Below are 72,089 nucleotides of genomic sequence, written 5' to 3'. Positions count from 1 at the left end.
AAATCAGGCTTTTTAGCCCCAGGCTAAAATAGTCAAAAAAATCAAAAAGCCAACCCACTTTCCAAACGGAGGCTAAATTATTTTTATAAAAAATCTTAAAAAATATAATTTATATATTAAAAAAAAATTGAAACAAATATAAATATCTACAATTATCCCGTGTATAGCACGAGTGATAGGCTAGTGTATAGTTACTGCAGTACCCTTTTCAACTTCTTCCATACACTATGGTTAGTGATAAGATTGTTAAATTATTTTTATAAAAAAATATTAAAAAACATAATTTATATATTAAAAAAAATTAAAACAAATATAAATATCTATAATTATCCCGTGCATAGCACGGGTGATAGACTAGTATATATGTAAGAAAAATCGATTTTTCTGATGAGAAGCTTTCTAAGAGTTTTAAATCCTCATTCAAATTTTTTGGAATAATTACTTTTATTTGATAATTACTTTTAAATAATTACTTTTATTTGATAATTCCATATTGGAAAAAGAAGAAAAAAAAATTGAGTTATTTTACTCATATAAAGAGAATCTTATACTCTCATCTCATTTATTAAGGACTCTTGTGAGAATCTCAATATCTCATATTAATTTTCTTAAAATTAAGAAAATCTCCATTGACTAACTTTTATTTGATAATCACACATCGAGAAAAGAAGAAAAAAGTAAATTATTTAGGTTGGGATAGTTTAGATTGGAAGCTTTTATCATAGTTTAGGTTGATGATTCATCAAACTGTACAGTGAAAATATGTCTCTCTAATAGGAGGTCAACTTATAAAATATAAAGGTTTTTTTTAACAATTAATGTCATTATTTGTAACGCCCCCAAAATAATACATATAAACCCAACATTTATGGCATCCATAGACATAAGAGAATAAAACATATTTCTATTTATCAGAGTATTTAGTACAAAAGTATTACATGTTGACAACAAAAGTAGATGCCCTATGGGCTTACAACTTTTCAAATCAACACTTGGGTTCAACAAAAGAGAGTTCTAACTCTAAACATATTAAGCCATTGGCTTGAATTACATGTAATACAAAGATAGCTACAAAATAAGCCTCCTGCTTCTAAACCTCCCAAGCTACATCCTTGGAGGCGGCATCTCAACTGTACTTGAAAATGATGTCTCATATAGGGTGAGCCAAAGCCCAGTAGAGATACACTCAACCAAATATGAGCAATAACTAAAATATTAACATTTGATAAATGTTTAACTCATATGAACAAACGTACATCTTTTTCATGACCAATCCATATTCACAAATATATTTCAATCCTTTTCCGTTTCATTATCTAAACCAATTTATAGATATGGTTCTCTGTTTAACCAGACAGTTTATAATGAGACTACAACTCATATTAACAATACTGCAATCATGATCAATTACTATGAGACTACAACTCACATTATTAGCACTTCAACACTTCAATCATCTACGTTATACAAACGTAATTAAGATTTCGGGACTTTCACCCTAGACACTCCGGTCAACTTAGTTATCAATGGAGTTCATCCTCTATCTCCTCCCAAACAGGTTTGAGAGTGCATCCCCTATCTCCTTTCAAACCACGAAGTGCATCCCCTATCTCCTCCCAACAAGATGCATATGCAATGTATTTAAACACTCATCATATACAATGATCAAGCAAAGCACATATTCAATGTATTATTCCATCCGTCATATATATTCAATGACTTAATTCAGTTGATTAGTTTCAATTCTCCCCAATCAACATGCAGTGTCTACAACAATCAAGACTGTCCTCTACCGATAGCCCAAAGCAGTTATTTCTAAACAGATAATAAATTATCAAACAGATAAATTATCTACAATTTCAAAGGTGAGTGATTAATCAATCCAACTCCACCATTCAATCTCATAATTTCCCAATTTCATGATTTTCAACTCAATTTCATATTTTCATATTTCCCAAATTAATTATACAAATTAATCAATCACAATAAATTAGGGCTTCTTCCCAATTTTCTCAAATATTGCTCCTAAGGCCAAATTTCATCAATTATACACAATAACCTCCTTTTAGGGACTACACATACACTTGGAACCCCAAAAATAGAAAACCCGTATTTTATAATTTCAATTTCAAAACCCTAACTTTCCCAAGTTACCCAAACAACACCATCTATACAAAACATCCAACATTTAGGTCAAAACTCATAAAAATGAGTAGGTTATCTCTACCTCAAGTGAAGAGACCCAAAGGAGATGATGAACAAACTCGAAAGTGCTCCAAATCCACAACTTTTCGGATCAAAATGGAGCCCACGCGAAGCTCAGGCTTTTTATCAGAAGGAAGAGGGTGAGAAGATCACTAGATCTAGTTCAAAATGTAGAGAGAGAGAGAATATTCTAGAGTGAGAAGCTCTCAAATGAGGGTTTTGAAATGCTAGAGAGAGAGAGTGGACCGAAAAAGTGATTCAAAAAGCTTCTTCTCGGACTGAAATACATCACAGTCCGCTCGAGCGTGGAACGCCCCGCTCGAGCGTCAAACACAGACTCCCGCTCGAGCGTGAAAAGCGTCGCTCAAACGTGAAATGCACACTTCCAGAAGTTCTGCAGACGAAGGTCCCCGCTCGAGTGTGAAAGTGGACGCTCGAGCGTCTGATGACCTGCAGGGAAAAAAATACTGAAGGTTGAAGAATCCCGTTCGAGCGTCAGACTGCCCGCTCGAGTGGAGAAGCAAATGCAAAAGGGGCCGCTCGAGCGTGAAAAGCCCCACTCGAGCAGAGAGGCCAAAATCTGGGCATTAACTATTTGTTTTTAAACACAACCAACCTGTTTCAAACCTGCCCAACACAGCCCAAAACTCAAATACAAAGAGTTAAAGGACGGAAATGCGATACAGATAACAACAATCATCCACGGAACCGAGTCCGGAATACAATAAACAATGGAAGAAAAACTGGGATCTCTATATTATTATTAAAATAAAAGGGTTTCGAAATTTGGAGGCGGTCACCCATCTCCTCCAATTGGGTCCATCTTGTTTACATGACTACAATTAATTATATTTTTAAAACAATATTTTGCTCCAAATGCAATAATGCAAGTTAATTCCATGATTATGACCACATAGATGACGATGTAACAAGGCATATGTCGGAAATGAGAAGAGGTCATTGATTGACTTTAATTTATTTTTAGTTTTTATTAGTAACATTCTAAACAAATTAAACTTCAATTCACTTTGAGCGAGACTATCGTTTATAATCACGTAATTTTATTATATTTAATTTTTTAAAATAAATAATATATATAATTTTATAAATAGATCATATATTTTATTAAAGATAAATACATTGAAATCACATGAACACGACTTTAGAACAAATTTGATTTTTTTTTTTTTTAATATGCACATGAGTTTACATAATGATCGAGTATGATAAATTCGCCAACCTAAACTATCCCACATCGGAAAAAGAAAGAAAAAGTGATTTATTTTACTTACATAAAATGAATCTTATGCTCCCATTTATATAAGCAAAAATAGATTTTTAGTGAGAAACACTATGATCAATATCTCATACTCATTTTTTTTTCTTCTTAATTTTAAACAATTAAGAAAATCTCATTAGCTAGCTTCCATTTAACTTTTATTTTACAATTCCACGTAGTTTTGATTTTAAAAATAACTTTGTATGAGATTTTGAAACTCTTATGATATTTAACTTTAAAATAATTACAATCCCACATCGAAAAAAGAAAGAAAAAATGAGTTGTTTCATTTATATAAAATGTTATAATCCCACATCAGGAAAAGAACGAAAAAATGAGTTATTTCACTTATATAAAATGAATCTTATAAAGTGAGTTGTAAGGGAGAAACCTTTTAGACGATCCAAACCCTCATTCTAAAATTATTGAGTTTTTTTAATTTTAAACAATTAAGAAAATTCCTATAGGTTAGCTTCCATTTACCTTTTATTTTACAATCCCAAATCGAAGAAAAAAAAAAGAAAAAAGTGAATTGTTTCATTTACATAAAGTAAATCTCATGCTCTAATTTATATAAATTATTGAAATTTCTTAATTTTAAACAATTAATAAAATCTTTATTGGTTAGCTTTTATTTAACTTTTATTTTACAATCTCACATCGGGAAAAAAAATGAATTGTTTTACTTATATAAAGTGAATCTTATGCTCCCATTTATATAAGCAAAAGAATATTTTTATTGAGAAACCCTATGATCAATACCTTTTTTTTTTTTTTTTTGTGTGTTTAAAAACACATGTACAATAGCATATCACCCATGCTACGTGAAGGTGCAATATGAGGTGTTTTTGTAAACACAATTTCAATCTGCAATCCAATGTGCATATCCATTTAACTTTTATTTTGCAATCCTGTATCGGGAAAAAAATGAAAAAGTAAATTCTTTCACTTATATAAAGTGAATCTTATGCTCCCATTTATATAAGCAAAAGAAGATTTTTAATAAGAAATCCTATAATTATTATTTTTTTTTTGATTTTCTTAATTTTAAACAATTAAGAAAATCTCCATTGGTTAACTTTCATTTAACATTTATCGTAAAATCTCACGTAGACGTTTTGATTTTAAACATAATTTTGTATGAGATTTTGAAACTCTCATAATATTTAACTTAAAAATAATTACAATCTCACATCGAAAAAATAAATAAAAATTAAGTTTTCACTTATATAAAGTGAATCTTATACTTTCATTTAATATTATAGTATTGTGAATGTTTCACTTCAACTAGAACCTTTAAATTTTATTTTAAATTTTTAAATTTTTTTTGTTTGATTTGAAATAAACTAAGATTGATCTTATTAAAAATTGAACGATTGAAATTGCTTGATTAGAAATGAACTTCCCATCCAAACAACTCTTAACTTTTATTTTATAATCTCACATAAGAAAAATGAGGAAAAAATGAGTTGTTTCACTATATAAACCTTATGCTCCCATTTAATATTGTAGTGTTGTGTATGTTTCAATTCAATACAGTTTAAATTTTAAAATTAAAATAAAATTTAAAAGTTTTAATTAATTAATTTTTGTATAAATTGGTTGGTCTTTTGACCTAGCCGATAGGGTAAACCGTTTTCGGTTTGACTAATTCGCTGGTTTAACTGCAATTTTAGCGATTTTATCAAAATAATTGGTTACATTTGTTTAATTCAAAATAAATTAAAGATTGACTTAATTAAAGATTAAACTGTTAAAATTGCTTTATTCGAAATAAACTTTCTGCCCAAACAATTGTTAACTTTTAAATAATTAAGAAAATCCCCATTAATTGGCTTTCATTTAACTTTTATTTTATAATTCCATATCAAGAAAAGAAGAAAAAAGTGAATTGTTTCACTTATATAAAGTAAATTTTATACTCTCATTTATATAAGTAAAATAAAATTTTTAGTGAGAATCCTTATGATCAATATCTCATATTAATTTTTTTAATTTTCTTAATTTTAAACAATTAAGAAAATCTCGATTGATTAGCTTCCATTTAATTTTTATTTTATATAATATAAAAAATTAAATATAATTATCATATTTTTATTAAATAATATATTATTTTATTCTGTATATAACATGAGTGATATGTTAATAATCATAAAAAGAATATCCAACCGAAAGAAGAGATTAGGAATAAATATATAGAAATGACATTTTCATTAATTCTCCTTTAACAATTGACCGTGGAAAATAAAAAATAAAAAAATAAAAAAAGTCCGTCCTTGGAAAATTTCAGAGATTTATCAAATCCTTGAAAACATATAAAGGACACATCATGAAAGAACTGACTAAAACAATCATGACAAATCTATATATATATATATATATGAGGAAAATAATTTTTTTTTTAGAATAATGATTGTAAAATTTTCAAACTTTCAAATTAATTTTGTTAATTTGTTAATTTTTAAAGAAATAAAAAAAAATGTATTGGTTAGTTCTTTAAGTAAAAAATCTAAAGACAAAAAAAATTCTAATTATCTACAATTTTGAATTTTAAAATTCAAAACAGTAAGATAAGTTACTCTCACTCTTTCCAAAAATAATATTGATCAAAATAATTCAAATAAAAAAAATAAAGACTAATTATCTACGATTTTAAACTTCAAAATTTAAAATAATATGGTAAGTCACCTTCATCTCACTTTCACCTTTTTGGAAAATAATATAAATCTAAAATTTTAAAAATCCAATCAAATTAAAAATTCAGTACAATTCTCTCTTTAAAATACTCAATATTTGATCTTTTTTTCAGCCTGGCTAACTCCTCCCCAAATGTAATGATGCAATGGTTATTCTCTCTTTTTGCCAATAGTCCAAATTTATTTCAAATTTGTTTGTTTGTGATTTTTTTTTTATAAATTTATTTTTTCGTGTGAATATTTTTTTTTGTTCTGTATATGACTTTTTTTTCCCAATGTATTTTTTTTCTAACTAAATTAATAAGAAATATATATTTGTTAACTATCTTTGTTTTGAGAGTTGATTGGAAGTTTTTTTTTTTGTGTGTATGTTCATATATTTTTTATATTTTTGTTATTATTTCTTTTGATATATATGAATTGATAATATAGTTATGAGTTTTATTTATTTATTTATTTTAGAATAAGACGTCTTATATTGTTCTTTATGATTTGGCAATTTTTTAAATTTCTTAAGCAAAATTTTCAAATTTTTTATTTGTAAATAATTTAAAACATTTAATTGACTTGCCCATCAATAAATAAAATTTTAAATAATGAACACTATTCCATAATTTATGGATTTAAAAAAAAAATTAACACCCATATATGGGATAAGAAAACCTAAAATCACGCATTTTTTTTTATTTTTCATTTTTAACTCTTTAAAACTCTTACAACACTTTTTTACTTCCACGACATTGTCTTTTTATATTTACAAAGATAAAAACTATACCAGAGTTGCATAATGGTTAATGGAGGTGGTGAGCATGGCAACAACAAGGGTGATGATGAGCTCGGCCAGAGCATTGTTTGGGTGAATTTTGAAAAGGTGAATATTAAAAGAATAGTAGATAGTTTGTGTGATGAATTAATTTAGAAAATTAATGTGTGGTCGAGATTAAGTGTGAATTTTACCATATAAAAATTGAATATGAATCATATATTATTTTGGATACTTTTGTATAACTATCAAAATTATTGTGATCACATGTTACTTATCATTTGATATATTATTGTTGTATCATCGAAATAAATTTTATTATTAATGTCTATTATCAATGCAGTGGTGAGACGTCACATAATAAATAAAAATATGTTTTGTTATTATTATTATTAATAATATATATATATATATATATTTCTTAATTTCTCTTTTTACAGTGTTCAAAAAATTAATTTATGTTTATTGTTAATTTTTGTAGATGTGAAATCAAAAATAAATTTTAACCAAATTCAAGTTATAACTAATTTGAGATCAACCAACTAGGCTTAGCCTAATTGACTACCATACCTTCCTTAGGACTTAGTCCCAAGGAGGTCATGGGTTCAATTCTCCTTAGGGGGTTGAATTAAAAGAGTGCAAGCATTTAGGTGCTTTGTCAAAGGTGAGAGATTTTCTCCCATAGGTGCTAATCTAACAACTAACAACTAACATTTGCTTATCCAAAAAAAAAAAAACTAATTTGAGATTGAAAAGGAAATTTCAAAAGAAATTATAATTATATATAATTTTAAAATATTTTTAAAAAAACACAAGAAAAAATTGGAACTATAAATTAAAATTATCAAACAACCTCATTCTATGAAAAAATTTAAATGAAAAATTGATCAAATTTGAATTTATAATTATTAAATATTTTTAATAAGCCATTAATTTTTTATTCAAGTTCTAGTTTGGTCTTAAATAGTTTTTTAGATATAAATATATCTTAATATTGATACAATCAATATTAGACATATTTTAAGAAGGGTAAATTATATCGATAGCCCCTGCATTTTGTCTCTTGTGTTAATTTGGTCTTTCTAATTTCAATTAATTTGATTTTTATCCCTAATTTTAGATTTTGTATTAACTTGGTTTAATTAATAATGTCAGTTAAGATTTTTGAAAGAAAATAGTTATTGAGTTAGTTGAGATTAACTTATTGAGTTAAACAAGTTTATAATATTGTCTATAAAAATATAACAGATGCTACTCATGTGTGTGCTTTCAATAAAAAAAACACTAGCAATTATAACAATTGGACCAAATTGAAACAAAATTATAAATTTAGGGTCAAAATTAAGCAAATTAAAATTGCAAGGACAAAAATAACACAAGAGTTAAAATATAGAGATTACCAATGTAATTTATCCTTTTAAGAATAAGTACATAATTTCTTAATTAATTTTAAAATTGTTAATAAATATACTAAACAAATATGCACATATTTCCTATTTTTGTTATAATATTTTTAAAAATATATATATTTACTAATTAAAAATCAAATAAATAGGTAAGTATACCAACTCATGAATTGGATATAAACTGAACAATTCTCTAAGGATTAGGCTTAAATCAAGAATTGTTGGCCAAAAAAATCGACTTGAATTAAATTTTCTTGACTACTTTTTAGTGTTTAATCCAATATTAGAACTCTCAAATTATCTCATATCAGTCACGAACTAATGAACTATGATATAATTTCAATATAAAATTTAAATTTGTTAGGACTAGAATATGACCTACAATTTAGGGTGACTTTATCTTAAATAATTTTTTATACATAAATCTATATAACTATTCATTTTAATTTTTTTAAACATAAATATATAGTTTTTTTTATAAAAAAAAACTATAGTTCAAACTTTTTAATATTGTAACAACCCAGATTTTTAATTATTCTGTAAAATTTATACTAATATTATTAATCACAGTTAGGAAAATATACGGTTGATTTTATATTATTATGTGTAATTTTGTAAAATAATATAATTAGTACAAAAATTTAGGGGTCAAAGTATAAATAATAATAATAATAATAATAATAATAATAATAATAATAATAATAATGAGTGTGGTAGTAAAATAAATAATTAATTTTCTGTTGGTATACGATAAAGTGTAATTTAATTAAGGATTAATTTATTTATATAATTATATTAGAAAATTGGGTTAAAATATAATTATCTTCAATATTTATATAAGATAAATATAAATCTATATAATTATAAATCAAATCTTGGGAAAAGATATGCGTTGGCCACGCGTTGGCCAACCAATGGCCTCACCTCTTTATAAATAAGAAGGTGATTCAGCTGGGCGAAGGAAAAGAAGAAGGGTTAATTACACTAATAGTCCCTATAGTTTGGGACTTATGTCACTTTGGTCCCTGACTTTTCAATTGTGACACATTTGACCCTGAATTTTGAATCTTGTTCCAAATAAGGACAATTGAAAATATTATTAGATTTTTCAAGGATAAAATCGTCAATTTGATAAAATATAAACTAATTTGACAAAAATAAATGTCAAAAAAATATTTTTAATTTTTTTAAAATTATTTTTATCCACCAATGATAAAATTATGTAAAATTAATAAAAATTACATGATTAATTTTTTAAAATTAATTTTACATGATCATCATCCAAGCACATAATAAAAATTAATTTGGTAAAAAAATAAATAAATGTCTAAAAGATTTATCAATTTTACATAATTTTATTTTTAGTAGGTAGAAATAATTTTTAAAAATTCAAAAATATTTTTTTGACCTTTATTTTTGTTAAATTAATTTATATTTTATCAAATTGACAATTTTACCCTTGAAAAATCTAATGATATCTTCAATTGTCCTTATTTGGAACAAGACTCAAAATTTAGGGTCAAATGTGTCACAATTGAAAAGTTAGGGATCAAAGTGATACAAGTCCCAAACTATAGGGACTATTTGTGTAATTTGCCCAAAAAAGAAAGAAAGAAAGAAAAGAAAGAAAGAAAAAAAGGGAGGAAGGAAAGGATGAGAGAAAGGAAGGAAAAATAGTGCAAACTAAGAATGTTTTTAGTAGTGGAAAGAAAGAGTGAGGTATTAAAGTTAAGGTGAGTTATTATACCTTGAGTTACCATTATATATTTTACGTATGTTTTGACTTACCATATTTATTTTATATAAGTTATGTTTTATAAAGTATTATAAATTATATTAATATTTCAGTTACGTTGATTGTTTTCTGAACCCTATTTGTGAAAATGAAACTCATGGATATGTTTGTTTATATTTTAAAGAATATTTGACTATAACCTTATATACAATTATGTTTTGTAAGTACCATTGCGGGAGTCTCATACCTTGGGGGACTTAAATAACCGTTGGCCTCTGTTTGACCACTTTATGGTCCTCTGTTTGTCATGGATCCATTGACCTCTGTTCTGTGCGAAGATAAGTGCTACACTATTGTGAAAGCCACCTCTATAGTCAGTACGAGCCATCTCTTGAGTCCGTACCTCAATTCTGACTGTCATTTCTGTGACCTCTGTTTTGTTCGGTTCTGTACCGTGGTTATAGTCATTTACTTACAGAATTTCTGTATTTCAGTTTCTGTCACTTAAATGATTTGTTTACCAATTTACCGTGGTTATGGTTATTTATTTACATAATCTCAGTTTTGCTACTTCAAGAATTATTTGTTCCGGCTAAGTTATCTTAAATGTTTTGGTTACATAACTATTCATGGTTATTTCGTGTCCCTTATACTCTTGGTATAATATTTCTCACTCTGTCATGTGCTTATAGCTATTTATCAATTTTCAGGAAACAATACCATTCAGAAAAGTCTTAGATGCAGGGCTACGAAATAGACACACACAACACTTTTATGATATTTTTTCTATGTAAATATCGACATTTTGGTCAATAAAATTTGTAATAAAAATAGAAGCTTCAATGATTATTTTGGTACCCTTATTTAAATATTACTTCCGCTCGCGTTTATTTATTTGTTTATGAATCGGCCAGAGGTAACTTCAGTTACTGGCCATCACGATACTTAACCCTTAGGTACGGGGAGCGGTCGTGACAAATAAGTATGCATAAAATAAGTCCATATTTCTTGTTTTTATTATAAAATTTTTTTTACAAATATTTATTTACTAATTTAATAAATAGATATAGGTCAAATGATTTATATAAGTTAGGAACAAAATAAGACAATTTTTAATGATTAGGTGAAAAACAAGTTGGTGCCAACGTAATGTTAAGCCCAAATTTAATATCACAAGTGAATCCTAATTCATTTTTATGTAAATCTTATAACATAAAACAAATTATAATTTTTAGACTTCACAAAATATAAAAAAAATTACCATATTGACAAATGTAATTTACCACTATCATATGATAAATTAAATTTACAAAACTCATAAGACGAAATGTATTTATATTTTATCATAAATATAATTTTTGTGATTTATTTTTTTAATTTTTATCGCTTAAATTATGACATACATTTGTTATTAAGAACTTAGAACACACGATTAATGACAAAAGAATTTAAAAAATATTCTCTTATATGCAACTGTGATAAATATGAATAAAATTTAATTGATTCTAAATTATTTTTACTAAATATTGTAGAAAAAAATTTAGATTATTATTTAATTTTAAAAATTAATTTTTAATTATTTATTTATAACCGTTCATAGTACTAGTAATTATGCTTAGTTTCATACGAAACAAAATTTAATGTGAGGATGAGGATGAGGATGAGGATGATCATGTTAAAAATAAAAATTATTTTTAAAAACTGAAACAAGATCATCACCATGTTAAAAATAAAAACTATTTCTAAAAGCTGAAAAAGGATATTTCTAAATAATATTTTAACAGTTACTAATTCGACAATAAAATGAGATAGAAAAAATGAACAATGTTTTAAGAGATAATAAAATTTTGGGGGAATTACATGTAGAAAAAATGAACCGGTCTCCTCTTGTGAGGAATCCCATTAAGAGTTTGATCGAACCGGACCGGTTTGAATTTTTTTTTTTTTTAATTTTTCTGTGTTTTTTTTTATCTTCTTTCTTTCTTTTCTTTCTTTCTTTCTTATTTTATATATATATATATATATATATATAAAATATAAGAATATAAGAAAATTTTAATTTCAAACTCTTTTTCAAGGGTCTCCTCTTGTGAGGAATCCCATTAAGAGTTTGATGAAATTATTGTGAAAGTCTTCACCTATTTATAAGAAAAAAACTCTTTCAAAAAAACTCAAGAAATCTATGTGGGATTTAATCAAATGTATTGGAGGGAATATTGAAATTTTGATATCCCTCCAAAATTTTTGCTTTCCTTTCAATCAAATTATTTGAATTAAAATCATATGGAGGGAATATTAAATATTTGATTTCATCTTCCAAAATTGAAATTAATAATATTTTAAAATATATTATTATATTTTTCAGTAAAAAAAATATTAGGACAAATATTTAAGATAATTTAATATTTTTAATATTTTTAATTTATAATTTTATTACTTATATTTTTATTTAAATATAATTTTAATATATTTATTACGTCACGGTTCGATTCCGGTTCAACCCGACGGTTGAACCGGTGACCCGTCCACCCGATGCCTTTTCCGGTTCGTTCACCGGTCCGGTTTTTAAAACATTGAAACAAACCTTCAATGGAAATTGAAATCACACTAGTGGCAGCCCTTTATAATTGGCAAATGGGCACAAAGCCTTGCTATGATCACCTGACAATGGAAATTGAAATCACACTAGTGGCAGCCCTTTATAATTGGCAAATGGGCACAAAGCCTTGCTATGATCACCTGACAATTTTGGGCTTCGGCCCAAACTTGACCAAACCATGCTTGACCGTACTGCCATTAATTTATTTCTGGCCCAAAGTGCAATTTAAGTGCCTTTCCTCTTAAATTTGGGATTCAACCACGATCTCATTTGAGTTATTAAAAAAAAAACCATTTTACTATTTCTCATTATTTTTTTTTTTTGGATTATATCAATTTTACGCAAAATTATTCAAATTAAAAAAAATTTGACCCATGTTAGGGAACTTCTATTTACACACACTAAACCCCCTTTATACACACACTTAATGAATGAAATATGTAAAAAGTGTAGTGAGAGGGGGTGTATAGAAAGTGTATATTGTGTGTGTAAATAGAAACTTCTCCCATGTTATCACTTGTCGCCTACAATTTGACCAAATTTACTAACATGCCCCCACACTCTTCTTTTTCAATTGCAATACGATAGGTTGGCATCATAGCATTTCTTGACAAGACTAATGCTAAAATTGTTGTATTACAGCATCGCCAATGATTTGTCACTGAAACTGTCAAAGCTATAATATAGCTACTTTGAGGAAAAAAGGATTCTCTAATGGTGAGATATAACAGCTATCAAAATTGATAAATGCCAAAGCTGTCAACTCACCCAAAACTATTTAATTTCCTTCATTCTCTCCTTCTCTCCCCCCTTTCTCATTCTTTTCTTAAAAAACTCAAAATAAAAAAATAAAATAAAAATAGATCAACAATTTTTTTTATTATATTTGTACAACAACAACATTTAAGCAACAACAACAAATAAATTTGAGTAATTTTAAATAATTCTGAAGCAATCTCAAACAAATTTCAAATAATCTTAACAAATCTCATGCAATCCAAGCAATAATCAGTAAATTTGAAGCAAATTTTAAAAATTGTATTCATAACATACGCTTTCTTTATCTCAGATTTGTCAAAACCCTAAAAAAGAAAAGAAAATCGAGAGAACCCACAAAGACCCAGATGGTCCAATTTGAAGAGGTTCACAAGAATGGTTGAAAAAGAGAAGAGACTAATTGAGAAGTGCCTCATCATCACGATCTTGGATAAAGCCGAGATCGAGAGGGAAGTGTAAGTCGTCGATGGTGAAAGCAGAGGCAGCATTTGCCCCTGCGATTACTGTCGTCGAAATCAAGGAACGAGATTGTGACGATGACAGTGAGCTATTACTCATCTCCTCTATTTTCCCTTCACTTTCCCAAAAAATACACAAATAAAAAATACACAGTTTGTGACCTGTGATCCAAAGAGGGGGTAAATGTGAGAAGATAATCTGCGATCCGAAGAGGAGATGAGAGAAAATGATCATCGATTTCTTTTTATCTCTCTCTGATCTTCAGTGATCTGAACATTCTGAAGTTAAGATGGAGAGAGAGAGAGAGAGGATCAGTGATTGGTGATTAAGGTAGGAAAAAGTGAGAGAAAGGTTTAAGGGAGATGGTTTAAGAGATGAAGAGAAAGAGGGTTGGAGATGATGAAGTTTCATCAAAGGAGGGTTAGAGATGAGAGAAAGACGGTGAGAGTGAGGGAGACAGAGGCAACACTTATTACTCTGCAATAGAGAGAGATAGATGGAGAGACAGTCATCTTGGGATGTGTGTGAGAGAGAGAAAGACGATTTTAGAAGTTGATCTCAGCTGTTAATATAAAGATCCAACGATGAGGGTAGTGTCTTGAAATGTGTAACATGAGCCCAACGACTCTATTTCAATTTGAAAGTAAAAAAATTGCTATTTTTTTTTTCAAACAGACAAGACACCAACGGCTATAAATTAAACGGCGAAAAAAAACAACAGTCATGTTTTTGTAGTGGTATAAATACACACATCTTGTTTCACCAATTTCAGTTCATAGCAAAATATCTTCAATTATATTTTTCTTTTTTATTTTTGACGCAATCAATATGGAAGGTTCATCAAAAACAAAGAGAGAAAATCATTCATCACTCAAGAAGATGTGGCAATTTGTAAAGCTTGGTGTCACATTACTAAATACCCAATTGTTGGGAATTTACAATCTTATGCTCATTTTTGGAGAAGAATTTTTAAACATTATTGCTCGCTGCAGAATGATCACTTAAAAACACAAGTGCCTATCTCACCTTGATAGGATATAATCATGAAATGTTGCAACAAATTTCGTGGGTGTTTAGCGCAAGTCGAAAATCTACACCCAAGTAGGATGCCTCAAGTTGTTATAATAAGATTTCATCTTCATTTATTATGTTAGTTTTTTTATTTTGTCTTATATAAAAATTAACTAATTAATTAATTTAATATTTCATTGATACAAATGCTTCAAGCAAAATTGTTATACCATCAAGATGAAAACAAATATTTTATTTTTGAACATTGTTGGCCAATCTTGCAAAACAATATCAGGTGGCAAGATATAAGCTCCTACGAACACAGTAAAGTTAAGGATACATACACTGTTTTCCCCTAATGCAACTCCCGATTCCCCTATGGATAATTGCATTTCTCTTGAAAACTACAACAGTCCAAGTGTTAGTAACAATCCAAATGTTGTTAATAATCCAATCGGTGAGGTAGTGTCTCTGCAAGGGGTAAAAGGCCTATGGATAGGAAAGTTGCAAAATAATTCTTTCGAAAAAATCAAGTCGTTGAAGTTGAAGTCCACAAATTTAGCAATGTGTTTGAGACATTTAACCAACACCTTACTGAGAAGAAAATGAAAAAAAGCTGAAAGAAAAGAAAAAAGGATTCAAGCGTTGCAGGAGATGAAAGAACTTGAGATCAAAAGATAAGAACATGAGATCAAAAAGAAAAAACATATGATAATGACTACGGACATTTCTCATTTGGACCCTTAGACGAAAGCATATTACATAATGCGAAAAAAAAAAGATTTTTGCCAAGTGGTCCGCAAATATCAGCAACCCAAATTACTACTATTTTCCCCCGTCTCCTGATGAATAATTACGAAAGAATGTATTTTTTAATTTTGTAATGTCATTTATTTTTTAATATAATTTTTAATCTTTATTTGCAATGTCATTTTTGTGTTCCGATATAATTTTGAGTATTAATTTATTTTTTTTCATTTTTTATATTTATCTAGTAGGATATAATACAAATATATAATTTTTTTTACAAACAGTTAAAAAAATATCACAAAAGACAAAAAACAAACAAAAAAAAAATACTAAAAACTTATATTCAAACAATACTTACAAATTTGAAGAGAAAGTTGGTTGAGATTTGCCAAAATAACATATGTATCAGTGGAGCATCATTGTTATAATTTGACAAATTACTATTATTCATTGCCAAATTATAGTAATGGCAATGATATTATAGCAAATAACAGATGTTTTTACATGCATCAATTAGTATATTAATTAATGTACTAACATATATCACGATATTGCCATCGCAAAACTATAGATCCCACATATTATACAAATTATAAATATTTAAAACTTTTAAAATTATATCACATTATCTATTAATATACTCATTAATATATCAATGATTAAATAGTTTTATTCATGCTAAAAAGTTTACCAACATCAGATGCTTTAGGTTGTTTCAACATCATCTTAATAAAATATAGACTGCCAGAATTATCCTCAACAATTCTATCCCCACCCAAATCCCTCGATATTCCTAACTCAATGCACTCAAGTACGCATTAAGTTCTTGTTTGATGATAAATTATTTTAATAATTTTTTAATTTTTTATAAAAAATAAAAAAAATAATATGATAATTTATAATAATTTTTTAATTTTTAGTTAAAATATTTCCTTTCCAAACGAGACCTAAATCAAATAATTATCTCAAGACAAGTGAATCTCAAAACGTTAATTGGAAATACATTGGGATTGGAGACTTTAACAAAGTATCCTATGCCTTAAACATTGATATCTACCAAAAATTGTGACCAAAAAAGTTTTTTAAATAAATAAAAAAATTTATTAAAACAATTTTTTTCAAATAATATTTCTGTTGACAATAATGGTAATATATTAGTTAATTAGTTTATTAGAAAATTTAGGGTTTTCTTTCAAGTAGAAATTAAGCATTGTTCAAAGTTTAATTAAAAGCTATTTAACATCACATTTAGATTTTATTAATAGCTTTTGGTTAAATATAGTACAAGGGTAATTTTGACAACCAAAAAATGTCCAAAAGCAATGTATTAAATGCTTATTAATCTTATAGATGTCATTTTAGAATCCAAAATCTAAGATTCAATAAATGCAATTAATTGACCCCCTTTATTAAGTCCACCAAAATATAGCATTATTCATCCACTTCCCACTAGCGAGGCCAATACAATGGACTTGACAAAAGGAATTGTAATATAATGAATTGTTAGGACTGAAATAAATAGTGTATGAATTATTTGATTGAATATAATGTGTATTTGACTATTAATCCAATGAACTAGTAAATCTATTAGACATGAAATATAATCAACAAATGCCCTCTTAAAATGAAGAAAAATACTATTTTGGAATTTTTATACAAAATTAATTATTGGGAGAATTAGCATCCATTGGCAACTTTAAAAAAATATTACAAATACATGAAAAAGTTTAAGATTTTCATTATTAATATTGATAAAAAAAAAAATTCACTGATTTATAAATTATTTTTAAAACTTCACTGATATGTTATTTTTTCTTAACTATTCACAAGAATAATATGGATCTGGTAGTTTTGATATTAACATATATCTTGATTTTTTTTTCTGTTTTTTAAAGTGATTGGTTGACAGCTATGTCACATCATTGTTTATATTTTCTTTTTGAAATTGTGTCTCGTGTGTGTTTCACTCTCTTTCTCTCTCACGTTCAGATGAAGATAGGAAAGAAGATGATTGGAAGTTCTATTTGGGTGATAGGGTGGTTGTTTGTTGTGGTGGTTGTTAAGGGTGAAATCCCAGAGAATGAAATAATAGATTGTAGTAATGCATTAACGAAGTTGTTACCATGTGAGTCATACTTAGTCCCGTTTGTTTTAGGGTTAAATAGATAGAAGAGGATTAAGATAGAGGTGGGGGAGGTGGAGATGGTATTAGAAAAATAGTGAGGGGATTAGAAATTTTTTTATTTTTTATATATTGGGAATTTTTTTTTAAATATTAATGTTTAATTTTTTTATATTTTTTTATTTATTTTATATAAAAATAATTTAACAATTCCTACACTAACAACTATCATCAAAACAAATACAATTTTATTTAATCCCTTACTATCAATCTCCTCACTATTAATTCCCTCTACTCTACCTCTGAAAATAAAGAGGACTCGAAGAAAAGCTCTTTCCCAAATTCTGTAAGATTGATAGTCGCATTGTCTTTGACCCCAAGGCCGATTGCAACAGGTTATCTCTCTCTCTCTTTTGTCGGAGGAAGAAAATTTCATGTTAGTTTGTGTCAAACAAATTACAAAGGAAAATGATTTGATGGGGCACACGAACACGTGGTGTTTAGACAATTTCTGCTCGGACACATATATTATATCCTCATTGGTTAATTTCAATTTTATCTTCTAAATTATTATTTATTTATTTTTATTTCATCCATAAGTCGTCAATTTCGTTTATTTGGTTCTTAAAATTTTAATTTTTGTTCATGTAATTTAATTGGAGATGATCATATAGATCAATAACTGTTGAAGCCTAATTTGATGAAAAAAATTGTTATTTCAGAATTTAAAATCATACAACAAAATACTCTCTTTTTTTTTTTTTTTTACTATTTTGAATAAGTTACAGTTTGCAACTAATTTACCAAGTGTTTGGGTATATGATTTGATTGTCTAAATTATAAAATTATCCTTTTGCCCATCAAATAAGACTTAACTTGCATAACCGTCTTCAATTGGACCATATGAAGAGAAATCATTAACTTTAGAAAAAATACATCAAATAGTTTAGGGATGAAATAGAAAAAAATTGTTACAGTTTAAATGATAGAAGTGAAACTAATCCCATCATATGTATATAATATTATGATTACAGTTCAAGTTGGAAGGGAAAATGATTTCGTTTGTTCACAATATCAAGATTTATTCATAGATTATGAGGAAAATAATTAAATGGATCTTGTTCTAAAAGTTTCAATGATTCTAAAGACTTCTCACAGTTCATTTTTTTGGTTCTTTTGTACTTGTTTATTCTGCAGGATTCCATAGATGGTTGAAATTCTTCACAAAGTAAAAAAGACTTCTTCGCAGAATAAACGTGACAGTAACATTTGCGCATTATTAAAGATAGTCCATCTATACACACATAAAGATGAATTATTAAAATAGAATTTCATTTTTACTTGTAAGCTTGTACATTTTATTATTATTATTTAGATATATAGTGAAATATTTGAAATGATACGCCTATACTCAATAGTACTGTAAAAAATCAATACACCAACTGGTATAGGATTGACAACGATAATTTCAAATGAGGCTATTTATTATTTATATATATAAATTAAAATTAATATAATCAAAATGAAACATCATAAATCAAAGCTTAACACTACAAATCATGACTACCAAATATATAGTAATAATGAAACAATCCAAGTCTCAAAACATAAAAATAAAAGTGTAAGTTGTATAATATATATTTTTAAAGTATGTACTATTTTTAATAAAATATTAAATACTTGGAAAAGCTCAATAGGACCCATGGCTACATATACATAAACACAGGCCAATTAAGAATCAAGTATGAACATGCTGAAGACTCAAATTTTGTTCAAAATTAATCTGATTTTGAGTCACGTTTGTTTATTTAATACAAAATGTTCCTGAACGCTTGTCTTCTTATTAATCCTCTAACTACATATCACTTGACCAAATCTAGCAGTAAAATGCTTTTCTCAAAAGCAAATTTGATTTTTATTTCTCTGACCATTAAAATTTTGATGCCGACCAAGTTTAATGCCTAAGCCCCAGATCCAGCCAAACGACGCCTGGTGGCATTTGAAATAGATACCTGACCGGGTTTATCTGCCTCGGTGGTCACCATTCGTTCTTTGAGTGACATGTAATGCCGCAACCATACACCAGTGTACACCTGAAAGATGAGGTAAAAATAACAACTAAGATAAAGCAGAAAATTAAGCACCTAACATATGGAAAAACACATAAAACTTGCACACTAATTACTACTCCCAAAAATACTTCAACGCCCAGAATTTCTTACATAATGACTTTCAACAGCATACACACAAGCAGAACAAAACAAACAAACAAACAAACAAACAAACAAAAAGAAGAAGAAGAAGAAGAAGAAGAAGGAGAAGAAGCAGGACTTTTGATATCATACCTCCCTATTAACTATTAATACATGTTGCTCCAATGAATGATAATTGTCAGAAAAGAAACTAGCAATACTTGCAATTCTGCTGCGTGCATTAAAATGAATGAAGTCTTCATCTCATTCTCAATTTTGAGAAATAACCAGGACTTTTAATATCAGACTCCAATACATGACCCGCTACTTGGTATCAACATGAGAAGTCTGAGCAAAATACGTGAAAAACCGGAAATATTGGGATAGATAGTTAACCAATCCCATCAGAAATCATACCGAGGACCACTGCCATTCATACAATTCTTAGAACATGTATATCCTAAATTTGGAACCAACCCAAGATGACAAAAGTAGATTTAGATCAAGGCACAACCCTGAGTCGCCCCCCTAATCATTTCAAACAAGGAAAAGTTCATTTTTTTGATAGGTCATGCAAGGAAACTCAAACTTCTCTTTATTGGGGGAATGCGAGTACAGGGAATGAAAATCAAAATAAAATAAAACCATAAATACGACTTGCAACAAACCAAAAAAAAAAAAAAAAGTGATTGGGTAAATAGAAGATTAATACAGAAAAACAACAAAAGGAAATTTCTCACTGTAAACAATAGGCAAAGGCAAAGGCAAAGTACAGGGAATTTTCTCATATAAACTGTATAGACAGGAAAACAATCTTCATGGCAAATTACCCAACCAGTTGAAGAAATTCCAGATTGATGTCATTATTAAGTAATTTCACAGAAGTACCCATTATTTTGCAAGAAGATCCAAGTTATAAGCTTTAGTATAGAATATTAGAGGGAAAAAAAAGAATAGGAACAATGCTAGAAATCTAACCTGTGCCGGTCTCATTATCTTTGTATCAGGGTCATCCAGGGATTCTCGCCAATGTGACAAGTAGCCAGCCATACGAGGGATTGCAAACAAAACAGGAAAGAACTCCGTTGGGAAACCCATGGCCCTGATTATCAATTTATTAGTTTCAAATAGAAGTGTCACACTTGGAGAAGAAAGTGTATGCTCACCTATAAATTAACCCAGAGTAGAAATCAACATTTGGATATAGTTTCCTCTTAACAAAATACTCATCCGATAGTGCAGCTTTCTCCAAAGCAACAGCCACCTGTAAATGGTAAAAGATCAACTTATAGGGGAGCAGCAATGGCATTAGGCATTTATAATTATAGATTCAATGAAATCATGACATACTGAATAACCTCTCCATCCAACCCAACCCACCCAACTACCCTTCTTTCTGGGGCAATGCCAGAAAGATACCATATGAGACCTATCAACAAGAAGTGAATAGAAATGACATGACAAATATGAAACTATAGGAAAACAATTCAACATTACTAACTTGAAGTAGAATAGAGCACACCCATGTATACGCATGCTACAAGGTTTATGCATATACAGATTAGTATGGATTCTTGACACCCACACTCAGATTCTGCGTATACCCATGCTCAAAAGTGGTATTATTGCACCAGGTTTTCATATAACTTAGTTAACTAGTATAGGCATCTCACTAACATATGTATGACACAAATATGGCTTCTTTGGAGCATCTTTTCTATCTATCGATAGTAATGTATTAAGTCTTAGTAACAGCATAATAGATTGCAATGCCACCATTAGACATAATCTACAACCACATAAAAACAAATAACAGTAAAGAGGTTCTGTATGATTTAAGCATGAAACGTTCACCTCGATGAGAGGATCCCGGCCAACGATTGAAAAAACTTCCTCTGCCAGTTTCCTTATGACCTTTGCTCTGGGATCGTAGTTTTTGTAGACACGGTGCCCAAAACCTGACATCTTTCGCTTCCTATAAAAACCAAGTTGTCACAGAAACGGCAATTAGATGGCAGAAAAAACTACACACGATTCATCTTCAGTAACTCCTGTCACAAAGAAAATTATCAGAAAAGTAATCCTCACCTGTTTTTCACACCTTCAATGAACTCTGGAATATTGTCAACAGTTCCAATCTCACCCAACATTTTAAGCACGGCCTGTTTTAACCAGGGTAACAAAAAGCATGCCATGTAAGGCTCTGACTCTCTCACACTCACTCAAGGTGAAAATATACAAAAATAACAAGTAAAATTAATTAATTAATTAACAAGCAAAGTTGTTGATGCTGTCACTTGTGGACCTGCTGCTTAGAAGCATGGAATTCAAGTAGAAAATGTCAACCCACCTCATTTGCTCCACCATGAAGAGGACCATACAGTGCTCCAACTGCTCCAGCAAGAGCTGTGTATACATCAACACCACTGCACAAACAGATCAGGTTTGTGATCCATGACTTTAATGGTTGTTTTGGTTTAAATTAGACACTTTAGATGCCTACCTTGATGCTAGATGCCTAGCAGCAGCTGTGGAGCAATTCATTTCATGTTCTGCATGTAATATAAAGAGAATGTCCAGCACACGCGCTAGTCGAGGATTGGGTTTATAAGACCTATTACCTCTGCAAATTGCAAAAAGAGAATTAAATTTAGATTAGGCCCCATATACCATAATGTTACAACAATCAACGGGAAGGGTCCCAAAATTTCAAATACTAAATAGATCCTGTGAAAGAGAGCTGCTAATCACTGTGTATGGACATGTGTTAGCTCACTTCTGGCTTTCCATAGCTTAGTAACCATAAACTCATAATTCTTTTGCAGAGGGATCTCACACACACACACACGAGAGAGAGAGAGAGAGAAATGTTATTCCTGTTAGAATTTACCATAAACCTACCACCTCACCTACTCCACTAAACCTAACCCACTACACCACTACCACCTCCACTTCACCTACTCTCCACCTACTCCCAAACACACTCCTATATAATAGGAATCCTTGTAATTGTAATAAACACAACACATCAATATCAATCAATAATACAGTATTTTTAACATGGTATCAGAGCAGGTTTAGAACCTAATATTCTCGCTTCACCGGCGGGCGGCAATCTCACCTTAGCCGCCCGCCGGACCTCAATCTAGTCCACTACAATTTTCTACACATACCTTGAAATTTCTTTGAGCCCACCACCTTCAATAAAGCCCAGGGTCCGACCATCTACAGTCCAAGTCCGCCACTGCAAAGGGCTTTGCCGGTGATGCTTGTGCTTGGAGACGCTAGGGGAAAGAATTGGACACTGGGTTGCCTTTTCTTGTCCTGCTTTACTGACTTCGCTGTTGAATACATGCGTTTCAGCTCTCTAATTTTATCTGCCCTCTCTTCTGCCCTGAGTTCTTCCTTAGAAGGTTCCTTTTCATATGAATCTGACCCTGCAACTATTGGTTCCAATCTACATATCTTGTTGGAGGCAATAGGGACAATCTTCAGTGTCTGAGACTCCTTATCAAGAACCCCAAGAGCATAATTACAAAGCTGAGGAGCCGTGGCCTCACCCGAATAGTTCGTACCGACGAAATTGACTTGCGACCCATTCGGGCTGACGACGAGTTGCAACCTCTTGGTCCGATTCTCGTGCCTGAAAACCCTAACCTTGGGTTGCTCCTGTGTCGATGATTCTTCTTTGAGAGGATCGAATCCAGAAGGAAAGTAACCGACGAGAGGGGCGATCTTGTCGGGATGTTCACTGAAAGTTTCGATCTTCTTCACATGAATGCTCTCTTCTTCTTCTTCATCTTCTTCAATTGTTGTCTCTGGTTTAACTTCTTCCGAAGACTCTTCGGCTTTGTACAGCTTCGTCTTTGCCATGGTGTCTCGCTCTCTCTTGATCCGAAGACCCACAAGCTTGGCTTGTTCACTCTGCTGGAGAGTTGTTCAGTGTTGCCTATGCGGGAATAGTGGCATCAGGGATAGCATTCGCTGTACAGATATGGTGTATTGACAGATCTTACCTTTCTTTTCTTTTACTCTCTCTCTCTGTCTTTGTTTATTATATTTTCACCCATACCTCTCTTTTTTTTATTTTTCTTCTGCAGCCTTTCCCCTTTTCCACCCACGTTTCCCTTACTTTACAACCAAACCTCTTTCTTTTGTCAGACCCCCCACAATGTGCTGTTGCCCAAACCCATCATTCCTTCCACTAGAGTCTATAGAATATATATATCTATATATATTTTTTTCTGATTCCTAAAAAAAAAAAAAAAAAAAAAAAAAAGACGAATGAAGAAGCGGAAGAACTGCACACCAAACTTATTTTATTCATGTCGGGGTTCACCCCGATCACCATTTTACATCACAAAAAAAAAAAACAAAAAAACAAAAAAAACCAAAACCAACAGCTTTGTTTTCTTTTCTGCAGCCGGCCACCAATCGACCTCCCTTCTTCGCCTATTCCGCCGGTCTTTTCTTCTTGCCTCCGTCCTGGGCGGCCCTTGACGGTGTTGCCTCAGTGCTTCCTAGTCCACCGAGCACGTTCACACCCCCATGCTCCTCCACTGCAGCATATGGCGGACCTCCAAATCGGAACATCACGGTGGCCTTCCGCTTCAGCTCCTTATTTTCTGCTTTCAGCACACTTATCTCTGCTCGCGCATCCTTATACATGCGCTGGAGCAGAGCCAGTTGGCCGTTTAAATGCTGCACCTCATTTGCCCTACTCTGCAGCCGGTTCGACAAGTTTGTAACCGCAGTCATGGTTTCCACACATGACTTCAATGTATACTGATTGGCTTCCACATCCGACTGCACTGCCATTCTTTGCTCCACCGACCGCATCGGAAAGTTCAACGGAGCAAACTCCGGGGCGCTTGGTTGAGGTTCCAGTGCCACCACACCAGTTATCTCTCTTGTTGACTCGTTGAGGTCGGGAAAGAGGGTGAGCAGACCGCGGGAAGACGAAGCCATTTTCTGGGTTACAAAGTGTTCCAAAGTTTCTCTCTCCGAAGAGGCAGAGTTTTTTTTCAGAGACGGGTTGGTTTCAGCGGTTTCAGACTGGTATGCACAGCCTCCGCCTCACCCTTGGTTTAAATAGCCAGGGCCGATCCGCGCATCGCGCGCCACTTGCCGACAGACGACAACACGGGCGCGCAAGCCAAGGCGCTCACGTGCCTCGCCAACATGTCCGGCACATCTTTTTATGACATGGGCGCGCCTTTTGATGGCCCGTCTTTTGATGGCACGCCTTTTTATGGATTGGGCACGCCTTTTGATAGCACGCCTTTTAAAAAATTGGGCACACCTTTTGAGGGTGCGACTTTTTAAGGGTCCGACAAGACACTGTAAACTGTCCCGACATTGATTCCGGTTAGTTTCTACAAGGGTCCGACAAGACTCTGTAAACTGTCCCGACATTGATTCCGGTTAGTTTCTACAAGGGTCCAGCAAGACTCCGTAAACTGTCACAACAATTGTCACAGCATTGTCTGCTACAACGGTCCGACATGACCCCATAAACTGTCTTCTACATCGGTCTGACACCGCCATCCAGTGTCCTCTACACCGTTATGACACCACCATACAGTGTCCTCTACATGGTTATGACACCCCCATACAGTGTCCTCTACAACGTTATGACACCACCATCCAGTGTCTTCACCAATGGTCTGACACGACCATACAGTGTATCTTATCCTCTTTTATTTTTGTGTATTTTCTTGTTTTGTTCCTCTCTTCAAACTCAAGTTGGTTAGTTTCTATCCTCCTTGAGTTTGCGGGGGCTGTTAGAATTTACCATAAACCTACCACCTCACCTACTCCACTAAACCTAACCCACTACACCACTACCACCTCCACTTCACCTACTCTCCACCTACTCCCAAACACACTCCTATATAATAGGAATCCTTGTAATTGTAATAAACACAACACATCAATATCAATCAATAATACAGTATTTTTAACAATTCCGGCCAAATCAGGTATGATTAGCATGTTGAGAAGGATGTTTATAAAGTTATGCAAAATACTAAAGAGGGAGAAGGATGCAGAAGGACATACAATGAATCTAGCATATATAAGAAGTTTTCTGAATAAGAAAGGTTGCTAGAGGGAAGAACAGGAGGCCTTCCTGCCATCCTCAAATAAGCAGCTGCTGCAATTGTTGGTGCCTGTAACAAAATAAATAAATTTAAAAATTAAAAATTAAAAATAAGAACAAAATCGAAAGCAAAAAAATGATTGGTGCCTGAAAATATAGAACATCATCTTGTGTGAACAAAGATCATATACTGTAATTAGATGGACCGACAATATAACCAGCACAAAATGTACAGGAAACAAATTGAAGCCCAACATCCAGGACAATGATTTAAAAAAAGCAAGATAAAGAAATTAACGTACCTTCCCAAGTATACGCACTATTTGTTTATCTCTTACTTGTTTAGACTTGTATAAATCTTGGCCCTGCAACAACAAAGATATATGTGTTAAGAAATAGTTGAAAAATATTGAACATCAAGATGGAATTTACATTCAGAATACAACAGTGAAAATCTTCAGATTACACATATGAACAAAGTCCCCTATCACAACCAATCAAGGTCACTCAAATAAAAGAAAGAATGGAAGGGTGGTTTATCATCCATGTTCCTTGATGAATTTAGTTAAAATAACTGCAGAACAGCTGATAACCATTGCCTGCCTAGCACCGAGAGAGAGAGAGAGAGAGAGAGAGAGAGAGAGAGAGAGAGAGCATCCACCCACAACAGTTCCTCAAACACCAAGAGACGAGAACAAGAGAAGGTTTACTCAACTTCTGCAAATTTTCAGCGCTCTTTAGTTAAAATTATTTACTCAGCTACGGGGGCTCCATGGTTGTTCTCCATGAGCTAAGATGTCATCTCAAAATTTTACCAAAACAGCAAGAACTGCATCGGCACTGAAGTGATGAAGTGAAGTTCATTCACAGTATCACTATTTTGCATAATTTGAAATATGACTGAAACAAAAAGACATGAACTGCAGAAACAGGACTCTCTGGTATTAGTTGATTTTCCTGCTCCCAAACCATAATTTCATGCTTCCTTTTCAAAAGCTCATTACAAACCATAATTTTCTAGACAAAAACCATTATTTTTGGTAATATGGCATCAACTTGATTAGAGCATGCACTTTAAAATCCAATTTTTTTAGTCCTTTCCGGTTCCAACATAAAAGCGGGCTGGTGGAGTTTTCCAATGTTCAGCTTCAGCTTACCCTTCTTTTTTTTTTTATGTATTTTATTCATCAAGGCACAAAGTGGGTACCAGCTGTATAGAAAACCATAAGGGGAAGATCCCCTGAACCTATAAGAAAGACAAAACCCCTATACAAATATTACTGAAAAGATACAACAAAGTCCAAAAATTGATCCAAGATGGTTCACAATTCAAGAAATTTTTCTTCTAGACTCAAAAAGGGATTGAAAAGTTTCTCCAAGTCCCTATACAAAAATCGGTAACCGCTATATTTGCTATAGATGAATTAAATGATTTACTTAAAGCAACGGGATAGTCTATCCCCCAGGCCACAACGAAATGAGAACCAACCTATCTTCTCCATATCTAAATTTTACTTCACTCATCAAGCTTGAAAGCTTCACACTAAAACCAACGTAACTTATGGCAATACAAGCACACACCGTGAGACAGTTTCGCTCATGTAAGACACCTAAAGCAAACAGCAAGTCAAAAGCACATCATTAACTAGCTTCATGGTCAAAATAAGAAAGTAAATCATGTTTATTTTTCGAGGGAGGGGCACAACATATAACAGAAAAACTTGTATTGTAACAAAAACAAATGCTGGGAAAATGGTTCCATATTTTGAATGGTTACTTACTAAATGTTGTAGTAATAGGTTGCAATTAAGAATTCATGACATCTGAAGCTATACATACCCAGAGAAGAAACAAGCTACATATCACATACCCATCTTTCAGAAATCTTGTTTGAGAACGTAATAATGTGAACCAAACCCTATAATGAAAAAACTTCATTATTGTAACCATGAGCAATCATTCTTCCTAGATTCGGTCAATCATTGTGATAAAGACACTGTCCTAACGCACAAACTGGGAAGCCATGCACATTCCATATAAAATGGATAAAAAAACTTCACAAGATGAAGTCATAATATGGTTGTTGGTTAACTTTCCGATGTTAAACCTTACAAGTAAATATTATTACATACAGATTTGTAACATACCCATGTCCATTACAAAGTTTTAAAAATGAAAAATCCATAACAAGTTTAGATTAAAAAATTGACTTACTCTGAGAGCAGGATTGGCATCAGGATGAAAGACAGAAAGAGCACTCATTGCACTGACTAGAACACCCATGGGGTGAGCATCATGAGGCATTGCCTGTATGATATCCTGCAAAACAAATTCACCCAATTTAGCATACCATGGTAGTTTAAAGCATAACTCTCTTTTTCTTTCATCACTTTCTTTTACAGATGGCAACAACCCCACCACCAATTAGTTTCTAGGTTGCCTGCCACTTTGACCACAACGCTACATCCTTGGAAAATTGTTTTGTTTCATGGGAGTTGAAGACTAATATTGAAGCCCATCCCCAGCTTCAAATAATTCAAATTGAGATTCATCATTATCATCCCTAACTGCAAATGTCTAGTAAATTTTAGGAGGTTCCCTTCCCATTTGTATAATGGTGACAATGTTTTACTTCAAACAAATAGAAAAAGATAAACATCCCCTAGCAATATACTTTCTACCAAAGGCCATTGATAAATTCAGAAACAATTCCTTTCCTATGTTCTTGGGGCTTCTAGTAAAAATGAAGAAATCGCAGCAAGTAAAAAATCTCTATAAATAAGATGTCTATCATCTTGAAAGTAAGGGCAGGAACATGAGAGCAGCAGCCCACTTCCCAAAAGAAACATGTAGAAAGGGCTACATGAAAAGTGGCTTAAATCATCGGCTAAAATAGTGTATAGTACACATTATTTATAAAAAAAAAAATAGTTACAGTAGGTAAAGAATCTCCCAGAACATGGAATTTATAATTTAATTAAACATGACTTTTGTTAATCAATTTCAAGAAGTGTGACAAACTAAAATCGAGAACCACGCCTAGGAGGGCTAATCTTGATTTATTTTTATGGATGAGAAAGCTTTCCAGTTCAGTATGAGGCATGGCATGTCTGAAATGTGCATATTTTTTCAAGAGACCCAACCACTAAGCATATAGTTTTAACTATACTTCCTTAGGAAAAAGAAGGGGGTTGTTTGCAGAAGAGACAACAATGATGGTCACAAAGAAGGCAATCAGCTTGGTATCCTTAAAACTGTTGAAATTCTAGAAAACTTTAGAAAAAAGTTGGGATTCGATGTCATCACCAAAACAATAACAACATTCTAATGATAGAATGTTGGGTTTGGCATCGTAATTGCATGATGAGATGAAAAATTATATTCCTTGTAGAAATAGATTTTCCATGAAAGGTCAAAGGAAATGCTAAAAACTTTTCAATTGATTGCAACATATATGGAAGGACTAAAGCTTCACTCAAAGGATTGTCTTGTTTAGAGAACAAATAGAGGTTCTGAATACCCAAGAAATTAGAGGAGTTTCAATTAAGAAAATTTAGTTTTGTAAACGGAGAAGCCATAATTGCTGCTAACTGTGCATTTTCCAACACTGTTATGCATTTTCCAAGAATACCTCAACATATGATTCTTACTGAGCTGCTATTTACAAATTTTATGATGTACTACAACTAAGAATTTACTAAGTATCCAAAACAAGGCTGATTAAAGTAAATGTTAATTAGAAAGATTGAATTACATCCTTCACACTACTAATCTTTGGTTTCCAAGAAAAAGAAAGATAAGCGCACCAAAATTCCCTGTGGAACAGCTGAATGCTGAGAAACAGCAAATTCCCAATCAGCTAACTGATTTTCAGTAGGTAAATTGCCATACACTGCAAAAAGGAAGGAATCAATTTAGATAACTGGAAACCAACACATAAACCAGACAGAAAAGCAAGGAAGAGTTAATTGTCCAATGAACAAACAATAATAGCTTCTAATTCACATACTGTCTATTTTTCATAGATTTACAGTTTCCAGAAATAATTCTGTAATCTTAAACCAAATTGATCACTGAAACTACACATTTATACGTTCATATACAGAAGCAAATATTTCATGTATATCAAATAGATAGCATACTTTTATCTTACCTAAACCTTCAAACTCCCCCATCAGTCCCTATTTCACATTATATCTCTCCATACTTTAAGCACCTTAATATGCTTTCATTTTTAATCACTTATTGAACTTTACTACATGGTAAAATAATCTTCTTCATTGTTTTTAAATCAAGAATTGAATTGTAAATCATTATTCTAAAATAGTGAATCATGAAATGTATCAACTTGTGAATCAAATCATAGATTATTTTGCTAACTAGTGAATCATGAATTGCTTAAATCATTTTGCTACCAGTTTATGAGAGAAAAATAACGAAAGCCTACGCTATGTCTTTTGCTAGGGTGAAGTCTCTCCTTTGGTTGGATTGAAAAGCTAGCCTACCTTTTATATTAGTTAAGGCGTTAGTCATAAGGAAGAATATTAAGGTCAAGGCGCTCATTAATGCAGGGGCTCATGTACCTCTCAAATTAATTATCAATCAAATCATATGGTTCACCCCAGCAGTGGAATGAGCCCAAGGCTCTGACTGCCTGCTCTTTATGAATTGTTATTACGAGGAGAAAAGAGAAGCAACAGTTGTGTCCTTCTATGCAAGACGAGGCTTCAAGCGGCCGGCCACCTGAATAGACTAAGCCGGGCCTGATCATTTAACGGATCAAACAAGGCATTGATTTTCTTTATACATATAAAAATACACACAATGTTCAAAATAAAGTAAATAACAATATAACTAAATTGTATATATGTTTATACATGTCAAATAATGTATATCAATATAACTAATTAATATTTTTTTCTATTCTTTGACACAGGCAAAAATGACATTGTTCATGTATTATGCAAACAAAAATAAAAATCAGGAACCGAATTGTAGATCTGACACATCTGAGAGTAACTCACTCACTGAGAAGTGTCCATGCAACATACATTTGTTGGTTAAATGAAATACAATCTTGAGTGAATGAAAATTATATGTCACCATAAGCTTATTATGAACAGTACTTTTCAAAGAAATATCAAAGAAACATACTCAGGAGGTGATTTGCAAAAAAGTATGTTAATATCAAACAAATGAGTTAATTCAGCCAATCCTCTTTTTCAAATATGAGCATATCACCACAGTAGCCTTGCAATTAAATAAATTGTCTCCCGTGATTACTAAAAATTAGAAACATGTATGTATGTACATGAAACTTGGATAGTGATACTTACATAGAAGGTAGGCCACTTCCAGAAAGGAACTACCCTCCGCTAACTCCTCAATTGGGTAACCCCTATATCTAAGGATCCCCTCATCACCATCAATGTAACAAATTGATGACCGAACAGGAGCGGTGTTGAGATAGCCCGGATCATAAAGTTTGAGCCCTTTGTCATTCTTTCCTGTTGTTATCTGCAAATTCACAATTATCATATAGAAACCATACTTCCGATGTCAGGGTTCAAACTCCATCGCTTCTCACATAGAACAATACCATTACACATTAAGAAATACACAGATCCACTAACAACACAGGGATTACATGATGAACCAGCAAAAAACCATTTTTCCTAGAGAAGTGAAAAATAAAGTATCATCACAAATTCATCAAATTATCAATGTTAATCTCAGGATAGGCAAAACATAAACTCCAGTTTGATCACAAGAAACTTTAGGAAATCAAAAGAAATTATAGTCTTGCTTATATGTTGGTAAAGAAAAGAAACCCAACTCAATCAAGCTCAATTGAGCACATAATTTTGTTTTCTAATGGTTGAGCCCCATGTAATTGTTACAAATTTACAGTTTTTTTTTTTTTTTCTTCTTCTTTCCCTTGCTCGTGTTTTCTAGCCGACCAAACAGAACACGAATAAATGTTCTTAGTGAACAAAAACCCGTATCAAACGACAATACATAAAAGCAATCTCCAATTCTTCACCAATTCTTTCGTCAAATTCAAATTTGATGAATAAATAGCAAAAAATGAGCCTCAAATCATTTTATTAATTTTGTATCAAGGGAGAGAAAAAATTTACCCAAATCAATGAACCAAATCCCTCGCCAAACTTCTAACAATGATATTTTTTTATCAAATTTAGTCAGGCTTTAAAAAGAGTATTGATTAGAGATAATTTTCTTTCATAAAAAATTGTTAAAACAGGTTTTTAGAGAAAATTTGTAAATTTCAAAAAAATGACAAAAAAATAAGTAAAGATTAGTATCATATCATATCATTTTTTTTTTTTAAATCGACCTTTTAATCAAATTTTCATTCAAAATTGATTTTCATAAAAACAAAAATAAAAATGGAAACAACAGTTAACCAAACCCTAATCAGCTGAAATCAAATCAAATCCAATCCAATTCAATTCACATCAATCGATCAAATTACATCACAACTTTTTGTTACCTTCTTGAAATCTGTAGCTTTGACAGTTCCTTCCTCAGAGACCTGAAATTGGTGCTTCTTACCAGTCCTCTCGTCGATGATGGTCAGCGAACCCTTCAGATTCGGAGGCGGTGCGATCACCGATTGAGAGGAGACGCACGAGGCCTCGATAACAGGTACGAAGGCTTCGGATTCGACGGAAGCTGAAAGGTGAGCTGAGAGAACAGCCAAACGACCTCGAGCCGCCATTGATGAATCAACACTCTCCATTTGCTTTCCGAGAAAGAAAGAGAAAATGAAAAATTTTGATCACAAACACGGTGCAGATATATGTCTCTCTCTCTATATATTCTCTATATATAAGAACTTTTCCTCTCTGCTCTGCTCTATGTTAGTTTGTGCAATGATCGAGTTGCGGCGAAAGTACACGAATTTTTCAGTTCAACTATATGAAGCACTTAGCACGGATACGAGTGAATGATTCGGATCGAATTGTGTTTTTGGATACTGTGGAAGTTAGTGAAAAAGTCGATTTTTTTTTACTTTTAAATTTTTTAATCAAATCATTTCTCTATTTTTTATATATTTAAAAAAAATTAATTGATACTTGTTAAACATATCGGATATTTTTTATAAAAAATACATTAATTTTAGACTATTGAATACTTGATTTTAAAGTATCGAATATTTTAAGTCCTGTATTATTTTTTAAAAAAAATTACAATTAGTTTGTTTAGTTTTAGCTTTCTGAATTCAGTTTTCTGAAAATTATATTTTTTGTTTTTAGTGAATATTTTTAAAATTTAAATAATTTTTTTACTTTTTTATATGCACATTACTTGGATGTATATAAATAATAAAATATTTTAAAATTTTCATAAATACACAAAAAAATATGAAAAATATACTGAATTTTTATTTTTTATATAATTTTTTGTATTTAGTGTATTTTTTAAAGGTTTTTTTACAAATATTATACTTTTTAAGTGTATTTATGTTATGTGTGTTTAAAAATTAATTAAAATATTAAAAAAATTAAGTAAAAACATTAAAATACGAAAAATAAGAAAGTATAATTTTCAAAATATTATTTTCTGAAAACCAAAACCAAACAAGCTGAGTAGTTTTATTTCTTGCATAATATTATAATATAATACAATTGTAAGGATAAATTTGAAAATACTTTTCTAATATGATGTTTAGTTCTTTGATAGAAAGAACATAGTGAGTTAAAATAATAGAATTTGTTAAATTGATGTATCATTATTATTTTATGTATGTCTCCTATGATTATATAGAAAGTAAGGATTAATAAGAAAATATAATAATTGTAAAATTAAATATTAATAAATAAATAAGTAAGTAAACTTTTTTTTTGAATTAAAAAAACACAATTAATTATTATAAAATTTATTGAACAATAAATCCATCTATTAGGATTTATAAGTAAGTTTCTCTTTTGTTTTTAAGTTAACTAGTGGTAACTCGTGTTATGCACGGGACTTTATAAAATAAAAAATATATATATTATAATTATCTTGAAATAATTTAATATTTTATCTTGCGGTATATATGAAATTTATAAATTAAACTTTGTTTATAACTTTTTAAATTATTAGTTTAAAAAAATTTAAATATATATATATATATATATATTTAGGGCAATTTTGATCATTTGTATTAAAAAAAGTTAAATCTGATTAAATGAGATTAATTGAGTTATGACATACATCTTCTTGTTATGAAAGTATACAAATTTAAAAGTTATAATTAAAACAAATATATAATTTTATTATTAAATATGAAGTGAAATGATATTTAACAATAATTAATATAATATTTCTATTATTAACCCAATAATTTAAGTTACATTTATTTTGATTTCAATTTCATAACTAAAAATACAATACGAATATAATACACACATGGATTTATAGTCTTTATGAATAAGAAGGTTTCAAAATATTTTCAAATTTTCATCGTTTTCTTTTAATTTTTTTTTTATCTAATTTGATTTTAAATTTGAATAAAAATTTTGATTTGATATGAATTACTTTAACTTTTTCATTAATTTTTTTATCAATTTTTAAAATAATTTTCATTCTTATCCCAAAATTTTTTCAACGTTTCATATTTTTAAATTTTTATAAAGTTATAATTTCATAAAAAAAATAATTAAGGGTTGAAGATTCTCTTAATTGGAATTATAGTGAAATAACACATTGAAATAGTTAAAGTTTGAGTATGTAGTTGGTTGAAATGTATAATTTAATTAGCTCTCTTCTCATATTTGTATAAAAATTGACACTTATGACTACATCATTATAAATTGGATTATGGAAAAAAAATCGGAGTGTCATACATTTTCCATTTATAAATATCCTACATAATAAAAAAGGAAAAAAAAATGTGTAGCTTTTTTATATGTGTTTATCAGTTTTGTTTGGTAGACATAAACAATTGATATTTCAATTTAAAAAATTAAAAAGTAAAAATAAAAAATAGATTGGATTTTTTAGAGATAAAAGAAACCATCTAACTCTTCTATATACCGTTAAGATGGACTATTTCAATTTAAAAAATTTAAAAGTAAAAAAAATAAATAAATTGGATTTTTTAGAGATAAAATAAACTATTTAACTCTTCTATATACTATTAATATAGACTATTTTAATCACATAAAAAAATTATATTTAAATATTATCCCTATATATTATGTTGTTATATACAACTATAATTGTAACAAATTAACTATAATATATATGAAAATTTATATTAAGTTTTCATTTTCAATTAATTAAATTATAATTAACAAACAATAAAGTAGCAATAATGGTCTATTGTGATATAAAGAGAATAATAAAAATAAAGAACACAATGATATTTAAAAGTTTTAAATTTACCTAGTTATACAAAAATCTAATGTTATAGTAAAATCTTGAATTCTCAATAAATTTTCACATTTTTTTATAAAATAAAATGACAAAAACATTAAAAAAAAATTGATACCCATTTTTTTAACTTCAATTTTATGGTCTTCACCGAAGAAAATAAAATCCGATCAAAATCCTTAGCACGCAACATACATAGATACTTCGATTGTAACCATAATCATTAATAATTATTCTCTACAATGCAAACATATAAACAAATACATAAACCTCACTAAAACCGAAACCGAAACCAAAACCAAACCAACAGTATTGAAAGAGAATCACACAGGGAAAAAATAAAATTAAAAAATAAATAAATTTGGCTTCGTTTGGGAAGTAGGTTGGCTTTTTGGCATTTTGATTTTTTTGGCTATTTTAGCCTAGGCTAAAAAGTTTGGTTTGGGAAGAGTTTTTTGGTTTTTTTGCTTTTTTGTGAAAGAAGAGTGATGATTATGAGTTTGATGTGATATTTTGTTTGTTGTAGCTAAAATAACCTATTTTATCTTTTATGGTTAAAATAGTCAAAAAAACTCCAACCATCTTCCCAAAAGGTGCTAGAGTATGAAAATGTTACCTCCAACAACTTAAACCTTACCTAACCCAATCCGTTAGCTCCTCTGCTAATGCCCGCGAAGTTTAGGAGTTGGGATGACTAATCAAATTATTCTTTAAATAAGACTTGAAAATTAATTAATTTGTCTCATTAAGTTATTTAAGATTTTGATATATATACATCAGAAAAATAGATAATTATATTACTAAATCATAATTCAAATGTAGATATTGTCATATTTTTTTAGATCCATATCTAAATTTTTATTTTTATTTTTAAAATTTTTGTGTGGTTTCTATTCTGTTCTTTTTTTTTTCAATTTATTTAAGATAGAGTTGTGAGTATCTATATTTTTGTTTCTTAATTTAATTTATCTGTGATTTCTATTTGTTTTTAATTATTATTATTTAGATAAGTTATGATGTGAGTTAGATATGTGATAGACATGTGAGTTTTATTGATTGAAAATATAATGGTGAAAGATATTTTCAAATTAGATTTGTTTAGATAAACTTTAAAGATTTTTAAAATATAAAATTGGATATTGAGATGCAAAAGAAAAGGTTTAACTGAGTAAATAAAAATCAAATTTATTAATTTTATCTGTTTTTTAGTTTTTTTTTATGTTAAAATATAATATATAAGATATTAATAGATATCTACAGGTTTCATAAAAAATATTATCTGATTTTTTGGAGAAGAGAGAAGGAATGCAAGTTTTAATATATTTTTTTAGATCCATATCTAAATTCTTATCTTTTTTATTTTGTGTGGATTCTATTCGTTTTTTTTTTCAATTTATTTAAGATGGAGTTGTGGGTATCTTTTTTTTTTTAATTTAATTTATCTGTGGTTTCTATTTGTTTTTAATTATTATTATTTAGGTAAGTTATGATGTGAGTTAGATATGTTATAGACATGTGAGTTTTATTGATTTAAAGTATAATGGTAGGAGATATTTTCAAATTATATTTGTTTAGATAAATTTTGAAGATTTTTAAAATTTAAATTTAGATATTGAGATGCAAAAAATAAATAAATAAATAAAAATCAAATTTATTAATTTTTTCTGTTTGTATATTTGATTTTAAGTTTTTTTTTTTGTTATATTATAATATAATATATAAGATATAGGTAGATATCTACAACTTTCATAAAAAATATTATCTGATTTTTTGAAGAAAATATAAGAAATGCAAGCTTTAATATTTTTTTTAGATCCATATATAAATTCTTATCTTTTTATTATTTTTACGTGATTTCTATTCGGGTATTTTTTTTCAATTTATTTAAGATAGAGTTGTGGGTATCTATTTTTTAAAAAATTTAATTTATCTGTGGTTTTTATTTATTTTTAATTATTATTATTTAAGTAAGTTATGATATAAGTTAGATATGTGATAGACATGTGAGTTTTATTGATTTAAAGTTTATTTAGATAAACTTTAAAGATTTTTTTTTGAGTTTTTTTTTTAATGTTATAATATAATATATAAGATATATATAGATATCTACAACTTTAATAAAAAATATTATCTGATTTTTTGGAGAAGAGAAAAAGAATGCAAGTTTTAATATTTTTTTTGGGAAATTGGTGAGAGAGATTATGAAATATTTTTGTTATTAAATAAATAAATCAGTCAATAGTTTTTTTAATCTATTTTGTAAATTAAAAAATCAATAATTTTAGAAAATTGATTAATTTGTCCCATTAAGCGATTTAAAATTTTGATAGATATACATAAAAAAATATATAATTATATTATTAAATCATAATTCATATTTTGATAGATATATAGCTAAATTCTTATCTTCTTTATTTGTATGTGTAATCCTAGTATATGAGAGAAATTGAAAAGGGTGTTGCAGTAATTATGAGAGAAGTCAAAAGGGATTGTGGATTGTAAGAACTCAATAAATGGTGAGGTTGGGTTGGGAGAAGTCAATAAATATTGAGTTTTTTTTTTTTAAATCAAAAAATTAAAAATCTAGGATTAGGATATTGGAGCTCCCACAAAGCTTGTAGATTAGAAATCTCATTTTTCTTATTTAGGCGCTGTTTGGGAAGTCCAAAATGAGGCTATTATAGCCTATTTTGGGAAATTAGCCCAAAAGCAACATTGTTGGAACCTTTTTCAAAAAAAAAAAAATAGACTGCTTCCCGGACACTGCCTACACTGTCACAGCCGGACAGTGTTACATCAAGGGCAAAATTACCATTTTGCCCCTTTATATCAATTTTAAAAATAAAAAGTTAGGGATAAATCTGTCATTTTAAATTTAAACATCATTTCAACACACTTTCCAATACAACAACTCAACTAAAAATTCATCTCATCTTCCCAAACACAAAACTAAAATAGCCTACTAAAATAGCCAAAAAGCCAAATAGCCTACTAAAATAGCTACTTCCCAAACGAGGCCATAATACTAGTGGTAACCCGTGCCATGCACGAGATTTTATAAATTAAAAAAAATTATTATAATTATCTTAAAATAATTTAATATTTTGTCTTGTGATATACATAAAATTTATAAGTTAACTTTTATGTTTATAAAATTTTAAATTATTAGTTTAAAAAAAATTTTAAAAATATATATATATATATAAGTCTAATTAGTGCAATTTTGATAATTTATATTAAAAAAAAGTTAAATATGATTAAATGAGATTAAATGAATTATGACATATCTTTTCTAGTTATGAAAATATACAAATTTATAAGTTATAATTAAGACAAATATACAATATTATTATTAAATGTGAAGTGAAGTGATATTTAACAATAATTAATATGATGTTTCTATTATTAATCCCATATTTTTGTGTGGTTTATATTTGGTTTGTTTGTTTGTTTGTTTTCAATTTATTTAAGATGAAGTAGTGGGGTTCTATTTTTTTTTTTCCCAATTTAATTTAACTATAGTTTCTATTTGTTTTTAATTATTATTATTTAGGTAAGTTATGATGTGAATTAGATATGTTATAGACATGTGGGTTTTATTGATTTAAAGTATGATGGTGGGAGATATTTTCAAATTAGATTTGCTTAGATAAATTTTAAAAAAATTTAAAATTTAAAATTGGATATTGAGATGCAAAAGAAAAATTTTAATTGAATAAATAAAAATCAAATTCATTAATTTTATCTGTGCGTATATCTGAATTTTTTTATATAATACCATTTTTCTTATAGATTAGAAATCTCATTTTTCTTATATAATACTAGCCTATAACCCGTGCTATGCACGGGATAATTGTAAATATTTATATTTGTTTTAATTTTTTTTTAATATATAAATTATGTTTTTTAAGATTTTTTATAAAAATAATTTAATAATCTTATCACTAACCATAGTGTACAGAATAAATTAAAAAGGCTACTGCAGTAACTATGCATAGACTATATCTATAATTATTTGTATGAGGGGATTTTAAATGTTAATCAGGAATTTTGACCAAATCAATAAATGCAGGTATATGGATTGAAAAAAGTTAATAAATGTTGATCAGGGAATTTTGACCAAATCAATAAATGCTGAGGTTTTTTTTTTAAATAAAAAATTTAGAAAATTAAAATTGAGAGATTGGAGCTCCCACAAGACTTGGGGTTTAAAAACCCCATTTTCCTTAATATATTTACAATTATCTATATATGTGAATTGCGATTTTTAAATGTCTTTTTTTTTTTTTAAACATCTTCTTTTTTTTCCTTTTTATATTATATTAAAGTTTAATATTTTGATAATAACCATATGTGTTGGACTTTTCAAGGAATTAAATGTCTTCTTTTTTTTATTATATTAAATTAAAGTTTAATATTTTGATAATAATCATATGTGTTGGACTTTTCAAGAAATTTTTTTTATGCTTTTTCTTAATGCATTAAAGTGTTATTATAAGGGATAATAATCATATGTGTTGGGACTTTTCAATGAATTCATATGTGTTGTATTTCAAAGAATTTTTTTTATGCTTGTTCTTAATGCATTAAAGTGTTATTATGAGGGTAAGACTTGGGGGTTGGAAGAAGTTAATAAATGCTAAGTTTTTTTTTTTAAATTAAAAAATCAGAAAATTTAGATTGGGAGATTGGAGCTCCCACAAGGCTTGGGGCTCCCACAAGGCTTGTGGTTAAAAATCCCCTTTTGCTTAATATATAGTGTAGATAGATTGCAATTTTTAAATGTTTTTTTTTTAAATGTCTTATTTTTTTCTTTTTTTATATTATATTAAAGTTTAATATTTTGATAATAATCATATGTGTTGAACTTTTCAAGGAATTAAATGTCTTCTTTTTTTTATTATATTATATTAAAGTTTAATATTTTGATAATAATCATATGTGTTGGACCTTTCAATAAATTTTTTTATGCTTGTTCTTAATGCATTAATATTTTGATAATAATCATATGTGTTTGAACTTTTCAAGGAATTCATGTGTTGGATTTCAAATAATTTTTTTTATGCTTGTTTTTAATGCATTAAAGTGTTATTATGAGGGTAAGATTGGAACTCCCACAAGGCTTGAGCGCGGATCCTCGGCCGCCATTCTCAAGCAGCCCTTCCCTACAGCCCTCAAAACGACGTCGTTTTGAGGGCAATTTTCGAAAAAAAAAAAAAAAAAAAAAATACACACAAAACCAGAACAGAACCGAAATCTGAAACACCCAAATCCATTTTCCCCCCCTCTTTCATACCCTTCAGATCTTCGTTTTCTTGTGAATCTACCATCACCAATCTGTTTTTTTTTTTTTTTGATCTGAAGATGATGAAGATCTGTGTTGTTGTTGATGAAGATGTTGATATTGACGAAGATGGGGAATTAGGACAGATCCAGAGAGGAAGAGAATAGGAAGAGAGAAGAGGAAGATCTATGTTGTTGTTGATGAAGATGTTGATATTGATGAAGATGGGGAAGATGATGATGATGTTGAAGATGATGAAGATGATGATGATGTTTTCTCTGCAGATCCACGCTAAATTTGTTGATGAAGATGATATATATATATATATATCTTTATATCTATAAAAATTTACAATATATATATATATATATATAAGGTTGAAAAAATCTGGATTTGATTGTTGATGAAGATGATGATGATGTTGAAGGTGATGATGATGTTCAAAATTGAAGATGAAGGGATGTTGATGATCTGGATCTGCAGAATTTTTTATTTTTTTTTTAAATTTGTTGATGAAGATGATATATATATATATATATCTTTATATCTATAAAAATTTACAATACATGTATATATATATATAAGGTTGAAACAATCTGGATTTGATTGTTGATGAAGATGATGATGATGTTGAAGGTGATGATGATGTTCAAAACTGAAGATGAAGGGATGTTGATGATCTGGATCTGCAGAATTTTTTTTTTTTTTTTTTTTTTTTGTTGATGTTGATGATCTGCAGAAATTCACTATTAATGAAGCATGAATGTTGGATCATAAACTGTGCATAATAGGCTTAATGTTGGATCATAAACTCTGCAGAAATTCTCCCCTCTTCTTCTCCCTACGTCTCTTCTTCCCTTCCCCTCCCCTCTGTTTTCTTCAAAAACCAAACAGACTGAAAAAAAAAAAAAAAAAAAAACCTCTCCAAAACGACGTTGTTTTGGAGGGCTGCTGGGAGGACGGCCGGGAAGAGCGGCCGAGGATCCGGACTCACAAGGCTTGGGGTTAAAAACCACCTTTTGCTTAATATATAGTATAGATTGCGATTTTTAAATGTCTTTTTTTTTTTTAAATATCTTCTTTTTTTCCTTTTTTATATTATATTAAAATTTAATATCTTGATAATAATAATATGTGTTGAACTTTTCAATGAATTAAATGTCTTCTTTTTATTATTATATTATATTAAAATTTAATATTTTGATAATAATCATATGTGTTGGACTTTTCAAGAAATTTTTTTTTATGCTTATTCTTAATGCATTAATATTTTGATAATAATCATGTGTGTTGGAACTTTTCAAGGTATTCATGCGTTGGACTTCAAAGAAGCTCTTTCTTTTACAAAAATGCTTTAGACCACTAATTAGTGGTGGCTCTAATGATGTGGCAGTGGATCCCACCCACTGCCACATGTGTTTTGTGCCTTGTTTTTTTTTTTTCTTTTTTTTTTTTCAATTGCCACCTCACTAGTGGTGGTATTAGTGATGATAAATTAGTGGTCTGTAGCATTGCTCTTTCTTTTATGCTTGTTTTTAATACATTAAAGTGTTATTATGAGGGTAAAACTTGGGAGTTGGGAAAAATTAATAAATGCTAAGGTTTTTTTTTTTAAAATAAAAAAATCAAAAAATTTAGATTGAGAGATTGGAGCTCCTATAAGGCTTGGGGTTAAAAACCCCATTTTGCTTAATATATAGTATAGATATAGATACTAGCTTATCACCCGTGCTATGCACGGGATAATTATAAATATTTATATTTGTTATTAATTTTTTTTAATATATAAATTATGTTTTTAAAGATTTTTCATAAAAATAATTTAACAATCTTATCACCAATCATAGTGTATATGAGAAATTAAAAAGGCTACTACAGTAACTGTGCACGGGCTGTATCTATAATTATTTGTATGAGGGGATTTTAAATACTGATCAGGGATTTTGATCAAATCAATAAATGCAGACATGTGAAAAGAAATGTAAATTGAAAAAAGTCAATAAATGTTGATCAGGAAATTTTGACCAAACCAATAAATGTTGAGTTTTTTTTAAATATATTTTTTTTAAAAAAAAGGCTACTGCAGTAACTATGCACGAGTTGTATCTATAATTATTTGTATGAGGAGATTTTAAATACTGATCAAGGATTTTGATCAAATCAATAAATGCAGACATGTGGAAAGACATGTAGATTGAAAAAAGTTAATAAATGCTGATCAGAAAATTTTGACCAAATCAATAAACACTGAGTTTTTTTTAAAATAAAAAATTTAGAAAATTAAAGTTTGGAGATTGGAGCTCCTATAAGGCTTGGGATTTAGAAACCCCCTTTTCCTTAATATATACTAGCATATCACCCGTGCTATACACGGATTATGTTTACAATTAACTATATATGTGAATTGTGATTTTTAAATCTTTTTTTTTTTTAAATGTCTTCTTTTTTTGCTTTTTTATATTATATTAAAGTTAAATATTTTGATAATAATCATATGTGTTGGACTTTTCAAGAAATTAAATGTCTGTTTTTTATATTATATTATATTAAAGTTTAATATTTTAATAATAATCATACTAGCATATCACCCGTGCTACGCACGGGTTGTGTTTCACCACTTTTTCCTTTTTTTTTTATACTATATTAAAATTTCATATTTTGATGCTAATCATATGTGTTGGATTTTTCAAGAAATTTTTTTCATACTTGTTCTTCATGCATTAAAATATTATTATGAGAGATAATAATCATGTGTTGAATTTTTCAAGGAATTCATATGTACTTCACAATTATTTTTACAACAATGATTCATCCCACTAAAAACACCACCACTAATAGCACTAATGCATTAAAAAAGTATAAAAAAAAAAAAAAATACAACTCCAAGACCAAAACATTACATCATTAATGACGGGACCCACTGCCACCTAATTAGTGGGGAACTAATTAGTGCCCACAAGCATTTTTCTTATTTTTATATATGTGAATTGTGATTTTTAAATGTCTTTTTTTTTAAATGTCTTTTTTTATATTATATTAAAGTGTAATATTTTGATAATAATCATATGTGTTGGACTTTCAAGAAATTCATATGTGTTGGACTTTTCAAGGAATTTTTTTTTATGATTGTTCTTAATGTATTAAAGTGATATTATGAGGGATAATAATCGTGTGTGTTGGGACTTTTCAAGGAATTCATATGTGTTGGATTTTTCAAAGAATTTTTTTTATACTTGGGGGTTGGGAGAAGTTAATAAATGCGAAATTTTTTTTTTTTTTTAAATAAAAAATCAGGAAATTTAGATTGGGATATTGGAGCTCCCACAAGACTTGGGGGTTAGAAACTCCCTTTTTCTTAATATATACTAGCCTATCACCCGTGCTATGCACGGGATAATTATATATATTTATATTTGTTTTAATTTGTTTTAATATATAAATTATGTTTTTTAGATTTTTTATAAAAATAATTTAACAATCTTATCACTAACCATAGTGTACAGGAGAAATTAAAAAAGCTACAGCAGTAACTATGCAACAGTTGTATCTATAATTATTTGTATGGGAGGATTTTAAATGCTAATAAGAGATTTAGACTAAATCAATAAATGCTGAGATTTTTTTTTTTAAATCAAAAATTTAGAAAATTAAGATTGAAAGATTGGAGCTCCCACAAGGCTTGGGTTTTAGAAACCCCCTTTTTTCTTAATATATTTACAATTATCTATATATGTGAATTGCGATTTTTAAATATCTTTTTTTTTTAATGTCTTCTTTTTTTCCTTTTTTATATTATATTAAAGTTTAATATTTTGATAATAATCATATGTGTTGGACTTTTCAAGAAATTAAATGTCTTCTTTTTTTATTATATTATATTAAATTTTAATATTTTGATAATAATCATATGTGTTGGACTTTTCAAGAAAATTTTTTTATGCTTGTTCTTAATGTATTAAAGTGTTATTATGAGGGATAATAATCATATATGTTGGAACTTTTCAAGAAATTCATATGTGTTGGATTTCAAAGAATTTTTTTTATACTAGTTTTTAATGCATTAAAGTGTTATTATGAGGGTAAGACTTGGGGATTGGGAGAAGTTAATAAATGCTAAGTTTTTTTTTTTTAAATCAAAAAATCAGGAAAATTAGATTGGGAGATTGAAGCTCCCACAAGGCTTCGGGTTAAAAACCCCTTTTTGCTTAATATATAGTATAGACTAGCCTATCACCCGTGCTATGCACGGGAAAATTATAGATATTTATTTTTGTTTTAATTTTTTTAATATATAAATTATATTTTTAAATATTTTTTATAAAAATAATTTAACAATCTTATCACTAACCATTGTGTACATGAGAAATTAAAAAGGCTATTGCAGTAACTATGCACGGGCAGCATCTATATTATTTGTATGAGGGGATTTTAAATGTTAATCAGATATTTTGACCAAATCAATAAATGCAGGCATGTGAATTGAAAAAAATTAATAAATGTTAATCAGAGGATTTTGACCAAATCAATAAATGCTGAATTTTTTTTTTAAATCAAAAATTTTAAAAATTAAAATTGAGATATTGGAGCTCCTACAATATTTGGGGTTTAGAAACCCCATTTTCCTTAATATATTTACAATTATCTATATATATGAATTGCGATTTTTAAATGTCTTTTTTTCTTTTTTTAAATGTCTTATTTTTTTCCTTTTTTATATTATATTAAAGTTTAATATTTTGATAATAATCATATGTGTTGGACTTTTCAAGGAATTAAATGCCTTATTTTTTTTATTATATTATATTAAAGTTTAATATTTTGATAATAATTATATGTGTTTGATTTTTTAAGAAATTTTTTGTTTATGTTTATTCTTAATGCATTAAAGTGTTATTATGAGGGATAATAATTATATGTGTTGAGACTTTTCGAAGAATTCATATGTGTTGGATTTCAAAGAATTTTTTTCATACTTGTACTTAATGCATTAAAGTATTATTATGAGGGTGAGACTTGGGGGTTGGGAGAAGTTAATAAATGCTAAAGTTTTTTTTTTAAATAAAAAAATTAGGAAATTTAGATTGGGAGATTGGAGCTCTCACAAGGCTTGGGGTTAAAAACCTCATTTTGCTTAATATATAGTACTAGCCTATCACCCGTGCTATGCACGGGTTTGAATTTACAAAAAAAAAAAAAACTATTTATAATTATGTCAAACGTATTTTTAAATTGTTAGCATAAAATATATATGTAATTTTAAATGAAAATGTTGACATTGCATAATTAAAGTAATAAAAATAAGAATTTATTACATTTGTTCAAAATTCAATGAATAAGTAAAATAAAAAATAGCAAAAATCTAAATTGTTGTGGGCCTTCCATCAAAGATTGCCACAAATTAAGTCAATTGATAATTAAAAAACACAAATATTTTTGTATACTTACAATCTAATCATCATCAATAATGGGGACTTTTTGTGAACCTAATGAATACAATCCATTTTTTTTTTTCAAAAAACACAATGAGTTAAAAATCAAATCATAAATTAAGTCAATTGATAGTTAAAAAACACAATTAATTTTTCTTCTTCAAAAAACACAGTGAGAAAAAAATCAATTACAATTTTTTTTTCAAAAAACAATCTAATCATTATCAATAATGGGTATTTTATGTGAACCTAAGAACACAATCTCTTCTTCTTTTTTTTTTTGCAAAAAACACAGTGAGTTAAAAATCAAATCACAATTAAGCCAATTGATAGTTAAAAAACAAAACAATTTTTAAAAAAAAAAACACAATGAGTTAAAAAAATTAATTACAAATATTTTACTTCAAAATACAATCTAATCATTATTAATAATGGGTAATTTAGGTGAATCATTGAACTAACTACAATTGTTAGTTAAAAATACAATGAATTAAAACCCAATCACAAATTAAATGAATTGGTAGTGAAAAATACAATCACATCACAAAAAAATCAATTACAATTTTTTTTTTTGAAAATATAATTTAATCATCATCAATAATTATTACACTGTCAATTGGTAATTACATTTTAATTGTGAACTCTCTCTCTCTCTTCCAAATCATCTTACGGTGTTGATTTTGTTTGCCATATTTAAAGGCATCCTTAAAGTTACTTTATTAAAGCGATGACTTAATCTTGCTAGATGAGCCAATAAAACAGAATGTCGAAAAAGGAAGAAAAAAAAAAAGAAAACTAAAAATTAAAAGATTAAAAACTCACATTTATCACCCAAAAAAATAAATTAATAACTCACATTTTTTTTTAATCACGTGTTACTTTTGTTTACCAGGGAAAAAATGTGCAAGAGATATTTGGTTCATACTTGAACACTTGTCCAAATCAAGGAAGTAGAACAATTCGAATAGAGGTGCACTATTGTTGATCTCACTTATCAATTTTCCATGGCATGAAGAATTTTCTATCGGCATGGGGTTAACAATAATGATCTTTTGGTAAACAGGAAGCAATCTTTATTTCACTTCAGGATTTCCAAGAACCAATCAACCGAGCTTTGCAGAGATTTGAACGTCAAAATTAGTCAACTTGAAGTCATCAAAGATCCATTAAACTCACCGTGACTGTTCATATATATATTTTTTTTTGAGAAAAAAATCAATTACAATTACAATTACTGTGACTGTTCAACGGTAGTTAAATATTTTCTTTTGATACTTTAACTATCAATTGAACTCAATTGAACTCAAAAAAAAAAAAATCATTAAATTAACTACAATACAATTACATTAAAAAAAAAATTATTGAACGAACTACAATCACATTAAAAAAAAAACCGTTGAACAAACTACAATCACATCACATTTTTTCAATAATAAAAAAAATAAATGAAAAAAAAACCATTAAACTAATTACAATCACGTTAAAAAAAATTATTGAACTAACTACAATCACATTTTTTTCTTTGTGAGCGTTTATGTTTATCTAACTTCAATTATATTAAAAAAATCAAATTATATATATTTTTGGCTAGACCAAACACAAATCACAAAAGGAGATAACTTCAATCATACAAATCACAAATATTTTTATGTTATCTAACTACAATCATATTTTTTTCATAATAAAAAAATAATCATAAAGAAGAACCATTAAAACAGTAAATAAAACGATTAAATCACATTGGAAAAAAAAACATTGAACAAATTACAATCACATCACATTTTTCTCATAATAAAAAAAATAAATGAAAAAAAAGAACCATTGAACTAATTACAATACAACGACATTAAAAAAAGAGAGCCATTGAACAAACTACAATCACATCACATTTTTCTCATAATAAAAAATAAATAAATGAAAAAAAAAAAGAATTATTAAACTAATTACAATACAATCACATTTAAAAAAAAAATTATTGAAATAACTACAATCACATTAAAAAAAAGAACCGATGAACTAACTACAATAAAAAAATAAATGTAAAGAAGAACCATTAAAACAGTAAATAAAACGATTAAATCACATTAAAAAAAGAACAATTGAACAAACTACAATTACATCACATTTTTCTCATAATAAAAAATATATAAATGAAAAAAAAAGAATCATTGAACTAAATACAATACAATGACATTAAAAAAAAAAAAAAAACCATTGAACAAACTATAATCACATCACATTTTCCCCATAATTAAAAATAAATAAATGAAAAAAAAGAACCATTTTTTTTTAGTACTTTAACTATCAATTGAACTCACAAAAAAAAAAAAAATCATTAAACTAATTACAATACAATCACATTAAAAAAAAAAAACACTGAACTAACTACAGTCACATCACATTTTTCATATAATAAAAAAAAAAATCATTAAACTAATTACAATCATATTTAAAAAAAAAAAAAAAAACCATTGAACTAACTACAATCACATTTTTCTCTTTATGAGTATTTATGTTTATCTAACTTCAATCATATTAAAAAAATCAAATTATAATTTTTTTTTTGGCTAGACCAAATACAAATCACAAAAGGAGATAACTTCAATCATACAAATCAAAAATATTTTTATGCTATCTAACTACAATCATATTTTTTCATAATTAAAAAAAAAATAATTGTAAAGAAGAACCATTAAAACAGTAAATAAAACGATTAAATCACATTGAAAAAAAAAATAATTGAACAAACTACAATCACATCACATTTTTCCCATAATAAAAAAAATAAAAGAAAAAAAAGAACCATTAAACTAATTATAATACAATCACATTTAAAAAAAAGAACTATTGAACTAATTACAATCACATTAAAAAAAAACACCGTTGAACTAACTACAATAAAAAATAAATGTAAAGAAAAATCATTAAAATAGTAAATAAAACGATTAAATCACCATAAAAAAAATAACCATTGAACAAACTACAATTACATCACATTTTTCTTATAATAAAAAAAATAAATGAAAAAAGGGACCATTGAACAAACTACAATCACATCACATTTTTCCCATAATTAAAAAAATAAATGAAAAAAAAGAATCATTAAACTAATTACAATACAGTCACATTTAAAAAAAGAACTATTAAACTAACTACAATCACATTTTTCTCTTTGTGAGTGCTTATGTTTATCTAATTTTAATCATATTAAAAAATTAAATTATAAATTTTACTTTTTTAGAAATTATAAAAGGAAATAACTTCAATCATACTTAATTACAATCCATTTAAAAAACCATTAAAATAGCACAGAAAAGAAGGAATTGCTCACTATTAAACATGGGAAAGGTTGCAAGGGAGAAGTTGGATGGGCCGCCGATAGAGAGAGAAGTTGGAAGTGCTGCCGGTAATTAGTTTAAAGAAGAACCAAAATAAAAAAATAAGTTTAAATCAAAAGGTGAAGTGAAGAAGGTGAAAGGGTCTAATAGGTATGGTAAAAGTGAGAAATGTTGTAATAGGTATTTGAAAAGTTAAAAAATATGTGTATGGGAGAAGTCAAAAAGATTTGAAAAAGTTAAAAAATATGTGTATGGGAGAAGCCAAAAAGATTTGGAGGAATTCAATAAATGTTGAGGTTTTTTTTTTTTTTTTTAAATAAAAAAATCAAGAAATTTAGATTGGGAGATTGGAGCTCCCACAAGGCTTGGGGTTAAAAACCCCCTTTTGCTTAATATATAGTACTAGCCTATCACCCGTGCTATGCACGGGATAATTATAGATATTTGTATTTGTTTTAATTTTTTTTAATATATACATTATATTTTTTAAGATTTTTTATAAAAATAATTTAACAATCTTATCACTAACTATAGTGTACAGGATAAATTAAAAAGGCTACTGCAATAACTATGCACGGGCTGTATCTATAATTATTTGTATGAGGGGATTTTAAATGATAATCAGGTATTTTGACCAAATCAATAAATGCAGACATGTGGATTGAAAAAAGTTAATAAATACTGATCAGGAAATTTTGACCAAATCAATGAATGCTGAGTTTTTTTTTTTTTTAATCAAAAATTTAGAAAACTAAGATTGAGATATTGGAGCTCCCGAAAGGCTTGGGGTTTAGAAACCTCCTTTTCCTTAATATATTTACTAACATATCACCCATGCTATGCACGGGTTGTGTTTCACCACTTCGTCTTCTTTTTTCTTTTTTTTAAATGTCTTTTTTTTTTCTTTTTTATATTATATTAAAGTTTAATATTTTGATAATATTCACTAGCATATCACCCGTGCTATACACGAGATTAAATTAAAAAAAAAATATTTATATTATGTCAAACATATTTATAAATTGTTAGTATAAAATATATGTAATTTTAAAAGAAAATGTTGACATTGCACAATTAAAGTAATAAAAATAAGAATTTATTACATTTGTTCGAAATTCACTGCATAAGTAAAACAAAAAAATAACTAAAATCTAAATTGTTGTGAGTATTACATCAGCATTCCTGCATTGTCAACGTGATAGTTAGGTGGTGTTTGGTTATCATATTTAGCTAAATAATCACAAAAAGACAAAAAAAATTCAAAAAATCACAGAAAGCCAAAAATCACAAAAGGACAAAAAAAATTCACTATTTCAAAGCTAAAAAGCCAAAAAAGTCAATCAAGAATACCAAACGAACAAAAAAGTCTCAGACTAAAAAAGTTAAAAAGGCCAAAAAGTCAACTAAAAAAGTCATTGCCAAACAAAGGCTTAGTACTATAATTAAAGAACAACACATATATTATGTATTTATAATGTTATAAAGTAAAAATGTTATACTTACATTTTTTTTAACCTTCTGAAATGTATAGACATTCTTCTGATCAATCTACATTTTAAAAAAAATAACCGTTAAACTAACTACGATCACATTTTTCTCTTTGTGAGTGCTTATATTTATCTAACTTCAATCATATTAAAAAATCAAATTATAATTTTTTTTGGGTTAGACCAAATACAAATAAAAAAAAATGAGATAACTTCAATCATACAAATCACAAATATTTTTATGCTATCTAACTACAATCATATTTTTTTCATAATAAAAAAATAATTATAAAAAAGAACCATTAAAGCAGTAAATAAAACGATTAAATCGCGTTAAAAAAAAATTATTGAACAAACTACAATCACATCACATTTTTCTCATTATAAAAAAAATAAATGAAAAAAAGAACCATTGAACTAACTACAATACAATCACATTAAAAAAAAGAATCATTGAACAAACTACAATCATATCACATTTTTCCGATAATAAAAAAAGTAAATGAAAAAAAGAACCATTAAACTAATTACAATACAATCACATTAAAAAAAAATAACCATTGAACTAACTATAATCACATTAAGAAAAAGAACCGTTGAACTAACTACAATCACATTTTTCTCTTTGTGAGTGTTTATATTTATCTAATTTCAATCATCTTAAAAAATCAAATTATAATTTTTTTTTTAGCTAGAACAAAAACAAATCAAAAAATGAGATAACTTCAATCATACAAATCACAAATATTTTTATGCTATCTAATTACAATCATATTTTTTCATAATAAAAAAAATAATTGTAAAGAAGAACCATTATAACAGTAAATAAAACAATTAAATCACATTAAAAAAAAACCATTGAACAAACTACAATCACATCACATTTTTCTCATAATAAAAAAAAGTAAATGAAAAAAAAAATTATTGAACTAACTATAATACAATCACATTAAAAAATAAAACCATTGAACAAATTATAATCACATCACATTTTTCTTATAATAAAAAAAAGACAAATGAAAAAAAAAGAACCATTAAACTAATTACAATACAATCTCATTAAAAAAAAGAATCATTGAACCAACTACAATCACATTAAAAAAAAAAAAACTGTTGAACTAATTACAATCACATTTTTCTCTTTGTGAGTATTTATATTTATCTAACTTCAATCATATTAAAATATCAAATTACAATTTTTTTTTTTTTACAAATCACAAAAGGAGATAACTTCAATCAAAAGAACCATTTAAAGAACCATTAAAATAGTACACAAAGAAGAAATTGCTAAACCAAATACAAATTATAATTTTTTTTTTTTTGCTAGGCCAAATACATCAAAAAAGGAGATAACTTCAATCATACAAATCACAAATATTTTTATGTTATCTAATTACAATCATATTTTTTTCATAATAAAAAAAATAATTGTAAAGAATAACCATTAAAATAGTAAATAAAACGATAAAATAATTATGAGGGAGTTTTGACCAAATCTCCCAAAAGGCATGGGGATTGAGAGAAATTAATAAATGCTGAGTTTTTTTTTAAATCAAAAAATTAGAAAATTAGGATTGGGATATTGAAGCTTCCACAAGATTTGTGGGTTAAAAACCCCCTTTTGCTTAATATATACTATAGATTACAATTATCTATTTATGTGAATTGCGATTTTTAAATGTATATTTTTTTATTTTTTTTAAATGTCTTCTTTTTTTCCTTTTTTATATTATATTAAAGTTTAATATTTTGGTAATAATCATATGTGTTGGACTTTTCAAGGAATTAAATGTCTTTTTTTTTTGTTATATTATATTAAAATTTAATATTTTGATAATAATCATATGTGTTGGACTTTTCAAGATTTTTTTTTTTTTTTATGTTTGTTCTTAATGCATCAAAGTGTTATTATGAGGGATAATAATCATATGTGTTGGGACTTTTCAAGGAATTCATATGTGTTGGATTTCAAAAAAAAAATTTCATGCTTGTACTTAATGCATTAAAGTATTATTATGAGGGTAAAACTTGGGGATTGGGAGAAGTTAATAAATGCTAAGGTTTTTTTTTTTTTAAAATCAAAGAATCAGGAAATTTAGATTGGGAGATTGTTGCTCCAAAAAAGCTTGGGGTTAAAAACCCCCTTTTGCTTATCACCCGTACTATGCACGGATCGTGTTTACAATTATCTATATATGTGAATTGTAATTTTTAAATGTTTTTATTTTTATTTTTAAATGTCTTCTTTTTTTTCTTTTTTATATTATATTAAAGTTTAATATTTTGATAATAATCATATGTGTTGAACTTTTCAAGGAATTAAATGTCTTTTATTATTATTATTATATTATATTAAAGTTTAATATTTTGATAATAATCATATGTGTTGAACTTTTCAAAAAAAAAATTTCATACTTGTTCTTAATGTATTAAATTGTTATTATGAGTGATAATAATTATATGTGTTGAGACTTTTCAAAGAATTCATATGTGTTGGATTTCAAAGAATTTTTTTTATGCTTGTTTTTAATGCATTAAAGTGTTATTATGATGGTAAGACTTGAGAGTTAGAGAAGTTAATAAATGCCAAGATTTTTAAAAAAAAAAAATCAAAAAATCAGGAAATTTAGATTGGGAGATTGGAGCTCCCACAAGACTTGGGGTTAAAAACTCCATTTTGCTTAATATATAGTATAGATTGCGATTTTTAAATGTTTTTTTTTTTTTTTTTTAAATCTCTTATTTTTTTCCTTTTTTATATTATATTAAAGTTTAATATTTTGATAATAATCATATGTGTTGGACTTTTCAAGGAATTAAATGTCTTCTTTTTTTATTATATTATATTAAAGTTTAATATTCTGATAATAATCATATTTATTTTAATTTTTTTTAATATATAAATTATGTTTTTTAAGATTTTTTATAAAAATAATTTAATAATCTTATCACTAACCATAGTATACAGAAGAAATTAAAAAGGCTACTGCAGTAATTATACATAGCCTATATCTATAATTATTTGTATGAGGGGATTTTAAATGCTAATCAAAGATTTTGACCAAATTAATAAATGCAGGCATATAGATTGAAAAAAATTAATAAATGCTGATCAGGATATTTTGACCAAATTAATAAATGCTGAGATTTTTTTTTAAATCAAAAATTTAGAAAATTAAGATTGAGAGATTGGAGCTTTCACAAAGCTTGGGGTTTAGAAACCCCATTTTCCTTAATATATTTACAATTATCTATATACGTGAATTGTGATTTTTAAATGTCTTTTTTTTTTAAATGTTTTCTTTTTTTCCTTTTTTATATTATATTAAAGTTTAATATTTTGATAATAATCATGTGTTGGACTTTTTAAGAAATTTTTTTATGCTTGTTTTTAATGCATTAAAGTATTATTATAAGGGATAATAATCATATGTGTTGAGATTTTTCAAGAAATTCATGTGTTGAATTTCAAATATTTTTTTTATGCATGTTTTTAATGCATTAAAGTGTTATTATGAGGGTAAGATTTGGGGGTTAGGAGAAGTTAATAAATGGTAAAGTTTTTTTTTTTTAAATTAAAAAATCAAGAAATTTAGATTGAAAGATTTGAGCTCCCACAAGACTTGGGTTTAAAAACCCCATTTTACTTAATCTATAGTATAGATAGATGGATAATATATAATATAATATATATACATAGATTATAAGATGAGAGAAATAAAGTACTATCTTATTATAATAGAGGAGATCTTATAAAAAAAAATGTAGACATAAATGCCCTCCTATTTTATTGTGTTTATAATTATCTATATATGTGAATTGTGATTTTTAAATGATTTTTTTTAAATGTCTTCTTTTTTTTCCTTTTTTATATTATATTAAAGTTTAATATTTTGATAATAATCATATATGTTCGACTTTTCAAGGAATTAAATGTCTTTTTTTTTATTATATTATATTAAAGTTTAATATTTTGATAATAATCATATGCGTTAGACTTTTCAAGAAATTTTTTTTATGTTTGTTCTTAATGTATTAAAGTGTTATTATGAGGGATAATAATCATTTGTGTTGGGACTTTTCAAGGAATTCATATGTGTTCGATTTCAAAGAATTTTTTTTATGCTTGTTCTTAATGCATTAAAGTATTATTATGAGGGTAAGACTTGAGAGTTGGGAGATGTTAGTAAATGCTAATATTTTTTTTTAAATCAAAAAATCAGGAAATTTAGATTGAAAAATTGGGGCTCCCACAGGATTTGGGGTTAAAAACCCTATTTTACTTAATATATGTATAGATAAATATAAATATATAGATATAGATAGATAGAGATATAGATAGAGATATACATGCTAATAAGTGGCCAGAACACTAGTTAAAGTATGTTTATAATTGTATTAATTGACCTTGGTTTCAATAGCTTTCTATTTTTAATTTATGAATTTAATTAGATGCATTTATTGTTTGATGATTATTTTTATAACTTTTGAATTTATATATAATATTTTTTATAATTTATAATCTACATTTTTATAAATAAAACTAATTATTAATCAAGATTTAACAAATTACAATATGTATTTAATGAAAATAAACTCACAAACTATTTATTATCAAGTATGAGGACACTTATTAGCATGACATCTTGTTATGTTAGTATTTGGATTATTTATTTATTTATTTTTTGTACTATGAGCAATGTTGTATATCCATACAAATTATTCCCTCCAAATCCATGAATATGGGTATGTTATTTAGAGCTCGTTTGGAAAAATTAGTTTTGAAATTTTTTTTTGGTTAAAATAGTCATAAAAAATAAAATAATTTTTTAGTTTAATAAGACAAAATATTACAGCTAACCATTAATCATTACATTATTTCTCTCACAAAAAAGTCAAAAACCTTTTCAAACGAGGCTTTTTAGCCACAGACTAAAATAGTTAAAAAAATAAAAAAGCCAGCCCACTTTCCAAACGAACCCTTGGGCCTATTTTGAAAAAATAGTTAAAAGTTAAATTTTTGACTTTTTAAATTTTTTAAAAAATATATAAAAAGTGTGAGAGAATATATAACTTAAAATAAATTAAAAAACTGCCTTTTGTCTACTAATCCACTTCTTAAAAGAGCCCTTAGTTGGAATGAATCTTACATTCATTTTGGGGGGTGGAGGAAATATTTTGTGGGCATCAAATATTTTTATTTTTTTTTTATACGTAGGCTAATGTCAAATAGTAGTCAAAAAGTCAAAGAATTATAAAATTAAAAAAAAAAATCAAATTTTATTTTTTTTTATTTTAATACATTTTTCTTTTGAAAAAAAAAAAAGGAACAAAAACATATAGTAATTGCAATAAAAGAAAAATTATAGGCAAACAGTGGTAGTCATGCAAGGAGTGTTTGGGAAGAATTTTTTTTGACTTTTCAGGTTAAAATAGTATTAAAAGATAAAATAAATTAAAATAATTAATAATATAAAATATAACATCAAATTTATAATTATTTTATTTTTTTAATAAATATTATATTTAATTACAAAAAAATTCAACTCTCTTCTCAAAAATAATTATTTTAATTTATTAAAATAATTTATTAAAATAATCAACTTTTCAAATCAAACCTTCGTTTAGTGTCTTTTAAAAGGAAAAAACTAGACAAGGATTAACTAGCAGTCAGTTTTCTTTGGGTCTCACCCACTTGAATCCGGATCCTCGGTAGCCTTTTCTTGTAGCGCCCCAAAACGACGCCGTTTTGGGGCAACTTTTCAAGAAAAAAAAAAGAAAAGAAAAAAAAGAAAGACAGAGCAGAACTCAGAAAGGAAATGGGGAAGAAGAAAGATGCAACGGTGGGTAAACTCAGAAAGGAGAGGAGCACGGATGAAGCAGATGAAGGACATGAGGAACAGTTCCGATCTGTATCGCCTTGAAGAGATTGGCAAGATAATCAATTGAAGAGATCCAAAACGATCTGTATGATTTCCTCAACATTTTTTTCTGTTCCGAATCATATTTTTTGTTTGATCTATACATACAAAAAATAAGATCTGAGACCATTTGATCCAAATCATACAAATAGCATTGCCTTAAAGAGATCGGAACAAAAAAATCACGTGGGTTTGTTTTGGAACATACAAATCATTCATGAAGTTTTTTTTTTTTTTTTTTTTTGGATATATACATATAATTGAAAACAAAGTGGGTTTTCAAACAAAGTGGGTTTTCAGGTTTATGAAGTTTTCGAAGTGGGTTTGAAATGAAAACAATTTCAAACTCCAAGATCAGATTCATATACAATTTCAAACTCATATCAATATTTGAAAACAATTTCATATATACCTATATATATATATATATGTATATTTTGTGGGTTTCATTCATGAATTTTTTTTTTTTTTTGGATATATACATATATTTGAAAACAAAGTGGGTTTGAGAACTTCAAAGATCAGATGCATGAAATTTTCGAAATACAATTTCAAGCTCATATGAAAACAATTTCATCTATATATATATATATATATGTACATATGTGTGTGTGTGTGTGAGAGAGAGAGAGAGAGGTAGGTGTACACTTGTAATGGGTGTTGTGATTCTGCAAACAGATCATTTGCAATTTGTAATATTAAGTGGTTTACTGGGTGTGGATTTTTTTCTGTTGTGATTCTTCTTTCTTATTCTTTTTCTTCCTAGTTTTCATCTTTTCTTCTTCCTGGTTTGCCTCTATCGGACTTCAATGGCGGGAAGATCAATCCTAACTCTATAAAAATCAGAAAAAACAGAGACACACACACAAAAAAAAAAAAATTCGATTGTTGCTCCTCTTCGAACACAACCCCATTTTTCGACGCCATTAATGGGTTCTTCCCCGAGTTCTGTTCTTCTTGGTTCTTCCCCCTCTCTCAGTTCTGTTCCTTTCTTTCTTTCTTTTCTTTTTTCTTTTTTTTTTTTTCTTGAAAAGTTGCCCCAAAACGGCGTCGTTTTGGGGCGCTACAGGAAAAGGCTACCGAGGATCCGGATTCTCACCCACCTTGGCATGAGCAACAAAGTAATCAGAGATTTTAATCTACAGACGCTTATGGTGTGTTTTTGTCTCCGACTCGGCACCTGATTTCGACACGTGTCATGACAACCACACCAATATACGTGTCGGACATTTGAAGCGAGTTCATCTTTGTTTGTTACGTTCGCGAAGCGTTCAATAACACGTTATAGCCCTACATTAGAGTTGGGGCAAATTACAACCCCCGTCAAGATTTGATTAAAATACAGATTCTTTCTAAAATTTGAAAAATTATATCTCACCATTTGAGATTTATATTTTCATAACAAATTATCTCATGAAATTTATATTTACATAACAAATTAATCCCTAATTTATTATACAAATATAACCTTCAGGATAAATTTATAATTGCTCAAACTTCAAAAGAAATTTGTATTTTAATCCAAACTCGAGGAGAGTGTTGGTAATTTGCCCTTAGAGTTATAAGAACCCATCTCCCCCCTCCAGGAGCTTTTATTTACACACACCAAATCCCCTCTTTGCACATCCTTTTCACTACACACACCAAAAAAATTAATTTCTAATTATTTTACTCACTACACACACATTTGATTCCACATCTACCCTCACACACACACATCCCCCATACCCTCAAACCCAGCTCTCCCGACGGTGCACACCCATTGAAGCTGCATCTCTCACATTGCTCTCCCAACGGTGCAAATAGCTCCCTACTTCACACAGTTGGGGTAACTTTTTTCACCGATCTTTAATTTTTTCATTTTCCAAATAGCTCCCAACGGCTAGCATATCCCATGTTCTATTGAAATTAATGATTATTTTTTCATTTGTAATGTAGAGTTGTATTAAACCATTTTCAAAACGAACAAGTTGTTCGGAACTGGTTTTCCGAAAGATAACAAATTGTTCGGACGTAGAAATTCGAAAATAATCATTAATTTCAACAGTAAATTTTCGAAAAATTTTCATTGTTTCGATAGTCAACTTCCGAAAACTTTGAATTCGGACAACACTCAACTTCCGAAATTAAGTTTGTGTTTCGGTTTTCAACTTCTGAACAGAATATGTAGTTTCGGATTTCAACTTCTGAACAGTTTTTTTTTTTTTCCCCCTTCTTTTGTATATTCTTGTTTGAAGGGAGCTTTTATTCCCACATCCCCGTTCCCCTCTTTACACACACTTAATAAAAATTATTTTTATTATAATTTTATTTTCAAGTGAAATTACTATTATAGACATTAAATAAACACATTCGGAAGTTGAATGTCAAAAAAATAAAAAAAATTATGAACTCTACTTCCGAACAAGTTGTTTATTTTCGAAATGCTACTTCCGAACCAATTGTTTATTTTCGGAATTCAACTTCTGAACCAATTATTTATTGAAAAAGATGTGTAAAGAGGGGAATGGGTGTGTGCAACTAGAAGCTTCCTTGTTTCAATTGTATAGTCATTAAACATATTATTTTTTGCAGATAATATGGATTCTGAATGTCAACAACGTGTCCCACTTACTGCTTCAAATAGAAGACGTCGTGATTTGGATGTAGACCATGAACGGGAACGAAGGCGTGGGCGAGGATGAGGTCAAGGTCGTGGTCGAGGTCATGATCCAGTTTCGGTAGAATATGATATCCCTAGTGCCAGTCAAAGTCAGAGCCGAAGCCAAAGACGAGTTCAAGGTTATGATATGCCTGACATTGCTGTGGGGGATGCCTCTTTACCTGATTCTCCTCCTGTCCAAGAAGAGGACCTTACTCATGCTCTTCCAGGTGGACCGACTAATCCATCAATACTGCGGAATTTCAATAGTCATGTCACTGCAGCTGTTTGGCACGGGGAGGTAAACATTCCTGAATAGAAGTGAAATTCATTTGTATATGATTTTTTTTTTTTCTATATGTGTTGTATGGTAGTTTCTAATGAGATATTATTTGTGTTATAGGAACGAGGGCCCCTAAAATGTCATAATCACTCCTCGAAAATCCTTGCATGGCCATGGTGGTCAGTAGACAACAACACCAGATTCAAAGCCATTATTGAGCAGTCTAGAGTGTCACAGTTAGCTCGTTGCACTTATCGGTTCGTCAACAAACTTCTAATCTCTAGTTTTGTTGAGAGATGGCAACCTGAGATGAACACATTTCACATGACAGTTGGTGAGATGACCTTGACCCTAGATGATGTTGGCACTATTCTTGGCTTTCCCATTGCAGGCAAATCAGTCAGTGTACCAGATGTGACAGATCATCATGGAGTTACACTACTGGTTTATGGCTTGGGGATTACTGAACTTGTAGCACATGAAGAGGTTTCTATTGTTGGTGGCAATTCAGTCAGGCTTGAGTGGTTATGAAGTCAGTTTGCTGGTGTCACAGATTCAGACCCCGATGAAGCTATACAGTGCGCTGCTAGAGGTTATTTGTTATTTCTGTTGGGATGTACACTCTTCAGCGACAAGAGTGGGGGCAGGGTTCCTGTTGTTTACCTTGGCTTATTGATGGATTTGGGATCCATTCATACTTACGCGTTGGGGTGCTGCTGCATTATTTTTTTTATACAGACTGTTGGGGTATGCTAGCCGGTCTGGGGTTAAGCTGATGGGTGGTTATATGACTCTTTTGGAGGCGTGGATTTATGAGCACTTCCGAGCATTTCGACCTCACCAGGACACGGGCTACAATGAAGACATGCCACACGTGTACCATTGGGCATCTAGGAGAGAGGCGGGTTCCTCCATTGATCATTTGAAATCTTTTTGAGCAGAGCTTGACAGTTTGGTAGCTACTGAAGTAAGTTTACTCGTCCTGAGATAATTTTAACACTTTCCATTTATCTTACTCTTTATATACTTTAATTCAAAAACACTTTACGTTTACAAGTTATTTGGGATCCATACCACAACTGCAGAGACCGGCATCCATGTAACCCGGTTACGTTCTACTATGGATGCTTAAAGTGCTTAGACGTTGTCAAACCCTATCATCCAGATAGAGTTCTGAGGCAGTTTGGCAAGGTTTAAACCATCCCAGATGCACCGCTAGCTCCCAGTCGTGGTGCTCGAGGCAACATATCTACACGATATACAGTCATGTATAGATACTTGGATAGGATCTGGGAGGCTTGGGATAACCACGTGTTGTCTGAGCAACGGAGGAGCACACCAGTTCGTCAGCCTTGGGAATGTGTGTCGGGTTACATGGATTGGTATAAAAATATCACGCACCTATATGTTGAGCACATTGATGAGCCGCGTGTCCATGACCACTAGGATTTCAGCCAACATGCCGATGTAATATATTATCCTATTTTATGCATTTGTAACTTATTTTTTATTTTCTGATATGTTCCCTAAAATGTGATATTCTTTTCAAATGCAGCGTATTGCACATGCACTGCAGATTTCACATCCTATTATTGACGCTGGTTATGAGGAGGGGATTTGACATCCTCATCGACTTTATCAGGCTATCGAGAGTATGACGCATGTCTTTCAAGGTCAGCACATTGACGAAGCTGGACCTAGTTATACTGGAGGTCACTTTCCATCTCTGACATTGACATACAGTCGTCGGCCTAGGAGTAGGCATACATCTGATTCGTGACATGTTATTTGTTAGTTGATGAATTTTTTGTGGTGTTTTTTGTAAGATGATATTATTGTAATGGTAACAGTAGTTAATATTTTCTTATTAGAATGAAATGACAACAATGGTTGATACCATTGAAAATGACATTTTATTATTATAATGGAATGGTAACAATGGTCGTTAATTTTGTAAATGATATTTTTTTATTACAATGGAATGGTAACAATGGTCGATAACATTCAATCCATGCCACATAACACATCAACATCAAAAACACATCCATTAATTTCTTTCATAATTCTAACATTGTCAAATGCATACATGTGTCATGCGACATCAACAACATCAAATATCTCTCGAGTAGCTACATTATCATGAATAATGTCCTTGAAATGTTGAATGCGACGCACATATGCATCATCTCAGTCGACAGCGTAAGGGTGACGGTATTTTCGCCAATTAGTGGCTATAAAAGGAAATGGATGGCCTGGCTACAACAAAACCTGCACCAAATATCAATTGAGTTAGTAGTCATACCTCATAACTTCTTGTACATGCACAAATTTATAAGTTTCTGTTATACCTGGACGAAATGATTTCTGTTGACAAACCCAATGGCAATCTCACGTCTATCAAGTTGAGGTACTGGCACTGTTCTAAGAGGTAAAAAGGTGAGACATTGCTGTAATCACAAATGGTATAACACAAGATTGTAGCACGATGCAACAAGATGCCCCATGTCTGGCATAGTCATCCAATGTGAGTATCCAGGACTGTCTTCAAAGTATGACAATATACTTGTCAATTCTTCAAACCTTTCGTAGGACCCATAAAGTGTAATGTATTCCTCTTTGTGTGTGTGCAACTCACCCAACAGATCACGCCTAACTTGAGCCCAATCATCTTCTGTATGACTAATTGAAGCAGCTATAGCCCTGAAACCACAATTCCCATCTGTAGCTACATCTTTGACAAACTTAATGTATGGTTTCAACCCAGAAGGGAAAGCATCAACATATGCACCAGGTTTCACTGTTCTAGTAATGTATACCTTTCCTTTCGCATTCACCCTCTCATTTCCCTTAGCAGGTCGCTTCTTCTTGGTTTCCAGAGTAGAAGCTAATGTAGTGATTTGAGTGTCCCTAGGTGAGAAGGAATCATGCCCAGATTGCACCAACTCAAATGCACACGGGTCACGACGGGTAGAAATATTGATCTTCTTATGATCCCGATGACGTGTTTTGGGCTTCACCTCCGGCTCAACAAGAAAAGTGCTTCCCGGATATACAATCTCTTTCAACTTCTTCAAAAGCTCCAACCGCATGGTTCTATCACTTTCATTAAACTTGTTTACAAACAACTTTACTTCTGCATGACAACTCACCTTTATTTCCTTTTCTTTCTTGCATATGGAGATATGAAGTTGCCTCCACTGTGAGTGTATGGTAGTAAGTGGTATATGACGATCTTGTCTGATGTAGTCAGCAATCTCATAGGCACAAGGTAAACCATGAGTGTGGCGAATGACGCATCCACAACTTTCAACATCAATACCAATGGAATTGGCTCTCTTACTCTTTACAAGCAAATACTCTAATATAGAGATAGACACATTACCCCGTAGCTCTCTAAACTGAGAAGGTTTAAATTGATGTTGCACAACAGTTAGACTTTTCTCAAATGAAGCCTTGATATCAGTGTGTTGCAACTTAAGCAGACTGTGTATTTTCTCAAATGATGCCTGAAATGAGACTTGACATGAACTCAATTGTCTTTTAAGTTTTGCATGTGCACTCTCAGCCCTGTTCAATTCAATGCAAGTCAAATTAAAATCAAGTACATGGCACTTATTAATAACATATTGAACAAAACTAATCTTACCGGTTCGTTGCAACATTGCCACAATGCATACACGTGTTTGTCCATGCCGCCACAAATTTCTCCTTGTAAGGAACCAACCAAGTATCCATGACGTATTTGATTGCATCAGGATAACTACTGAATTCCTTAAGTAATGATTTAAGACGCTCATCGTATTGAATTTCAGAAGATGAATACATTAAAGAGTTCCACTCATGGTTGAACTTCTCCCATTTCTGTTGTGTCTCAAACATTTTCTTGCATTTGGTCAATACATTCTTACTGATATGCCAATGACATAATAAATGTCTGCCACTCGGGAATATCTTATGTATGGCATTCATCAAGGCTAGCTCTCTGTCAGTAACAATAATTGTTGGCACAACAAAACCATTCATGACATCACGCAATGTAGCTAACACCCACGCATAGTTATCGACCCTCTCATGTCCATCTAAAAATCTTTTCAAAATTCACTAAATACCAAAAATACAAAAAAATATAAGAATTCAGTACATTTTTTATATTTTTATGTATTTATTAATTTTTAAAAATATTTTTTCACAAATTTTATACTTTTTAGATACATCTAAGTAAGGTGCATCTAAAAAAGTAAAAAAAGTGTAAAAATTTAAAAATATTTACTAAAAACAAAAAAAAAACGAAAATCAAAACAGTCAATTTTCAAAAAACTTAATCCAGAAAACTCAAATCAAATATACTGAATTTTATTTAGGGATAAAATTATAATAAAATTAAATATCATTAAATATGTGTATAAGTGGGAATTTGGCGTGTATACTGTAAGTATGCGAAAGCTACAGAGAAAGTCATTTCAGTTGATGTCACTCCCACAATTTCAAGAAGAGAAAGACGATATTTGTTGGTTTTATATGTGCAATCCATAATTAATATACGTGGGAAAGACCGAAATAAGTCCAAATTGGTAGGATGAGCCCAAAACAAGTCTGTCACAGTCATCGTGGACTCTTCAGACCGATGGCGCTCAATGTAATTATACTTGGCCAATTTACCCAATAAGTGTTGCATCTGTGATCTTCCAGCTCTCTGTACCACCCTGTTTCAATGGCGTACATTGTAAATGGTTTTAAGTGTGCTTACATTGAGGGCATCTTGCTGTTTCAAGCTTACTAGGATTTCTTTTCGTCGAACCATGCTTTTTGACATATCCATTAACAATGCTTTCTTATCCTTTGATAGCCTCCCCGCATATGAATGTCCCTCAAGGTGCTCCGCAGGTGGATGGTTATGTAATCCGCATACTACGGTCAATGTTCATTCATCATGTGTGGTAAACCTGTGAGTCCTCATATCAAAAGGACAACCACACTTCTTCGTACCGGTTATTCTTGATGTATTGTTGCCATCGTGTTTTAACTTCTTTGTCGCTCTATATTGGCCACTCCTCTCACAAGCAAGATACATCCTGGGTCTTTTTTTCCCTCTACCATAGTCTGATGTTTTGATTACAATGACCAAACCATTTCTCTTTCCAACTTCACGTACCTAGTTGAGCAATTCATCCTTACTTTTGAATACCTACAAAGTCAAATAAATATTATCAAACATTTACATTTGTTGAGCAATTCGAAACATAATCATTATAATTTCGTACAGTGAACCTGTTCAGTTATGAATTGAGTAGTATAATCCAACACAAAATCTGCGCAAACCTGACTTCCTTGAGTTGACACATATTCCTACATGTTTTGTATAACATTAAAAAATTTTAATGGCATTATAAAGATTAATTTGCAATTTGAAACTGTAAATTTGGTATAAAATTTACAAATTTGGAATATAAAATGTATTTTTTTTTTTTACTTCATTCGGAAGTAGTTGTCCGAATTCATTTTAAAATTTCAGAAGTTGAATGTTGTAAAAGTTAACTTATTTTAGATAACAACTTTCGAAATTAAATACTTATTTCGGACAGCAACTTCCAAAATTAAATACTTATTTCGGTAGTATAGATTTCCGAACAAAATAATATAATTCGACTCTGGTTATTCGAACAGCGCTGAAAAAAAGAAAGAAAGAGAAACTCACATTTCCTTCGCTATGTTTCTCATAAACATTTATTTGTTGATTTTCAGAAGACAAATCCTTCATAACAATGATGAATGAGAAAGAAGCTACGAATGAGAAAGGTTGATGCTTTCCCTTATAGCTTAATGTATGATGAATGAGTCCATTGAGAATCTACGAACTTGAAACTTAATGAAAGAAGCTACAAACTTGAAAGAAGCTACGAATGAATGAATGAATGAGTGCTTTCACTTCTAGCTCAATGGAAGAAGCTACAAACTTGGAGTAGATGTGAAGTCTGGATGGATGTGTGCATTGAGATGTTTTGAATTGGTATAATGTCTAAAATAACAATCACCTTGCTTGTTTTCACTTTTTAAAAAACACTTTTCAGAAAATTCAACTTTCTTATTTTTCGTATTTTTTTGTTTTTACTGAATTTTTTTAATATTTTAAGCAATTTATTTACTTTTTAGACACACCTAACATAAATGCATCTAAAAAGTAAAAAAATTGTAAAAAAAATCTTTTCAAAATTCACTAAATACCAAAAATACAAAAAAATATAAGAATTCAGTACATTTTTTGTATTTTTATGTATTTATTAATTTTTAAAAATATTTTTTCACAAATTTTATACTTTTTAGATACATCTAAGTAAGGTGCATCTAAAAAAGTAAAAAAATTATAAAATTTTAAAAATATTTACTAAAAACAAAAAAAAAAACGAAAATCAAAACAGTTTATTTTCAAAAAACTTAATATAAAAAACTCAAATCAAATATACTAAATTTTATTTACGGATAAAATTATAATAAAATTAAATATCATTAAATATGTGTACAAGTGGGAATTTGGCGTGTGTACATAGAACCACAACACCCCCCCCCCCCCCCCCCCCCCCCCCCCCCCCCCAACGGTCCGCGCCACTTTCTTCTTTCGATATAAAATTTCAATAATCTACATTACCTTACATTACCTTCCTCTCATTCGATAAATTTCTCGCTTAACTTGACTGCGCCAACATGATCGGACCAGCAGAGCCTAATATTCTCATGGCGAAACTCTACTCCTCTTCAATCGGTCAATTTCGGGAACAAGAACCCAAACTTAAACCTGTCATAGTACAATTGCCATGTAAATCGCCAGTGAATTTATCACTAATTGCGGCGGCTACCGCCTTCCCTCCCTCAGTAGTGACAGCTGCTGCTGCTGCTGCTGCAACTTCGTTTCTCTCGTCTTCGTCTTCGTCTTCGAAAGAATTGCCTGAAAACAGGGTTGGCTCAGGCTCAGCTCTCGGAGTTCGCATGGTCTCTATGGCCAAGCCCCTAACTTCGATCCATTTCGATAGCTCAGTCTTCAAAAAGGAGAAAATTACTCTCGCTGGTCAAGTTGAGGTGTTTTCCCCATTTCCTCTCTCTCTCCCTAAATCTCTCTCTCTCTATATATTTATGTGAATTTGTGATGATTGGTTTGTGCGTTTGTAGTATATTGTGAGAGGAGGGAGGGATCTGTTTCCTTTGCTACCTGATGCCTTCAAGGGCATTAAGCAAATTGGTGTTATCGGTTGGGGTTCACAGGTATCCTTAATTTCCTTGATCTTGTAAGACTTCTGTTTATTATTAATTTATTGTTTTTTGCGATTATTGTTTTTTACTAGTCCTGTGTTTGTAGAGTGAAAGCATTGGAGCAAAATGTTAAATGATACCCAGGATCGAATTTGATGTTTATTGGAAGGATAAGATATGTCATATATATATATATATATATATTTATTGTGGGAAACTGAAATATTTGTTTCCGAAAAGATAAACTTGCTTTAGCTCAGTTATGGAGGATTTAAGCAATAAATAACTCTGAAGATAAACTTGCTTTAGAATTAGGAAGGAGTATTCGGGAATGGGTAGGTGATAATGGTGGTCTGCTCCAGAAATGAACTGACATTTAGAAAAGAAAAGAAGACGATCATTTTTTTTTTTATATTTGATTTTGGACTGAGGAAATTAATGCAATAGTGATCTTGAGATTCACCTGATACATTAGTAAATGCATTTGTTTGCATTGTTTTTGTATTACTTGTTGTGAGTGAAAGCATATATTGGTAATTTTGTTTAAATGTGCAACATTTTCCCTCTATTTGGTTGGATTAATGAACTTTCATACTCTAAATTTATTTTATTGGTGCTGTGATGAATGTGGATTTTCAAGAGATGAACATCAGTAATAAGGATATCTATTACTATGATGAGAAACATCATTCTTTTTCATTTTAGGGCCCTGCTCAAGCTCAGAATCTGAGGGATTCTCTTGCAGAAGCAAAATCAGACATTGTGGTCAAGGTGATGTTTGTATTACTTTTGATTTTACATTTATTTTTCCCTTTTTGGTTTGTGAATTGGTCTCTCTCAACATGTTTGTTATGTTGGCTTTGTAATACAGATTGGCCTCAGGAAGGGTTCTCGTTCCTTTGCTGAGGCACGTGCTGCTGGTTTTAGTGAAGAGACTGGAACCCTCGGTGACATATGGGAGACAATTTCTGGCAGTGATTTGGTGTTGCTCTTGATTTGTGATGCAGCACAGGTTTGTAGATTGTACAGTTGTGGTGATGTTGCTCCATGGTTATAAATTCTCAGAGACCCCAACTAATTTGGAAAAAAAAAAGGGGCTTATTGTTGCACATTACATTCCCATTCAATTATCAAGGTTTCAAGTAAGAGCAACTGAGCATATGATTCTAAAACTATAACTAACTTTTTGTGCTTCTTTAATGCTGCATATGAAATTGTGACCTCTTGAAATTTTGAAGTCTAGTGAATCTGTTATTTCTATTTCTGAATGTAGAAGATATTGCTACATACAAAAAGTATTAGTTTCTCTGTTCTTGCTTTTTGTGCCTCAAAATAAAAGTATAGCGTTAAATTAGTGAATACTTATTCCTAAACCTGCCTTCGCTTCTATTGGCGTTTAACAGAGAATGTGATCTATGAATTCATAACTTCTGCACTTTCTCTTTAATGCTGCATCTAGAAGATATTTAATTCCGCCAAATCTGCTGCTCCTGACGCCGGATGCAAAATAACTTGCATCATCCAGAAAGCTATCAAGTTCTCCTATTTCTAGTCTTGCTTTATGTGCCTTGTGTAATAAGTAAAGTGATTGATTAATGAATCTCCTCAATTATATGTTGTGATTGCAGTGAAGTATATGAATGCAAGATGAGGGCTAATTTAGAGAGATATATAAAATCTTAAATTGATATTAGTGGCTTGCATATAATTTATTTTAAAAGAAAAAAAAACCAAAATATTTATCAATGTGACGGAATTCATGGAAAGAAGGATTAAGGATCCTTCAAGGACGAAGAAAAGCAAAAGAAATACAACTCAGTGCAAGTGAAGGCCAAGTAGAGGAAAAATAAAAACAAATCTTGCAGCTACTAATTCCCTGCAGGCTGCAGTGCCTCAGGGGCTGTTGAAGTGACTTGTCATAGTAAAAATAAAAAAAGGAAAAAAAGGAAGAAGAAGTGACTTATCATAATAATAATCATAAGATTATGAGACTTAGTTGGAGTGTAGTCAATTATAATGGTTTGGGTTAGATGATTTGTGCATTTTAACTTGATGTGGGTGTCTGTTATGTCACTTTGTTCTATTCAGTTCTCTTGTTCTTAATATCAATATTAATTGCAGGCTGTTAATTATGAGAAAATATTCTCCCACATGAAGCCAAACAGCATACTTGGGCTGTCCCATGGGTTTCTTCTTGGCCATTTGCAGTCAATGGGTCTTGATTTCCCCAAGAACATGAGTGTGATAGCTGTATGTCCCAAGGGAATGGGTCCGTCTGTGAGGAGATTCTATGTTCAAGGAAAGGAGATAAATGGTGCTGGAATGAATTCTAGTTTTGGTGTACACCAGGTATATAATATATATATATATATATATAAACCCTCTGTGTTTTCTTATTGCCTCTCTGTGTTTTCTTGTGGTCAGGATGTTGATGGCAGGGCCACTGATGTTGCCCTTGGATGGTCAGTTGCTGTTGGTTCTACTTTCACATTTGCCACTACACTGGAACAGGAATGCAAGAGTGGCACATTTGGCAAGCAAGGTGCTTGTGGTTTTCTTCATCCTTATTTTGTTATTCTCCACAAGGTTATATCCAATATCTGTTTGTTTTGATTCATAGGCATTTTACTTGGTGCTGTGTGTGGAATTGTTGGGACCTTGTTCAGAAGGTATACTGAAAATGGAATGAGTGAAGATTTGGCTTACAAGAATACTGTTGAGTGTATAACAGGGAATATTTCGAAGACAATATCAACTCAGGTTAGTGATCAAAATCTTGGATTTCATTCCTTACAATAATTTGTGTGTCCCGATTCTTGACCAGCTTTGAAACCCCTTTTATCTTTTCAAAATGAGTATGTTTACGTAACCACATGTTTGCTTTGGTCCCTCTTAACAGGGCATGTTGGCTGTGTATAATTCATTGTCTGAAGATGGCAAAAGGAAGTTTGAGGCTGCATATAGTGCCTCTTACAATCCCTGCTTAGGTATACTATACGAGTGCTATGAGACTGAAGCCAGCTGTAGCGAGACCCAGAGAGTTATCTTGGCTGGGCATTGCTTTTATGTAAGTCTTCTGTTTTCCCATGTGTCAAAAAAAGGTGCTATGCGTGTTATGTTATATGTAGGCTTGTGAACCTTTGTGTTCTTTATAATGTTGCTAAAAATTATTAGTGATGTGAGATGTTTTCTTACTGGTGTTGCTGAATGCCTTTTGCTTCCCCACCTCCTTAAAATCTTACAGGAAAAGGCTGGGTTCCCAGCATTCCCAATGGACAAAATTGATCAGACGAGTATATGGAAAGTTGGTGAATGGGTTCGAGCAACACGTCCAGCGGGTGACCTAGGCCCATTATATCCGTTTACAGCTGGTGTCTACATGGCATTAATGATGACCCAGGTAAGCACTATTCCACATTAGTATGTTGACTTTGTGTACTGTTAAAAGAATCGTCATGCACCATACTTCAATTGCTAGGGTTGCTTTTAATGAGAGTGTTCATTTAAGCACGGTCAATGAAGAAGTATGGTTTATTGGATAGATCTCGGTTATAGTGAATCAAATAATGCTGTGTCTTTTGAATTCGTGTCGAACTTAACATGGTGTAAAGAAAGATATTTGTGATGTACTGAGAACGTATGTTGTCTTCAACCATTTGATCTGGGAAAATCTTTATAAATTATATGTATGTAAAAACAGATTGAGGTTCTACGGAAGAAAGAACACTCCTACTCTGAGATCATCAACGAAAGTGTAATTGAGGCTGTGGATTCTTTGAATCCATTCATGCATGCCCGTGGAGTCTCGTTCATGGTTGATAACTGTTCAACTACAGCTCGGCTAGGATTAAGGAAGTGGGCCCCGTGTTTTGACTACATTCTGACCCAGGAAGCCTTGGTGGCAGTAGATAACGGTGCTCCCATCAACCAGGACCTCATCAGCAACTTCTTGTCAGATCCCGTGCATGGGGCGATGGCTCAACTGAGGCCTACTGTGGACATCTCTGTGCCTCATGCTGACTTTGTTCGGCCAGAGCTGTGCGGCAACTAGGTGTTGAAGCACAACATGTTATCAACTAGGTGTTGAAGCACAATATGTACATATTGACTTTGCACTTTAGCTAGTTTCTGTTTGCACTTTAGCTAGTTTCTGTTTAAGGGGAGATATTTGAGGGTAGGAACGGAACAACATACGGTCCAGGAGGGCATTTGCCCGTTCTCATTTTTTGAAAATTATACATTTACTTCAATTAGGAAAAGTTTTTTTTTTTTTTTTTTATTAATTCCCTTCTAATTTTCAAATATGTTTTAAAATGTTATATCTCATCTTTCTTTTTAATAAATTCCTTATAATTTACCATTATAAATGTTTAATTTTATCAAAATATTCTTTTATAATTATTTATACCTCTCTCATTTCTTTCTTGTTTTTCTCCACATTGAGGGAGAGAAGTTCCTTCCTCACAGACCTGAAATTGGTGCTTCTTACCAGTCCTCTCGTCGATGGTGAGCGAACCCTTCAGATTTGGAGGCGGTGCGCGATCACCGATTGAGAGGACACGCACAAGGCCTCGATAACTGGTACGAAGGCTTTGGATTCGACGGAAGCTGAAAGGTGGGCTGAGAGAACAGCCAAACGACCTTGAGCCACCATTGATGAATCAACACTCTCCATTTGCTTTCCAAGAAAGAAAGAGAAAATGAAAAATTTAGATCACAAATACGGTGCAGATATATATGTTTCTCTCTATATATAAGAACTTTTCCTCTCTACTCTGTTAGTTTGTGCAATGATCGATTTGCAGCGAATGCAGCGAATGTATACGAATTTTTTAGTTCAACTATGAAGCACGGATAAGAGTGGATGATTCGCATCGAATTTTTTTGGACACTTAGGTAGGCTGCGGATACATTGATCCGTCTAAATCGATAGAGTTAAATTGATCTGTCATATTTTTAATGGATGTGTGATGACGAGCGGACGAT

The 72,089-nt window shown here is 29.7% G+C and overlaps 3 protein-coding genes across 3 annotated transcripts; 1 reads left to right on the top strand and 2 right to left on the bottom strand.

The window, feature by feature from the left end:
- Positions 1–19,568: 19,568 nt before the first annotated feature.
- On the bottom strand, positions 19,569–33,105 carry LOC114255790 (citrate synthase, glyoxysomal). Its single transcript, XM_028195319.2, has 13 exons — positions 32,609–33,105; positions 31,431–31,611; positions 29,901–29,986; positions 28,309–28,413; positions 26,397–26,459; positions 26,055–26,164; positions 22,498–22,617; positions 22,345–22,420; positions 22,083–22,156; positions 21,849–21,969; positions 21,161–21,258; positions 20,973–21,096; positions 19,569–19,895 (listed from the first exon to the last, which is right to left on the bottom strand). The coding sequence occupies exons 1-13, from the start codon at positions 32,855–32,857 to the stop codon at positions 19,764–19,766; spliced, it is 1,539 nt and encodes a 512-aa protein (XP_028051120.2). The 5' UTR covers positions 32,858–33,105; the 3' UTR covers positions 19,569–19,763.
- Positions 33,106–62,314: 29,209 nt separating this feature from the next.
- On the bottom strand, positions 62,315–63,740 carry LOC145798062 (uncharacterized). The gene is made up of 2 exons (XM_082885524.1): positions 63,508–63,740; positions 62,315–63,428 (listed from the first exon to the last, which is right to left on the bottom strand). Exons 1-2 carry the CDS (start codon positions 63,738–63,740, stop codon positions 62,315–62,317), a joined length of 1,347 nt encoding a protein of 448 aa, XP_082741650.1.
- A 2,718-nt stretch (positions 63,741–66,458) lies between these two features.
- Positions 66,459–71,470, top strand: LOC114275344 (ketol-acid reductoisomerase, chloroplastic). Its single transcript, XM_028217362.2, has 10 exons — positions 66,459–66,932; positions 67,023–67,115; positions 67,809–67,874; positions 67,975–68,115; positions 69,225–69,452; positions 69,528–69,645; positions 69,724–69,863; positions 70,003–70,170; positions 70,348–70,503; positions 70,804–71,470. The coding sequence occupies exons 1-10, from the start codon at positions 66,561–66,563 to the stop codon at positions 71,152–71,154; spliced, it is 1,833 nt and encodes a 610-aa protein (XP_028073163.2). The 5' UTR covers positions 66,459–66,560; the 3' UTR covers positions 71,155–71,470.
- Positions 71,471–72,089: the final 619 nt, after the last annotated feature.

The sequence above is a fragment of the Camellia sinensis genome, chromosome 8 (assembly GCF_055761805.1).
Source record: "Camellia sinensis isolate YWXY chromosome 8, ASM5576180v1, whole genome shotgun sequence".
NCBI lineage: Eukaryota > Viridiplantae > Streptophyta > Magnoliopsida > Ericales > Theaceae > Camellia > Camellia sinensis.
This window is presented reverse-complemented; position numbering and strand designations above follow the sequence as displayed.

Bases quoted from the DNA above. Each gene is read 5' to 3' on its own strand.
- LOC114255790 (XM_028195319.2), bottom strand. From the start codon at position 32,857: ATGGAGAGTGTTGATTCATCAATGGCGGCTCGAGGTCGTTTGGCTGTT. The intron at 26,460-28,308 runs GTAAGTCAATTT...TTGTTGTTGCAG, and splicing joins ATGCCAATCCTGCTCTCAGA to GGCCAAGATTTATACAAGTC. The intron at 21,259-21,848 runs GTGAACGTTTCA...TACCATTTACAG, and splicing joins GCCGGGATCCTCTCATCGAG to GTGGCTGTTGCTTTGGAGAA.
- LOC145798062 (XM_082885524.1), bottom strand. From the start codon at position 63,740: ATGTTTGAGACACAACAGAAATGGGAGAAGTTCAACCATGAGTGGAAC. The intron at 63,429-63,507 runs GTAAGATTAGTT...TGAATTGAACAG, and splicing joins GGCAATGTTGCAACGAACCG to GGCTGAGAGTGCACATGCAA.
- LOC114275344 (XM_028217362.2), top strand. From the start codon at position 66,561: ATGATCGGACCAGCAGAGCCTAATATTCTCATGGCGAAACTCTACTCC. The intron at 67,875-67,974 runs GTGATGTTTGTA...TTTGTAATACAG, and splicing joins AATCAGACATTGTGGTCAAG to ATTGGCCTCAGGAAGGGTTC. The intron at 69,646-69,723 runs GTGCTTGTGGTT...TTTGATTCATAG, and splicing joins TGGCACATTTGGCAAGCAAG to GCATTTTACTTGGTGCTGTG.